The sequence below is a fragment of the Periplaneta americana genome, chromosome 8, assembly GCF_040183065.1.
Source record: "Periplaneta americana isolate PAMFEO1 chromosome 8, P.americana_PAMFEO1_priV1, whole genome shotgun sequence".
Lineage (NCBI taxonomy): Eukaryota > Metazoa > Arthropoda > Insecta > Blattodea > Blattidae > Periplaneta > Periplaneta americana.
In genome coordinates, this window is record NC_091124.1 from 60,928,409 (window position 1) to 60,990,000 (window position 61,592).

The 61,592-nt window shown below is 34.8% G+C and overlaps 2 protein-coding genes across 4 annotated transcripts; both read right to left on the bottom strand.

The window, feature by feature from the left end:
* Positions 1 to 1,777: 1,777 nt before the first annotated feature.
* On the bottom strand, positions 1,778 to 30,951 carry LOC138704737 (autophagy-related protein 16-like). Of its 2 annotated transcripts, XM_069832905.1 has the most exons (9): positions 30,717 to 30,951; positions 30,243 to 30,525; positions 23,725 to 23,887; positions 20,516 to 20,604; positions 20,266 to 20,319; positions 15,395 to 15,536; positions 11,750 to 11,855; positions 5,607 to 5,752; positions 1,778 to 4,602 (listed from the first exon to the last, which is right to left on the bottom strand). In XM_069832905.1, the coding sequence occupies exons 1-9, from the start codon at positions 30,829 to 30,831 to the stop codon at positions 4,585 to 4,587; spliced, it is 1,116 nt and encodes a 371-aa protein (XP_069689006.1). In that variant the 5' UTR covers positions 30,832 to 30,951; the 3' UTR covers positions 1,778 to 4,584. The 2 variants fall into 2 exon arrangements, with proteins under 2 accessions (XP_069689006.1, XP_069689007.1); XM_069832906.1 differs by lacking the exon at positions 20,266 to 20,319 and having other exon boundaries at positions 1,780 to 4,602; positions 30,717 to 30,949.
* A 3,327-nt stretch (positions 30,952 to 34,278) lies between these two features.
* Positions 34,279 to 42,207, bottom strand: mRpS24 (mitochondrial ribosomal protein S24). 2 transcript variants are annotated; one of them, XM_069832908.1, is made up of 3 exons: positions 41,986 to 42,207; positions 40,016 to 40,199; positions 34,279 to 34,672 (listed from the first exon to the last, which is right to left on the bottom strand). In XM_069832908.1, exons 1-3 carry the CDS (start codon positions 42,013 to 42,015, stop codon positions 34,383 to 34,385), a joined length of 504 nt encoding a protein of 167 aa, XP_069689009.1. In that variant the 5' UTR covers positions 42,016 to 42,207; the 3' UTR covers positions 34,279 to 34,382. The 2 variants fall into 2 exon arrangements, with proteins under 2 accessions (XP_069689009.1, XP_069689008.1); XM_069832907.1 differs by lacking the exon at positions 41,986 to 42,207 and adding an exon at positions 40,422 to 40,602.
* Positions 42,208 to 61,592: the final 19,385 nt, after the last annotated feature.

Genomic DNA, 61,592 nt, shown 5'->3' on the forward strand with positions numbered 1-61,592 from the left:
CAAGACTGAGCAGAGGTGTGGGCAAGTATGGTTTTAAAGCACTGTCACCTAGAAGTATTTCTCTGGGAATTCTTCCTGTTTCAAAACATCATTCTTCTCTCACAGGCTGAATTTCCTCGTTCTCCATCGGGAATGATACATAATTTGGTCATAATGATGAAATCACATCCAGAACTTCATGTACATACCTACAAGCGGTGGCTCTAGAAACACCATTCAGGTATCTGGTAACAAGCTGATAACTTCCAGTAGCATAGAACCAAAGCGTTAGTAACAATTGCTGCAATGGCGTTAAAGGATGATTTCTGTTTGTAGGATATTCTAACCTCTGATCAATTTCTTCTAAAATTTTGAGAACCACTATCTTCGTAAGGTGGTATCTTTCATGAAATTTTGTGTCATTGAAATTTTTAAAATGATCGTTTCTTAAATAATTGTTAATATTATCTCCTTCTGCCTCTTGGTTTTCGAGCAGTTCCAGACGTAACAATTCTGCATCGAAACGTTCTGCCATTTTGTATTCACCTACCTTCAGTAAATCAATCCAAATGAAACATTAACTACTGAACATTAAAATATTTAACGATTCACTAAAATGCGAGTTGTTCACCAACCAAATTTTCTTAACATTTAATGAACAGTAAGTAATGGCTCATTATGGATAAATAAATGTGACCAATGAATTTCTCATATCAGAACATCTTTCTACGAAACCACAGTCTACTATATCGTAAATCGTGTACAGTATTCGAAAAAAGTTTTGTTGTGTCTCTTGGTAGTGGAAATGTTGAAATTTTTACAGCGATTTAAGTGAGTACATATTTATATGTGCCCTGTCTCCGTAGACATCAAGCCAAGCAGTTATAAGTGTCTCCTCGCGTTTTTTACGTCATGCCTCCACAGTAGAGCAGTTAGTAGCGAGCTGACTTGCCATCCCTGAGACCCGAGCTCGATTCTCGTTCAGAACTTTTTTTTTTATTTCCGTAACTAGTTTTTATATATGTTACCTTTCTTCATTTTTTAATTTTTTAGTAGTGGAATGAATTATTTCGCAACTCTGGCTCAAGTAGGGGAATTAAAAAACTCTTTGGATATCAATTTTCTTCCCGAAATAAAACAAAGATAAACAAACAAATTAAAGAAAAATAAAAAAAAATACACATGTGGATCTAACACTTGTCCACTGGCATCTATCACTGCTTGACATCTTCCGGGCACTGTGTCCACCAGATCGCGGAAATAGTTCTGGTCTTCAACCAGATCTTCCCAGGTAGCCCGAATTTGATTCTACAACTGATCTGGATTTTGAGGTGTGTTGTCTCGATATTTGTCAAACCTCCTCTTTTTCATGCCTTTCCATGAACCATCTTTGAACGTTTATTGCTGTGTACGCGGTGTGGTTATCCTACTGGAAAATTAATTTTCCTTTGGAAAGAAAATGATTATAAATTTCATGAATCCAGTTCTTTCGCTTCTGTTTTAAAGCCAGTGCAAACAATAGCAATCGCTCTGGATCCATCCTCTTGGCCAGCTTGTAGAAAATCTCTCTGATGAACCAATTATTATAGTATCTAGTGTGCACATGTTCATATCTTATCGTTAGCTACAATATCGCACAAAAGCATAGTGCTATATAGTATAGTGTCCGGTGTGCGCTGGCCTTTAGTCAATAGTGTGACTAATAAACATAATAAAATATTAATAAAGATTTAAGTTACATTTAGTTAAGAAATAACAATTCTCACACTCAATTACTTCATTTATAAGTCACAGGGCGAAACATATTTCCACAAATAATGCGAACCGTGTCTAACTAATTTCAAGTAAATGAAGTTAATGTCCAATTTCGTGATAATCATAGGTTTCACGGAAACTTTAGTCCAGTGGACAGAGTGTTTGTTTCCGAATCAGTCGATTGCGTGTTCGACCTAGCTGTTATGCATTCCTTTTTTTTTCTATATTTATTAAATTAATTTACTTCTTTATTTTTTAACAGTCTTACCACACTGCTTATTTATCCTGAATTATTTTCTCTTGCACTTGTTCTAACTACTAAGGGATGACATACAACGAAACAAAACTAATTATATTACCTCAACTAGTCGCTAGTCATTCTCTTGTGAATCAGATTACTCGTCCTCTGCTCATGTGCACTGCCTCCTTTCTGGGACTATGCCAGTTATTTTCAACTGCTGACTCTATGACGTCACATGTCTCTGTTCTCGTGCTCTTCTAGACTTTGAATGTGTGTTTGTTGTCTAGAAAATTTATGGATTTGTTGTTTTCAATTTCTAATGTGTAGTGTAGCTTTGGGTGTATTTTGTTTATGTGTTGATGCAGGTTTTGGATCTGTCTTTTGCTTCCTTTGTATAGTATTAGTATGTCATCTATGTACCTGTGCCAATATTGATGTTGTCTGCGTGTTTATTGATGTCTTTGTTTAGTATGTATGTTTGTTCTATGTGATGTATAAATATTTCTGCTGGAAATGGGTGATCCCACGGGTAGGCCTTCGGTTTGAGTGTAATATTTGTTATTGTATGTGAAGTAGTTTTGTTTTGTGATGATGTCTGTGATGTGAATGATTTCTTTAATGTGTTCTTGTGGTGTGTTGTTGTTTTTGAACATTTGTTCTAGTATCTGTAGTGTATCTTTTATGGGTATGTTTGTGTACAGGTTAGTTATGTCGAAAGTTGCTAATGTTGTACTGTGTGGGATATGTTTGTCTTTTATTATTTGTTCGATTCATTATGAAATAGAGCTTTCCTTGTTCTAAAACAATCCGGTTCTCAGCCATCAAATTATTCCACTAACAAAATCAATGCTTAAAAATAAGCCACAGCCGCCTTTCACAAATCAATTTTGTTTCAACAATGAATAAGTTTGAATACATTTCTTGACACTGAGTCTAATGTCCTTCGTCAGATCGACTTTGATGACAACATCAATGCTTTCTCTGTGACGAAAGCGCAAAGAAAATCTTTATAATTCACAAGTAAGATGCATGTATTTTGATTCCAGTAATTCGTTTTCTGAATTGTAACACTTCACTTAAAACTAATTTAAACTAAACATGACCTGTATAATAGCTGCTTATAAATTATTTGTGGGAACTGGGGGGGGCAGCAAATTTCTGCACTGCCTAGGGGCGGCACTACACCTAAATCTGGCCTTGCCCAAAGAAAGAAGTCACATGCTGCCAAGTCTGGTGATCTGAATGCCAAGAGCGATAGGCCAGATCAGCACATTCAATCAAACAATGTGGTACATGCTCAATTCAGAAATGTCTATGAAACAACCTCTGTTACCACTGTTACTGAATTTGTTTTCAAAAGCTGCAGAATGTAAAATGATTTGTTGTGGAGTTGCCATTTTTCAACACTGTCTCTCATGGCAACAGGAATAATACGTTTTCCGAAACTTAGAACTTCAAACTTTGAAAGTTCGACTACCAAATGACGTGTACTATGTAAATTTTTTATTAATAATCATATGAAAGTGTTACCACCATTCTGAAACTAGGTGTATATACTTTAATAAGCTTCAAAATATCTTCTGTTCTTTCTTCCGACAGTAACAAGCAAACCTCTTCTTGATTTTGCAAATCTAATTTTTCAGGTAAAGCTTCCTGTAAAGCAGATTTGAATAATTTCAAGGGAAAAATTGTTCCGGGGCCAGGTATCGATCCCGGGGCCTCTGGTTGAACGTACCAGCGCTCTGCCAACTGAGCTACCCGGGAACTCCACCCGACACTGTCTCAACTTTTCCCTTTATATCCACACAACTCGCATGGGCTGACGAAATGCCAGAGACCCATATCAAGTGCACACAAACTCTGTGTGACTTTAAATCGTGGTTTTCTGTTAACGTACACAGTGACATATATATTATGCAAATCTAATTTTTCAGGTAAAGCTTCCTGTAAAGCAGATTTGAATAATTTCAAGGGAAAAATTGTTCCGGGGCCGGGTATCGATCCCGGGACCTCTGGTTGAATGTACCAGCGCTCTGCCAACTGAGATTCTCTTCTTGATTTGTTCTTGACCATTAAGGAGCAAATCTAGAGATAGGGTTCCTGTCTCAAAACCTCTAGACAGATTTCAAAACAACTGTTCAGGACTACCCCTTGACAGAAAACCAACTGATCATATAGTTAATTACAAATCACCACCTTTAACAAGTCATCCAACATGTCTGGTGGATGATGAAAAATGTTCTCAACATTGATATTAGACATAAGAAAAAAATATATTGTTGTTGACCATTCCCTGTTGATATTTCGTCATAAGAAAAAAAAAATATTGTTGTTGACCATTCCATATCGATATTTCGTCATGAGCAAGCCATAAGCTCATTTACAGTTCTTACATCTACAACAATGACGAGAGCATTTATCCACGAATAATGCCTTTATATTTGACAATGGAATCAAGATATAATCGAGTCTTAAATGGAGCTATCAACTGAAATTCCAGAATATAAACAATTGTGTCTATGTCTTTAACCACATGGACACTTACATCAGCTCACTTTAAAGAAGTGATGATTTTACACAGGATGATTTGTAATATATGGCACGCACATTCAGGGTGGCTTCAGGACCTGAAAGCAACGAAAAAAAGTTTATATAAACATACATCCGAAGTTGCTTTATATCAGAGTTATAATCCCATCTTGTGTTCCAGCAAATACTGTTCTTCCCTTTAAAGAAAGATAAATGACCAGCTTTTGTTATATGCATGCTTAAAGACGTAATCATTGACTGCCTGATGAATTAAATTTTTTTTTATTTATATTGATATTTATTGCCATCTTTGGTTAGTGTGATGGTTAATCATATCACAATTTAGCAAACATTACAAGAATAACTGAAATGGCTCCACAGACACAAACAGAGTGGATTCAAGTCAGAAAGACAACACGAACATGTGAAAGTTTATATCAACAATCTAATCTCTTGAGCAAGAAAGTGCTTTTATTTTAATAAAGGATGAAACTACAAGATAAGTGGTGGGTATAGTCAAACATAAATGACACATGCCACGTATCATTTTTGTCTGTCTAAAATGAGACATGATTTCTCGAAAGGATAAATAAAATTTGAAAACAGTTTGAGGGAAAAAAACTGTTGGAACACATAATGGTCTGTAACTCAGAAGCAAAGCAATTTCAGACATACATCTATATAAACAATTTTCCTTGTTTTCAAATCTCGTAATTTATTCACCTTGAAAGTATATCCAATATGTACCGAAACACAATGCACTTCAAGTTACGGAAATGTTCTACAAAGCCACTCAAATTAACAAAATTATACTTTGATGGGTATGAATGCCCAGTATACAATTTCTGTCATTTAAATTGTTGTAATCTAAATGCAAATTAATGGTTACGGACATTTAAAAATAAACCCAAACGCCTCCTGTGATTATTAGCAAAATGGAAATAACAAAAAGAAAATTAATTTCTACAAATCACAAAAACAAAGTTCGATATGCTGTTAGAACACAGATTCATAACTTTTCAAAGCTAAAGTTAGTTCGTTTAGCAAAATTACACAGTCTGTAAAAACTTTCTTGTGAATCACAATCATCATAAAAACTCACCCTTAACCGCTGATCACCCACAGTCCACACTCGACTTGCAAAATCACTCGATGCTCCAAGGATAAGAGTTCCTGTTGAGTCGAAGTCCACTGACATAACACCTGCATTACTTCCGACAAGCATGCCTTTGCAATCACACTGTCCACCTGAAATAAAGACGAATATAACTTGTAATAAAATTACTATACTTACACTTTTACTAGAAGTACTTAATGTTTCTTAAATAATTAAAAGTTAGAAACAATGTATCCAAAGAAGATATAAGTCTTAACAGGAGTCGAAAATGCTTAATCTTCATTCCATACAAGAAGACTCCGCATGTGACTGAAGCCCTTCCTACTGGCTGCAGGACAAAGAACCTTTTTATGATGCCTAGAACTCCAAATTAATTACTTCCCTGTCTGGAAGCATGCCTGTTATGTATTTTCGAAGTACCAGGCGCATCCAGAAAGTAAGTTTCCCTATTTTTTTTTTTTTTTAAAAGAACACACACTTTCAGGAAAACATTTATTGGCAACAGGTACAGCAATGTTTCAGCTATTTTTCAACATAGCCACCATCAGAATTGAGACACTTGTCGTATCGTGGGATCAACTTTTGTATCCTCTGTCATAGAACTCTGGAACCAGTGTGTGACAGACTCTTCAGCTCTTCGTTGTTGCCAAAACGCTCACCGGAGGACAGGAATTTCTTAAGGAGCAAGAAAACGTGAAAATCGCTGGGAGCAAGATCAGGACTGTAGGGTGGGTGATCAAACAACTCCCAGCCAAATTCCGTCAAAACAGCTGCTGTGCGCCGAGCCATATGTGGACAAGCATTGTCATGGAGGAGCACAACACCACGCCTCTTGTTTTGAATGGCACGTCGCAATTTTCGCAGTGTTTTACAGTAACAGTCAGCGTTCACTGTTTCATCTCTTGGAAGGAAGTCAATGAGCAGAATGCCCTTCCTGTCCTAGAACACCGTGCACATCACTTTCCGTACCGACAGCGACTGTTTGAATTTCGTCCTGACCGGAGATCCACTATGTTGCCAATGCATTGACTGCTGCATGGTTTCCAGGGTGAAGTGAGAAATCCAAGTCTCATCGCCCATGACGATCCTGTCGAGGAACTCGTCGCCGTCATCGTGATACCGTTGCAGAAGTGTCAGTGCTGCTCCTAAACATTGCATTTTGTGTTCGGGTGTCAGGTTTTTCGGCACCCATCTGACACACACTTTTTTGAACAGCAGGTGCTTAGTGACAATCTCATGCAACAAGAATCGCGATATCTGTGGAAAATGGATGCTCAGCTCCGTAATCGTGAAGCGACGGTTCTCCATAATGCACTGTCGCACCAGCTCAACACGATCATCACTGATGAAGGATGGTCGCCCACTGCGCTCTTCATCATGGACACTTTGACGACCTTCGGAAAACTGCCTACACCAGCGACACACCATCTGCTTACTCATGATGTTCGGCCCATAGACCTGACAGAGCTGCTGATGAATTTCAATTGGCGCAATGGTTTGTGCATTAAAGAACTTTATCACCGACTGAACCTCACAGGCGGCGGGAGAAGGAATAAGAGCTTCCATTTCAGACCACTACTGCCACGCTACTGGCACTAGGCGGGACCTGTCCGGCTGGCATATGATTGAGACGTCATAGATCTGTTACGCATGCGCAAATGACACAGCTAATTACGTTTACTTTCAAGGGGAAAAAATCGGGAAACTTACTTTCTGGATGCTCATCGTATTAATGGCAAAATTACTATTTTTCTAAACATGAGAAGGAAATATGATATTTGAAGTAGTGGGAAAACTGATTAAGGCTATCACAAAAGAATGTGATTTTTAAGCAGGGTCGATAATTGGCACTACAATGAGGCATGATAACATAACAATGGGGTTGTGTAACAGTGTGTCACCATTAAAAAAACCAACCCAAACAAAGGTATAGAAATGGCGGGCCAGTCAATCAGTTTTTGTTACTGTTCGTTCTTTGTGCTGTATTATAATACTGTGTTAGTGCTGTGCTGTGTTAAATTGCGAATTGTTAACATCCTGCGACATATGTACAGTAATAATAGAAGCTGCAGTACTGTATAATGGCTAGCCAGTTACCAGTAATTCAGGTCTTAGCCTTGTCAAACACCAAAAAGTATAGTTGATTAGTTGATTGGCTCAAGTGGATTGCTCCATTACGAACAACTATTTGACTCAAAACAGAGTAAATGATCAAGGTAAGGTAATCATATTACATTTCATGACTTTACTATCAATTGAAATTGATTTGTAGGTACACGTTTTTGAGAGTTCAGAGAAAGAAACCATGTAATATTGTGTAACAAGTAACAACTAATATGTAGGTAGATATCTAATGCTCTTGATTTAACAATAGAGTTATTTTCTATCTTGCTTCCCAGTATTTAGATGCAAAACTTTTATTTTATTGAAGTGCTTCACAGTGTGTTAAATGATTCATAACTATTTCTTCTTCTTGAGAACACAATATACAATTTAGAGTAGAAAAGATACCAATTCCATATAAAAGTTTATCCAGACAATCTTGACCAATAAGAAGTCTGAACATGGCCACAGCAAATTTACGTGGTAGGTCAGGAATTAAATTAGGTCCTTCTAGTAAATTTTGGACTAATTAAAATGTGTCTCAGTGAAACATACAGCAGAGTCCGTATAGGTCACTTTCTGTCAGATCCATTTCCAATTCATTGTGGGCTAAAGCAAGGAGATGCACTATCAACTTTACTTTTTAACTTTGCTCTAGAGTATGCCACTAGGAAAGTTCAGGATAACACAGAGGGTTTGGAATCGAATGGGTTACATCAGCTGCTTGTCTATGCAGATGACGTGAATATGTTAGGAAAAAATCCACAAATGATTAGGAAAAATTCGGGAATTTTACGTGAAGCAAGTAAAGAGATGGATTTGGAAGTAAATCTCGAAAAGACAAAGTATGTGATTATGTCTCGTGACCAGAATATTGTATGAAATGAAAATATAAAAATTGGAAATTTATCCTTTGAAGAGTTGGAAAAATTCAAATACCTGGGTGCAACAGTAACAAATATAAATGATGCTCAGGAGGAAATTAAACACAGAATAAATATGGGAAATGCCTGTTATTATTCAGTTGAGAAGCTTTTATAGCTTTTATCATCCAGTCTGATGTCAAAAAATCTGAAAGTTAGAATTTATAAAACAGTTATATTACTGGTTGTTCTTTATGGTTGTGAAACTTGGACTCTCACTTTGAGAGAGGAACAGAGATTAAGGGTGTTTGAGAATAAGGTGCTTAGGAAAATGTTTGAGGCTAAGGGGGATGAAGTTACAGGAGAATGGAGAAAGTTACACAACACAGAACTACACGTATTGTATTCTTCATCTGACATAATTAGGAACATTAAATCCAGACGTTTGAGATGGGTAGGACATGTAGCACATATGGGTGAATCCAGAAATGCATATAGTGTTAGTTGGGAGGCCAGACGGAAAAAGACCTTTAGGGAGGCCGAGACGTAGATGGGAAGATAATATTAAAATGGATTTGAGGGAGGTGGGATATGATGGTAGAGACTGGATTAATCTTTCTCAGGATAGGGACCAATGGTGGGCTTATGTGAAGGCGGCAATGAACCTCCAGGTTCCTTAAAAGCAAGTATATATATATAATATCTGGACATTATAATTACTTTTAATTTTATTTTTAATAACTTGTTTTACTGAATAATATGAATAATTATAGTTTTGTTTTTATTTTTATTTTTTTTATTTTAGTGTTTTTATGATTCGTTGGTTTGTATCTATTGTTAAGCAGTCAATAATGTCATTTGCTCTCTTGTGCTCCAGTATTGGGCAGAAAGACTGAAAAACTGAATAAAACATGAACAATAAAGAAGACGACCTTCATCCATATCCCCAACAGGATTACAGAAAAGGTATGTGGGAGAGATTCTGCAATACCAATTCTGTGTGAATTTTTATTGAGGCTATCATGGTCTGTAATCTGAATGTTATCAATGCAAATTTTTGTGTAAGTTCAGCTATTAAATTAAATGTACTAACTGCATAATATGCATAATGCACTTCACTATCCTTTCGCAACCCCTCATATGCCTTTATAGTATCTTTCATTTTATTCCACAAGCATTAGTATTATAATATTGCTATATATTTTTTTGTACATCAGCATTATAATAGTTATTTATGATAACGGTACTAATATCGTAACATTTCATTTTACAATACAAGATTGGAAATTTGTCAAACGAGTATTGTAATATGAAGTTATGACATGTGTGTCACACAAAGCTTTATCCACTTTGATAAAAAAATTAATGTAAAATTGAATATTGTCTTAGTGTAAAATTTTTATGGCTCTATGATATATGATATTTATTTGTCAGTCAACTTTACAATTCACAGTTACGGTGGACCTTCCTTCACATTTCTGTTTTTCGATCCACCATCCCTTTAATACATACAACTCTTTTCTATTAGTGTATTCTTTGCCAAGAATTTCTTGATTACTTTCTAATGTTCTGTTAAGACTGAATTGCTATATGTCTTTCCCTCTCTATCCTCTTCTATTCTCTCCCTCCTACCTAGACTGTCTCCCTTCCATTTCTCACTCACCTATTAAATATTGCATATTCCTTCCTTAATAATTTGCGTTATTTATTTATTTTCTTCTCTACCCTCAAATCCTACCTACTCTTAATCATTGTTTTCCAGCTATTTTCTCCTACATTACTTGCTGACTTTTTCGTTTACTCTATTTTACAACACTTACATCATTTTTTTTTTTCCTACCCTCTGTTTATTTACGTATTGATCCCTTTCTCTTCGCTTCACTCCTAAGTTTCCTATTTTATTCCTCTTTCCATATATTTATTTCTATAACACTCCTACAGTTATAGTACCCCTCATACTACTCTCAACCCATAACATTGAAAAACATCAAATATCTAATTCATTTAATTACACTTGCAATTTCTCTCTCATTCCACTTCACATTTGTTCAGATGTTTTTTTTTTTTTTTTTCACTTTAATTCTCTTGTATTCATTGTTTGATAGTCTATCTTATTACACTCTTACACTATCTTTTTACACTTAACACTTTTTTCTCTGTTCCTTTCCTTACACTTTTGCCACCCCTAACTTTCTTGCACTCACTTTTTAGCACTCTTCTTCTTCACTAATAACCTCTCCAAAGCCCTATCTATTCTGTCCTTACAATCACTAATATCTGGTAGTCGCTTCACTCCTTCACTCTTTCTTCTCATGTCTTCTCTTGCATTTCCTCCATTAGTCTTGTCTATGCTCCTGACCCTAGACACTTCCAGCTGTTTCCCTAATCCTTCGTCCGCAATATTTTGTATCTTCCTAACATTTTGTTTTCCTCCTTGGTTTATTCTGGTCAGCTGTTTCGTACTCGAAGTAGGCGTCAGATATCGACATTGTACATCTCTCGTTCATTGATATTGAAGTTTTGTGTCGTTTGCATTTTTTCATTCTTCCTAGCGTGCTGCCTTGACGTATGCATATTTTCACGTTCATTGAACCTCCGTTTCACTGCACCTTGATTCACCTGGCTTTTCTCGATTTCAGTCCAAAACTCTTATGGCCCTATATATATATATATATATATATATATATACATACATACATATATTTCTTTTCTTTTGTAGCTTATCAATTCATGTAGAGGGCCTTGTACGAGAAATATTTTTAAAATATTATTGTTGGTATTGTTACCATAACTAGCCAATATAAATACTACAAATGATATTGAATTAGGAACAAATGCTGTTATTGATTTATTAATTCCAACTCACTATTTTATGTCCTCAAATTCATTACGATGCTGGGTGGACACAAGTCCCATACTGGCCGAAATTTCATGAAAAAATTTGTTCCCCCATGAAGACTCAGATCAGTGCTCATTTCATAATGCTAGCAAAGCGTAACATCTCAGACCCAACAGCTACGACCATAATCAGGGATAATGAATTGCATTTAAAGGTGATTTCAACACAGAGTTCTTAATACTGTCAGATTTTCAAAATCCGGAAAGATCATAATAGACCCATACCTGGAAATGTCAGTAATAAACAAACCAATTCAGTCTCACCTTTGGATAAGTCCCAGAGCTTTACTCTCCTATCGGCACCTCCAGTTGCTAGAATGCGGTCCACAGGACTCCATTTTACAGCATTTACATCTCCATCATGTGCGTCCTGTTTAAATGAAAGCGAAATAAAATATTAGAATGATTAAAATCATAAGACTTAAAATTACAATTATTTAAATATATAATTTCTTCGGAAAACGTATTATGTGTATTTCTCGTGTTAAATTTACATCTCCTCGTTCTGACGATGGTCGATAACAGGCTGAAACATGTTAACGAAGTAATGTAAATTTAACAAGAAAAAGACACATAATACGTTTTCAGAAGTGATCTAGTGTTGAAAGTTGTATAATCAAGATGTATATAATTTCTCATAGATTCATAAAATGTTATATTTTCATTATTAACTGAATATACTCTTCATATTAATATGCCTTCCTTCTGCTATAATACAAAGATATTTGCATATTACTTTCAGAATGTGTGACGAAAATACGAGTAACTCTCGTTCTTATGCAAATCTGGCTTTCAAGTATAGCGCCCTGTGAAATTATTCAATTCTCGTTCTTTTATGCAATTATTAATACAAAAACAGAAGTGCAAGATAGCTACTGTAAAACTGAAGATGAGGAAGTAGTATGGTGAGAGGGTGGTATATAGAATTATCATATTAATTTCAAGCTCATTCATGTGTTTCAATGAAAGTTAACCAGCCTGATGAACCTTGGCTGGTGATAGGAAAAAAACTTGATTAAGAATGATACTCAACATCATCTATCTTGGATTTTGGAGAGCAAAAATATAGTTCAGGCATACAAAAACCCCATACAGTATAAGTTAGAGACTCATTAATAAGTCTTAATTTTGTCTAACTAGAGATTTTTCTTTTCCTTGTCTGTTCTCTCGACTTTGAAGAGAAATTAAAAAAAATACATGCGTCAAATGAGTGGCAGAAATGAACTCAGAAAGGCGTGAACTGAACTGTACATTATACGATGTGTTTGATGTTCACATTTAATGCATGTCACTACATCGAAAGTGGTTATACTACTGCGTTTATATTGCCTCACTGTCATTTAAATAAGTGCGTTCAAAATTTCCTGTAGGCTACAGTCTGCTTAATGTTTGGGTTTAAAAATTAAACAAGTTAATAACTGAATGCATAGCTCACTATAATACAAACAATAATGCGACAAAATAACAATAAATATTCCTATAGTTCAAAATATTTTCGTATTAATCTAGCAGCCACATGAATGACTAGCAATTTTTAAATGATCATCTGATGGTCACTTAAAATAGGTTTCTTTATGCAATAATCCATTTTGAGAAGCATAATTTAAAAAGCTCTCGATTATTCGGTAATTTCCATTATCTGGCTTATCCACGGTGCAGCATAAGTCAGTCACTTAACCGAAAATGCCTTGTGTAATATTAATATATAAAAACAGTTATTATTCTACAGAAATTGTTCAAAGTGGCCTACAATGTTACCTATACATTGAAGACATCGTTCAAACACTGATTTACATATCTTGATACACAAGTTTCCATTTTTACCAATTAGCCTAAGGGGTTAGATACAGCTTACAGCAGTAAAATTTTGGAAATATTCAAAATTTTTTTCCTCCATTACTGTACCTTGTACAATAACGAAAATTAGTATGTATAAAACACTGTCCTCCTGCTATATGAAAAAAATATATATATATTTACGATTTAAAAAAATTATTTACATTTTTTCTTTCAATATTCAGTTCACTGTACAGTGGTGAAGCGTTTCCCACATAACTCAAAAACTATCCAACATTCTGTGATGAAATTTTTTGTGTGTATTTATGCATGCCGTATCTACAATATGATGCAAGATCACTTCTCTACCTTTGATAGATTGTCTGATAAAAAATAAATTCAATTTAAAAAAAAGGTCAAATATCAGCATTTTCTTCTAACACAAAATAAAAGAAAAATTATTTATTAAGGAATGTAGTTGAAAGAGCATGATACTGGAAACATGAGTTTCAGCAATAAAATAAAAGAGAGAGAACATGGAAAAGTTAACAAGTTTATAAGTTATGAGGGACACACTTCATCACTGCACAGTGAATTTCCAACAATCTGAATTTTGAAAAAAATATATATAAATGATTCCTTTTCAAATCGTAAAAGTATTTTTTTCATATAGCAGAAGGACAGTATTTTACACATACCAATTTTCATTATTGTACAAGATACAGTAATGGAGGAAAAAAATGTTGAATATTTCCAAAAATTTTACTGCTCTAAGCTAACCCCTTAAATGCGACCACTGACAATAATGTGCAGCGGAACTGACTTATGCCACACTCAGTATTTGGCCTTGTTTACTCAATATAATACTGGTGGACGGTGGCTAAAGATCGAGACCAATGGAGAAGAATTCTTAAGGAAGCCGAGGCCCGATCCGGGCTGTAGCGCTATGGATGATGATGATGACTCAATATAATGGACATTCTTTTGTACCGTGTTTAATAAATTATTCCAAATTACAGGAAATAATTTTAATTACTAACAGAAGTTCCATGTGAATTATAAATGTTTTAATTATAGATGCAGTCTAATTACGAAGTGTTACATTCAAATAATTTATACAGAGTGTTAAAAAAAGTATTCCATATTTTGAGGGGAAATAGTATGCACCAGAACTAGAAAAAATTGTTTAACAAACATGAGTCCTAAAACTCGTACTTTAAAAGCTGTAAAACCTTGTCATCGTCATTATAGGAGGTGCTAAGTGTCATGTCCATTCATAGTAATGCATCCTTCTGCCCTATGTCTTAGGGAATCACACACTCTCTGAAATACTCGTGGCTGATCTCGAATGTGCTGGCAGGCATTGATGACGCGCTCCTGTAGTGCTTGAATATCATTAATGAGGGTTGCATACACCTATGCCTCCAAGAGTCCCAGCAAGCAAAACTCCAAGGGATTAAGGTCAAGGGAACAAGCAGGCCAATGTATTGGACATCCCCGATCAATCCATTGCCCATTAAATGTCTGTGTTACATGCTCTTGGACATTTCAGTGAAAATGGCTCGGTGCTCCATCATGCATGAACCACATCTCTAGCCTTTGAAGGTAGGTCATTTCCTCCAGCAAGACAAGCAATTCGTTTGCTATGAAATGACGATATATTGCACCATTCAATCTGTTTGGTAGTATGTAAGGTCCCATGAACACTTGATTGCTTTGGTGTATGATGTAGAAGCACTACAGGAGCGTGTCATCAATGCCTGCCAGCATATCTGAGACCAACCAGGAGTGATTCAAGAGTGCGTGATTCCCTAAAACGTAGGGCAGAAGGATGCATTACTATAAATGGATATGACAATGAGTACCTCTATAGCGATGGTGAATAAATGCTCATAGTTCTTAAGGTACGAGTTTTAGAACCCATGTATGTTAGACTTTTTTTCTTGTTTTGGTGCATACTACCTCCTCTCAAAATATAAAATAGGTACTTTTTTTAACACTCTGTATAGCATCAATAGTTATTTTCCACGAAATTATTATTTTTAATGTTAATCTCTTTATCACTGCATTATAGATTAATGAATTTAAAATAATCAAATATACATCCAGAATTAGTTACTGCATAACACTTACAAATTTCAGTATGACTCTACTTGGAACAGAAGTTGCGAAAATAGCACCAGCAGCACCAGCATCTTTCATTCTATCAGGTGATATTGCCCGAGTGTCCTTGGCTGCTTCTTCTAATTCTTTCTGTAATTTGGCTTGTTTTTTCCTGAAACAATGAAAATATTTATTACAGTTCTAAAATACAGTGTGTCCATAAAGTCATATTGCAATTTTATAAGATTATATAATTGTAACTAAACACGACAGAAACGTGAAACAGCCATTAAATGAAATAATAATTTTTCATTATTCTCTGAAGTTCTAAGTGGGCTCCTCTGGCAGCTCAGTAGACATCTAAGCAGTACTGTAATTCCTGCCACTCATGACCAAGAACATCAGAAGTGATGAACATAATAGCTTCTCTGAATCTCTTTTTCAAATGGTTAATATCGTTAATGAGTACAATATACACCCTTTATTTGACATAAATCCGTAACTAGAAGTCCAAAACAGTAAGGTCCGGAGAGGACGGTGGCCATAGTTTCAATCTGCCCTTTCTAAACCATACCTCTCGAAATGATTCATTTGTAAATTCCCAAACTATGCCACAAAAGTGCGGAGGCGCATAATCTTGTTGAAAGATTGAATTGGTATTAGAAATTTGGAATATTTTAAACAGATCCAACATATCAAGATAATATTCTGCGAAGTTATAATGGATTCTGCTCAGAAGACGGGACCAACCATTTTATCTCTTGATTTCTTGCAAAAGCACATCAACATTAATTTTCAAGCTTCTGCACTCATGTTCAGGAACAGTATGTTGATTTTCAAGGGTCTATATTCTTATGTTGTGCCGAAAATGCTTGGAAACATAGAAAAAGGGGCCTCAACACTTAATACTACACGACCTAAAAACTGTTCTTCATTGTGAATATCATGAAAATATCTACAGAAAAACTGTATGTTTTGTGATAACATCTGGGTGGAATGCATACAACAGCTGAAGTTTATAGGCAGCAGTTTCTCAACACCTTATCGACTGTTGTTTTTGAAATGCCTACTTGTTGAGTGCACTTACGCAATAATTTCTTGGGGCAATGCAAATAACTTTTCAGATGGCATCAACAGACTTGTTACTTACAATTCACCTGAACGTATTTTGTTCAGTAGACTATTAATTCTTTAAAGTCTCTATCCCAATGACAAATGTCATTTTGGTAATGCGGATCCTCATTAAAAACACAATGAATAGCAAATGATCGACATTTTGAAAGCTTTAAACATGGTGAACTTTCCTTTTTACGTCATGTCTGGAGCAACTGATTAAAATTTTGCAAGTCATAAAATGCACTCCATTTTTATCATATTTGTCTTGCTCAGTGGTCAGTATAATAATAACAATCAATAACAATAAATTAGTAGCTAACCATGACAGTCATGATAGGACAAAAACTTTGGAGATTTACTTTTTTAATTAGTGGCTGTTTCATATGTCTACAGTGTTTCATTGCACTTATATTAGTCATTTAAAATCTCACCATGACTTTATGCGCACAATTTATATATATAATGCTATAGGAATTAAAGCAATTAAATTCAAGCTCTCAAGCAAGAGTTAAAATTTTAAGCAGGTTAATGTTATATTCCCCAGATATTACAAGCACTGGGACCATTATATAAATATTTTTATGGAGCCAAATATGTTAGTGGTTTTATGCTTCTAACTATGAACTGCCTAAATATTCAATACTGATATATTTAAGAGTAAATAAAAACATGTTCCTCTACGGAGCATACTTCAACTGACAACTGTATGACAGTTAATGTACATATTTCATTAAACCCTTCATAAATAATAAACTTCTAAATAAAATTGTACAATTTGCATTATTATTTAGTAAAAAAAACTACCATATAAAAATAATGATCCATTACTACTTCATTTGTAATTAACAACAGAATTCTAAGAAAAAAATTGTTGCTATATATATTTTAATCCAAGAACTAGGAACCAAAAAAAATATTAACAGTATCATTAAATTACAATATTTAATGTTATTAAAAGTGTTACCGCATCATTTAGCAAAACTGACATACATATTTACAAAAATTAATTATATGAACTACAAAAAATTACGTATTCATATCAAGAAAATATGATATTATTCATGTATCCTGCTAATAACTTGCTTAAAAATTTTAATTTAGCAATATATTTCATTTTGTTGGGGTGTAAATTTTAATTTATAATAGTCTTCATTCTGTAAACGTTTTTATTTCTAGATTCTGTAATATTTTAATCCAAGACTAAAATACATTACGAACTTCTTCAATTATATTAGATGTTTATATCTGAAGAAAAAATAAAATATTGCAATAACTATACAATTAGTTGAAAATTACCATCATTAGCAGAGTTGCTGAGCAACAAGTGACAGACTGTAAGTCTGTTATGGAGATAATGTATCTTCAGGCAGTAAGTCTGTTATGGAGATAATGTATCTTCAGGCTGTAAGTATGTTATGGAGATAATTTATTTCACGCTTCTTCTGGGTTTTATATTTGTAATGTTTATAACAAAATACAAATTTCTAAAACAATACTAAAATACTCCATAAAGGGACTTAATCTTTACCAGCCAGACTCTTTGTGAGTTGTAAAAAGAGCAGTGGAATTCGTAAAAAATTTGTGCCACCACACTTTCTCATTTGATCGATCTCAAAGCTATTTATGATCGAGAATCAGATTGTCAACCCTTGGAGTTGAATCCTAGACCTCCCAAATGCGAGTGTAGTATTTTACACTCAGTCACCTCATTCGGTACTACTGTTAGTATTCGATGAGACAAAAGAATACACTGTACCAAAATACAATTAAATTAAAAAAAACAGACTGCATTTCAAGGGAGCAATTCTTTCAGTGCCTATATTGTTATACAATGCACTTGTTTTATTTCCTTACTTCAAAACTCTGTGCCATGGAAAGCAGGCGCAACCTTTTCACTGAATTCCAAGAAAGAGGTAAGTAATTACAATGAAAACTTGTATTTATTATTGCAACTAGACCTACACATTGTGTACAGTCGTAACTAGAGTAACATAGGTTTCAACCGTTAAGGGTTAAGTTAATTTAAGGTTATTAAATCTTTTGCTTGGAATTAAATTTTATGCATGTCTATTGTATGTATATTTAAAAGTCAGTGGTTCACCCAACTCAGATCATTTTGGAAGGGGTTCGCGAGTCGAAAAAGGTTGGGAACTGCTGGTCTACTACAAGAAATCAGATCACTGATTGTTGTTTAATCGCACATTGTCTTTTGACATGCATTCGTATTTAATATCAGACCGAGAGATAGGGTACCAGGATAGTAATGGCATTCTTCTGAGTTTCTTCTGGAAAATGCTAACAAATTGTTTAAAATTGTGCGAATTTAACTGTATGTCTGCAGAAAGAAACAGTACTTGCCATAGCATACAGCACATAGCTAAATTTCCATCATTTCTTTAATACATTGGAATGAATCAAATTTCTCTTTGTCAAGTGATTTCCATTAGAAATCAAGTTTCCTTAAATATCCGCCAATTTTATCTCCGACTATTATGTTAATATCTTGGCCTTGAAAACTGCTGTTGAAAGTACTTCACAGTGATAAGGTAGATCATTATATTCATTATCAAGATCGTCAAGGAGAGACTTATGACACACTAAACATTTTGCAACACCATCCACTTCTATGAATAAGAAATCTTCCCATTCATCTTTGAATAATAAATCGGAGACCTCCGTTTAGTACCGCTTGTACATGACTGAGGTATTGTTGTAAGGTATACTGATGTTATGTTCCAAGTGAGCAAGCAGCATGATGTCATAATCGTCTGCCAATGGGATGCGCTTGCTGCCACTAAAGTTGCTCTTTGCCAATAAATATGTTTCTGCACAGGATTGGCCTATGGTATTATTTTCATCTTGTACAGTGTCAATTCTTGTTATGTTATTACTTTCTGTAATATGTTAGTATTTTGTTCTTTAACTTTTTGTTAAACTTCACTGCTTGTGTACTTTGTAACCTGGTAGAGTATAAGAGAAGGCTCTATGGCCTTAACTCTGCCAGTATAAATAAATGTTACAATTGGAACAATAGATGTAAGTATTTCAAGCCTCTTAAACTCATCTTCCATGAAGAGAGTAGCAACACCTCTTGCTCCAACCAGTAGTCCGATTACTTCAAGCTCTTTTAGCCGGTAGTTTTGGAGGCAATTGGGAATGATGGGAGAAATCGCTGTATACAGACAGACATACAGATGAACAGGCAGAAAAATACAATGTTCAAAATCACTCGTTTTGCAGAATAAGAAAGCTGAAATCCTCAAAATCAATTATTTGCAATATCACAACACTTTCTTTTTATACCGAACATAAAGTTAAACACTGAGAAGAAAGTGGAGTGATTTTCCAAGTAAAAAATACTCTTCAAACCACCTTTCATTCATTTATTTTCGAAAGTAGAAGGTTATTGCATTGAGAGGTTTTCCCATTGTGTTAAGAATAACAAATTTTATAGGATGCAATATTTTAATAATTTCATTTGGTATTTTTCTTTTCCGATGTAATATATCACACAAGAAGTTACTTTTAAAAAAACTTATGAAAATATCATTAAAATTATGTACTAAAACTGTGAAATAAATATTTTATTAATTAAAAGCAAAATGAAGTACTTAATAAGATTAACTACTTCAACTCATGCTAAATCCTTCACATTACAATATCCCACTACATTCTCAAGTTATATAATGCTTTTACACTATCCCAAAAGCCATTCTAAGTTTTTTGTAAACTGCTGGTTAATAACCCAAGAAGATTAATAATATATACAAAATTTATTTACTTACCCAAAGAGCCCAAGTGTTTGTATCAGAAAGGCAGTTGGATTAATGGCCCCTTCGCTGGAAATAAAGGTTTGAAGCTTGGAACTGTCTACGAAATCTACTTGTTAATGAACTATACTACAAATACATAGCAAGTAAAGATGTGCTGACCATACTCTTTTCTAAACATGCAGGTGTATAATTTATTCTAGGATGGAAACTAAAGTGAAAGGTTATATTACAAATATTATTATAAAATATTATATCGTCATACCGTACAAAATTTTCATTTTCTTCATTCATCTTGTCAGCATCTTTAGATTTATACCGAATAAGTCTGTCAACCAAGCTTCGATTTTCATCCTGAAACAAGAATAATTTTCTTTATTCTTATTTACATTGCAAGAAATATGATCCTATAAGAGGACATAAAATATCAATGAACTACAGTATTTGACTTTCTTCCCTATATTCTACAGTGCATTCATAGCTCGGCCGGACTGTTCTGCGGCAGCCTTGGACTGGGTGAAGACTGGCACGCCTGCCGCCAGAGTAGCGCTATAGCCGAGGGACGGTCCGGCCGAGCTACAAATGCACTGTTTATGAATGAATTGCATTTTCATCTTCAAAGTCAAACAGAGCAGGTTATTGTCTATATTACACAACTAATATTTTTACAATACAAAATTTAGTGTAACATGCTTTGAGAAAAAAATGCTTAAAATGCATTAAGTTAATTACTTAAAATCATCACATCACAACGCCAAACACTTCTCTGAAAAATAATGTTACAAAATAGTTCATTTGTACAAATTAATATGCAATAACCTTAGTATTATATGTAACTAATTGGCGATGTATGCAATGGAGGGGGGAAGGAACTGGCCACCCTACCCCATTATCACCTGGCCTAGTTGTTTCATAAGTAGTGCCATGTTGGCATCACTTGTGCAGGGTGACCAGATTATGAAATTGGAAAACAGGGACACATTTTTTAGTGTGTCATTTTCTTCAGCATATTCCCCCCCCCCCTCCCTCCATCAGAAAATAAATTTCGAATTATTACACTCACATAACGTCAATATTACCCTAAAATGTATTTTTCAGAACCATGGATTTCTTTCAGGAGCTTCTGGTTTTCATGAGATAGCCGTAAAATTCTGAATATGTATGACTGAAGTATGTTTTAACGACTAGTACAGCTTTTAGAAAGTTTCTATATTAAGCAGACTTTCCTCGAACCAGTATATATTCATAAGACTGAAGATGTGCTCAACAGCTGTAGTGGTCCCAGCAACACTCAATACAAACTCTACCATTTGGAAACATGGTCAACATTGATGTGAGATTCTCTACATTGTTGAAATATTGCTATCCAGCACGGAGACACTGTAAGTTTTCTTGTAGTCCAGTCCTGAATGTTCTGGTGGATGATGTTTCGTACATGGAAAAATTCATCAAACAACACATTCTCATTTAAACATATCACAGATTCATAGTTTGAAAAGAGAGCAACTGAACCCTCAACATCACTCCATTCGGAACTTTTCTTAAACAGACCCAAGACACTGTCTTGATTACATCAGTATGGCGACACCAATTTCTTATGCAGTCAACACAACTGTCGAATAACAATACAGTAATGGCGAAGAACTTTTGCTTAGAAATGACTCCTTCTTCTTCCACTTCTTGAAGAATGTTCCTGACACTTGAAGTGACAAATCTATTTGACTTCCTGCTGATAAGAGTTTCATAAAGGTTTTCAATCGAACCAGAAACTTCAACCAAAGAAAGATACAGTGAAACCTCTCCTTACAGACACCCTCAAGATACGGACACTCCTTAAATACGGGCAGATTTTTATGTCCCAGCTGAAATAATATAGAATAATAATAAATTTAACTCTCATTTACGGACACAGACAGCTGTTTCACAGTCCTAAAGCTGGCTTTACCTCCTGACTGCGGACAGAAGTTGGATTTCATGATCTAATGTGTTACAAAAATGAAAAATTTAGTTTTGAGAACTGTACAGAAATTCCTTAACATGAAAGAAGACAATAAGGGTCTCGTAGGCTACCACTAGCCCAGCCAGCTACCCCTTGTTATCTGGAAGCGGGTGGATAAACAAAATCATAAAATATAACCTGTCTGATGGGCCCAAGGTTTCCATGATCGTGAAATTGTATTTGACACATGATAAGGTTAGTAGGATTATTCTCTTCACTTCTATCAGTTGTTCTGTTTCGAAGAGACATGGCACCTGAACATAGAGGTTAAGTTGAAAACTGTAAACTACAGTACTGCATAACTGTAGACACAGAATAAAATTGCATGGCACAGTACTATATTTTCCTTTTTCAGTCTTATCTACTGTAGTTCAAAGCTGCAAAGAATTTACTGTAGTATACTGCATTTGGAATTAAACTACAGTAATACATTTCATTTAAAGCGTGAAGGGATACATAATGCATATTATAAATTTACTGTTAGATTGGGGAGTCTCCCTCTCAATAAAGGATACCTCCCAGATGCGGACAGATTATTACGTCCCTTCAATATCCGTAAATGAGAGGTTTCACTATATTCTAACTGCATTTGTCTTACAGTCCTATCATACACATCTAGTTGGTCAGCCAGGAATATCAGCCATAATAAAGAAGTTCTGTCCGAGAAGAAATCTGCAGTGCTTGGGAAAAAGTGGTATAAGTCAGTTTCCACAAACATTTTTTATTAATTTATTGACAACTTACGGAACATTTGCTCGGGTGGGAGAAGAGACATAAGTATTTCTCCCAATACAATAATTCATACAGAAGGAAATCAAATCGATATAAACCAGTGTGAAGACAGTTTTTTTCCTTCTTCTGTAAAATTAACAATTTTGACTTGTGCCACTTTTCCCGAGCACTACAGAAATCTTTGAGAATGCATGGACACTTCTTAATTGACATAAAGTATGATTTCAAACCATCAAACATAGCAATGATTTTCTGAAGTGCAGGAAATAAAGACATCCATCTAATTTTGGTGTGGCTCAATAAAAGCTGTACGGTACTCAATCTCTGCAAATTCACAGAATTCCTTCAGAGACTCAGTTCTAACTGTGCAGATATCGAAGTACTTGTAGATCTTATAGAGGATAACTTCAACATCTACAGGAAGACAATCTGCAGCTGTCTGGATCCTATTATGCAGCACATCCAGCTCCCAATATATATATTTTTTTGTTTGCTTTGCAGCCTTACAAAGAGGTTCCTGCTCCTGAGATGTCCCTTTCTTGTTTACAGGAAATCCAGAAAAAACACAGTTCCAATACATACTCAATTCATTTACTAGATCAATAGGCTATTAAACTGTTTAATATGCAACACTTTTATAGATTCAACCATGTGCATACGAGCTATGTTTAAAGAATGTAATAAAATTGTATCATCATTTTATATTTATCTCTTGATATCATACATTACACAATTTAACTTACCTGTGCTTTTCTCAATTTTTCTTCTAAAGATGCAAACGCTAACTGTAAGGCCTGATGTTCGTCTTTTAACATCTGATTGAGATTTTCTAATTCCTTTATACTATTCTGATACATTTGTATCTCTGCTCTCAGAGTAGTATTCACAGCCATACTTTCTGCCAAACTGCAACAATACACTGATTTAGCCACATAAATAAACAATCTGAATCTCCATTAACAAATCACCATCATCATCATCATCATCATCATCATCATCATCATCATCGTTGTCGTCTTCGTCGTCATTGCATATATTTTTTCCATTGGTGGTAATTAATTGCTAATTAATTATCTTCACGAATCAACAACATTTAAGCTTATCAAAACAAATTTTAAGATGCATATAGGCCTATTTGAATATTTTGCCTTTATTTATAAATGCATAATATTTCATGATATTTATATTATTGTGGCATATTTTCGCTTGCTCATTAAAGCTGATTTTATACTGCATAAAAATGCATAGTTTGAATTTTTTAAATAAAACCATCATATTCCATTTTTTAAAGCTGGTATTGAGTGAAATTATTACAATTATTTTTAGCGGAGAAGTAATCAAAGTTTCGAGGCACACCTAGCAAATCTCAAGGTACAATAGTGTGCCACTCTCAACAACAAATGTAAGTTTAATCTCATCTAGTTTGATGTATAATGTTATTACATTTATTATTATTATTATTACAGTAAAATCCCTCGTAACCAGCACCCAAATCACCAGCAATACCAAAACAACAGCACTTTTAGCTGGGTCAAAAAAAAAAGTTTAAATCTGCCACATTGCCACAGTCTGGGCCGTCAGTTTTGCCACATTAGGAAGTTCGCACGAACTTTCGTTTCCAGTAAACATTCGAATCTAAAATTAATATATTATTTGTGTTGTGTGATGTGTTTTAATAAAGACGCTTTAGTGTTTCTTTAATTATGTTCAGGCCATCAATGTTGCCACATTAGAAAGTTCGCACAACTTTCATTTTCAGTGAATATCCGAACCTAAAATTAGTGCATTATTTGTGTTGTGTAATGTGTTTTAATAGAGAAAATCCACATAGTTTTATGTTTATTTAATTATGTTCGGGCTGTCAGTGTTGCCACATCAGGAAGTTCGCACGAACTTCAATTTTCAGTGAATATTGAAACCTAAAATTAGTGTAACTTACTATTTGTGTTATGTGATGTGTTTTAACAAGGAAAATCCGCACCGTTTTTATGCTTATTCAGTTATGAGGAAATTATTGAGAAATAAGCTTCACATGGTTGCAGTTTCAACATTTGGCACCATGAAATACGAACTTCTTTTTTTTGTATATACTGGTATTTATTCAATTATCCGGCAAGATCTCGTACCCAGAACTAACCTGGTCCCTTTGGTGCTGGATAAAAGGGAGTCCACTGTATTATTATTATTATTATTATTATTATTATTATTATTATTATTATTATTATTATGTTATGTATCTAATGCTCTTGATTTAACAATGAAGTCATTCTCCTTCACGCTTCCCATTATTATTACAGATGTGGACAAATTATTAGCAAAATTGAAGATTTTTATTAGGCCTACATATTTTTACAAAATATGATTCTTCAGCTTAGACTACAGTTGACATTTTTGCGTATTTCGAAATTATTAGCAAAATTGAAGATTTGTATTGTATATTTTTTTACAAAATTTGACTCTTCAATTTGGACTACATTTGATATTTTTGCATATTTACAAATTATTAGCAAAACTGAAGATTTTTATTATATATTTTTACAAAATTTGACTCTTCAATTTGGACTACAGTTTAAATTTTGGATATTTCCAAATTATTAGCAAACTGAAGATATTTATTTTATATTTTTACAAAATTTGACTCTTCAATTTAAACTGCAGTTGACATTTTTGCATATTTACAAATTATTAGCAAAATATGAAGATTTTTATTATATAGGCTATCTTTACAAAATTTGACTCTTCAATTTAAACTACAGTTGACATTTTTGCATATTTTTATCTATTGTAATGATAGAAATATGAAAAATTGTCAACTGTAGTCTAAATTGAAAAATCAAATTTTGTAAACAGAACTGTCATAAAAATCGTCAATTTTGTTAATAATTTGTCCACGTCTGTATTATTATTATTATTATTATTATTATTATTATTATTATTATTATTATTATTATTATTATCATTATTATTCCTAAGATGAGAAAAAAGAGGAGACGAAAGGGAATTGTGCTGATCATGGTGATGACAAACAGATGGATGAAAGAAGAGGAAATTATTGGCTGGAGTGAAGAAGAATACAATGAAAGGAAAGTAACAGTTGGGATATGGTGGTAATGTCTTCTTTGAAATTGGCTTTTTTACTGCTCAATGATACACACTGAAGTGAACATGTTGTGTCTTTCACCCTATTCGTTGGCGCTATGGATATTTCAATGAAAAATCCCAGGCCTGAATGGGACTCAAACCAGTATTACTTCCGTGACAAGCTGAAGGTCTGATCACTCAGCCATCGCAGGCGTTTTTAATAGAAACATGGACTTTATACTCTAAATTACTTCTAAAACAAGGTCATAGGTAGCTTACTCCACACTGCACTACAAAAAGCAACTCGCAGTTTTAAACAGTTTCATGGAATCCGCAATGGAAATTTTAACATAAAATATCTTCCCACTACGCCGGAAAATTGTCCACAAAGAAACAAAATGTTATATTTTGTTCGTCATACATACTTCTAGAAATCATACGACATGGAATGTCCTTTGTTTGAACAGGTAGTACAAACTGATTCAATGTAGTACAACAGCATTATGAAAACAGACTTTTTAAGAATCTACAATTGGGATTTACCATTTTGGGCAGAGAAAGAGATAGAAGAGTGGTGAGTGAGAAAAGGTGAGACAGAGTGGAAAGGAGCTATCGTTCCTTATGGAATTTTAATACAACTGCAATAGCAGCTTTAATACCAATATGGGTATAAGTTTACGAACTGTAACACTTCTACTATTTACATTACGTCAATTTTAGTTAGGTGATGCTGAATTATGTAACATTACGTAAGATGTTTCTCATATTACTTTGCAAATATTTGAGTTCCTTGTGCAATACTATTTCTAATTTCCTCTCTTTTGCATTTTGTCACCATGACATATTCAGGTGTAATCTATGTTCATTCTGCCAATCGCCATTCAATTGATGTCAATTTTGATCGACAGCTGTAAAGTGTTTCTGAAATAGATGTAGATATTAGCACACAACAGTCATGGTAATTAAATATTCTCTTCATATTTACTGCAAACATTTCTGGCAAGTTTCCATGTGGAATGTAATAATACGCTCTATCAGCAAGAGATAACAGCATGTATCACTACCTTTTAATACTGGTATTCTTTATCAAAAATACGAAATTATAAACACAAAAACTTTGAATATCTGTTGGCAATAACCTTTTCAATGGCGTCAATGCAGTAATGTAAAACAAACCGTTCTTTTCAGAATGAACACACAATACTCAATAAACTCGTGTGAGTGAGTGAGTGAATATGAGAGAGAGAGAGAGAGAGAGAGAGTGTGTGTGTGTGTGTGTGTGTGTGTGTGTGTGTGTGCACGCATGCGCGTGTGCGCTAGAGTTTAGATTTGAGAAGCTACTTTTCAAAAACAGGCACATCTATCGCATTTTTGTATTTTATTTATTTTTATTTTAATGGGTTATTTTTGCGACGTTGTATCAACATCTCAGGTTATTTAGCATCTGAATGAAATGAAGGTGATAATGCTGGTGAAATGAGTCCGTGGTCCAGCACCGAAAGTTACCCAGCATTTGCTCGTATTGCGTTGCGGGAAAACCCCGGAAAAAAGCCTCAACCAGGTAACTTGCTCCGACCAGGATTCGAACCCGGGCCACCTGGTTTCGCGGCCAGATGCACTGACCGTTAGTTCACACGTGTAGTCATTTTATTTATTTATTTTTTTTTTTTTACTTTATAACTACTGAAACTTTTTTATGTTCAACATTGTTTATGTACCATATTTGCTCGCGTAATTTGCGCACTTTTTAATTAACTTTGGCCACTGAAAAATTTGGGTGCGTAAAATATGCGGATTTTTCAAATAAGAGGTCCTGTTCTGAGTTTTATTTACAGCGGCCGGGTAGATCAGTTGGTAGAGCAGCTGGCTACGGACTGAAAGGTCCGGGGTTCGAGCCCAGGTGGTGACAGAATTTTTTCTCGTTGCCAAACTTTCAGAACGGCCCCGAGGTTCACTCAGCCTCCTTCCCGGGGGTAAAAGGCGGTCAGAGCGTGGTGCCAACCACACCACCTCATTCTAGTGCCGAGGTCATGGAAAGCATGGGGCTCTACCTCCATGCCCCCAAGTGCCTTCATGGCATGTTACGGGGATACCTTTACCTTTATAGGTAAGTACTTACGGTAGGGCTAATTTTCTATACCAGTAACTTGTCTCTACCATTGTTAAAGTAGCGGGACTTTGGGGTTTCTTTCTGAAGCAGGTACTTCAGTTGCTGGTGAATGACCTACGATGGACTGTAGGGAAGGAAAATCCCTATGTACGTAATCCCTACTACACTGAAAAAAATATGTACGTAAAATGTGTGCGCAAAATACACGGAGCAAAAATAAAGTTCAAAATAATCCCTTAAAAAGTAGGGCGCAAATTACGCGAGCAAATACGGTATCTAATTACAACACAAATGTATGCTAATAAGGTGTTTTTTGTGTTATTTTGTAAATCATCTCGCGATCCCTTCACCTTTTTACACAGCCCCCTTGTGGGTCGAGACTCACACTTTGAGAACCACTGTTCTATTCCATTCTTAACCCCAACATTCACTAAACTAGTGCTGAGTTAGTTCCCTTCGTACTCCACTTATGCTGTCTTACAGCTATTTCCTCAGTCATACCAACATAACTAAGGTGAAATTACGAAAGTTTCACGCTATGCCTGTAACAGGTTAGTTAAGTTTCGGCTTTTATTATGCCTTACATATATGAATCTCTGACAGGTTGAGGCTTTTTTATGCCTTGCATATACGAATCTGTACAGGATTTTCAAGCGCTGGGCAAAGTCTGGTGATGGTAATTATTTAGCCCATCATGGTCCTACATATATACCCCAGAAAGTGTTTTTTGTCATTAATTTTTCATTTGTTGAGTATATTTGTATCTAATAAGACAAAGAAAAACTGTTGAAATTATATTTCATTGTTTTTACTGAGTGTTTAGCTTATTTCGGATAATTTCAGAGAAGACGCCGGTCTTTTACAAGGTATGTGACAAAGTTAGTGGGTTAGTTGAGTGGATATCTAAGTGACATGAATTCAATGATTTAAAATCATTGAAATCTTTTCACATATTCCTCGGCCTCACGTCACTTAGATATTCCCTCAACCAACTCACTAACCTTGACACATACCTTGTAAAAGACTGGCATCTCCTCAGAAATTACCCGAAATAATAATTTCAGCAGTTTTTCCACCAATTATTAAACACAAATATACCAACAAATAAAAAAATAATATCAAAAAATACTATTTGGGTAGGCCTATATAGGTCTATGTAGGGCCATGACGGGCTAAATAATACCTTAAAACAAGTTTTGCATTCTCGAACAGCACATCCTATCGTGTGCTTTATATCTCTTCATTCCTTTCCTTCACTAGAAACCACGTTTGGTAAATACACCTCTCATTTCCGAACAAGTTCCTGTTCTTCAACATATCCGTATAAACTGCTTAAGTTTTCAAATCCATCTCCACAAAAAAATTCCTTATAAATTCAACCATTTTAACTTCCAAAATCACCGGAACTAACTCAGCGCTAGTTTTACCAAAAATTGGTACCGGTACTGTATTTGTTTACTTCAGCGGCATGTAATGGGGAAAATTTTAGAACACGGATTGCACCTACCAAATTATGTCTTAAAATACTAAAAAGAGCAGATTTGTCTGCGTTTGTCGAATGCGCATCATTATATTTACGAAAAGGCACTCTAACCTTGTCATAGTCCTCGGTCTCCTGCCATTTAGATAGGTCTATCCCCTGATCTAGCCCACTCTAACCTTGTCGCATTCCTTGGCCTCATGTCACTTAGCTACCTCTTCACCTAATTTTTAACTCGCAATATTTACAGAAATACACGCCGGCGGAGGGTAAAACACAACGGAACACGATTCCCAGATTCAGACGTTACCACTAATGTATACCAAATACGGGCAACCCACCGTGCCGTTAAAATACACTTACTTACGTAAAAATTACAACGAAAATACGGCATAATGTACAGGTTCCTTGTCCGTCATGAAGTCCTTTCACATGCGGTAAGCAGATCCTAATATATAGTAGACCAACTGTTGTCGTTGTCTCGAAAGTAAATTTGCAATGCATTTCATGGAAGTAGCTACATTTAATGTACCAGTAGTGAAACCATTTGTTTTTTCGGATTCCGTTTTTTCACATGAATTTTGTCTTACCTTACTTCAAGAGATAGTAACTGTTTTTCTTTTTCTTGTAATTTATTATTCAAATCAATAAGTTGCTGCGCATTTTCTCCCTTACGTCGATGAAGCTCTGTTAATTCTTCCTGCTGGTGTAACAGCTTCTGTTCCAGTGCTTGAATTTTCTCATTAGGTTTCCCATCACTTTGTCCACTCCGATGCTGAAGTTCAAAATTCTCTTGACGCAATTTTTCATATTGAATGGTTAAATGTAAATTTTCACCTCGTAACGCATTTGAACTATCAAATAATCTGTTGTCTGAAAAAGAAAACACACCTTCAATAAATACCACATAATTTCCCCCCTTTTCTTTTTTTCGTGTGTGCCATACATTTTCCAAATTCGATTTTATGACATTTCTCACACATGATGTTACCAACAGGCATATTGAAAACAAAACAATATTCTAGAAAGTGTGAACTACAAATGTAAATATAAAAATCGCTTACGCAAAGCTATAAGGTCCTGAAAACAATAACACTGCAATTTGTTTCTGTTTTGCAACCGTAAAATTATACTTTTTTTCCAGTCCGAATCGCTCATATTAACATTGGCGGCTGCCATGTTCAACTCTTTTATCTTTATCGTTCTCTGTCAAAGAGTATAATAATCGCTTATCCTCGTTGCTACTATAGCGTCAGTGAAACCTTTCGTATAAAAAAAAACATCTGCTGACCCTAGAGAAAAGTTCCCCCCACAGTTTAGTATATACAGCGTTGCTTACGGGATTATAATCTCGTAAGCAACGATATACAGTCACGAAGCTTGAGATTATGAGAGTACTAGGAACAATAGACTGTTCAGGTACTATGTCGCATAACTGCAATGAGGCGATAGTAGCGATCCTAGTGGTAGCAACTCTCTATGGATGCATATTTACTATGTACTGAACTTCGTGACTGTATATACTGGACTGTGGTTTCCCCATGTGCAAATTATTAAATGGACTTAAACCCAGTTCCGACGGTGCGTGTTTCCTTGCCGGCAAGCAAGCTTGGTGCTATCACAGTCTAGTATATACAGTCACGAAGCTTGAGTTGTTAGAGAGTACTAGGAACAATAAGACTGTGCCGGTACTATATTTCGCATTGTCTGTGATGAGGCGATAGTAGCGATCCTAGTGGTTAGCAACTATCTATGGATCCATATTTCCTACGTATTGACCTGATCATAATATATAATACAGTACGATCTAGGGTATTGAACTTTATGACTGTATATAATAGACTGTGGTACTATGCTAAATATGCTGCTAGCTCCCATGTTTCTTTCCGTGATGGTGGTTGTTCATACGCAGCGGGCTTTTTTCAGCTCAAATTATTGTAAAATGATCTGCTGCTTGCTTAATGTTGTCAAAACCCATTCAAAACTCAGTGCATAGAGCTGAAGACCAGAGTTCGATCCCCAGTACCGGAGCGAAAATGTTCTCCCAAAATAACATATGACGTATATTATTAATTTAATGCTCCAGATTATTGCAACTTAGCCATCAGTCTTCTAGCCTCCCAATATATTTGTCCATTCTTCCCGTTCCAGAATTTGTGAACTGCAGTACATTTCTTAAGATGGTCGCAGTTCATGATGGCATTTCTTTTGCACAGCTTTTTTTTAAGTAGGTTATTTAACCTCGCTGTATCAATTACTTGATTATTTAATGTAGTATTGATAGTGATAGCGAGATGGTATTTGGTAAGATAAAATCTACTCACTGTGGGTTTACATGACATTTGACTTGAAGTTGAGAAATATGTCGGGGGGGGGGGGCAGATAATCAGTCCAAGCCAGAGTGGAAACCTAGGCAAACACACTACAGCACCTGCCGCCTGAGCTACACCAGTGGCAAACAACCCTATTTATGTACATGTCTGTTTTGGTATTGTTTTGCAGTTATAGTAGGTGCTAGACTTCACTACAGTTTTAACGACTGAAGTAGTGTGTTACCCTATCATAGAAATATATAAAAAATATATAGCCACCAGCATAGTTCAGTCGGCTAAGGCGCTTGCCTGCTGAATCTAAAGTTGCGCTCGTGAGTGGGTTCGATTCCCGCTTGAGCTGATTATTACTTGCTTGGGTTTTTTTCAACAGTAAGACGAATGTCAGGTAACCTATAGCAAATCCTCGGATTCAACTTGCCAAATTCCATCTCGCAATCACCAATCCCATCAACACTAAAAAATCCGAGTAGTTGATACAGTGTAGTTAAATAACCACCCAAAAATATAAATAAAAATAGATTAATTCAGACATTTTAATTTATCTATTAATTTACATAGACAATAAATCGAAGTAAATCGAACAGAACAGAATTCAGGAGTTAGAATATTTATTTCACTACCGGAACAGAATTTCTTGTTTCGGGTATGATCGTAAGTTCTCGTGAAGCCTTCATGAAAAAAACAAATGAACCATATCCACTCTTGGCGACTTAATTCATTTACCACTATAAGTTACTGCTGAAATAGTATGTATACAAAAATCACAATCTAATATGAAGGAAGAAAAATTAATAAATCTTGTGTAGAATTATCCTCTTTTGTATGATAAAACACAAAAGTACTGTTCAGTTCGATTCCACTAGATGTGAGTGGCAGCAGACTTTTCGTTTCGATTTGATTCAGTTCGATTCCATTAAGTGGGAGCGGCCCTTGAAGGAAATCCAGGCCTCTCTAAGGTCTGTTCTACAAAACAACACCTTGGCAGCAGGATTATCTGGAAGCAGACATTGCACTTGGTGTGGATGGAATGGATGTCATTTTTCCTCGTGTAAAATATTCCACACCAGTCGATGAGTGACTCGAACTTCACGAGGAACTGATCGCTACTTGTTGAAACCTCTTCAAATCAACGCAAAATTTCTTTGTCAAAATCTGGAGTTCATATCGATTGCCTGTGACCAGCAATTAGGGTTGCCAAATGTTTTTGAAGAAAATATGGGAGGCCATGCGATCTGCAATATTTCACATGGAAAATTGACAAATTATTCAATTCAGTTAGCGGTACTAAATGCAATTTTATTCTACACTAAGGAAGTTACGTTTAAATTAAGAGTGTTTTGAGACGTTTTGCCTTGCATAATAGTTTCAAACAAATTGTAAAAATTCCCTACACAAGTAGTTGAAGTTTACTATGATTTGCAGTTCTGACTTGATTAGATGTGTTGTGCTCCTGTTTCGAACATCTGTTCTTTTACTCTTATAAAAGAAAACACTCTCTGTATGAGCTCTGCTGCCTGATATCCTTACAACACAACTCACTAGTTTTTTTTTTTTTTTCTAAATTAGTAACTCTAAAATTGTTTGATTTTAAATTAGTGAGCCCTGAAATTATTTCTGGTAAGTATTACCTTATACAGAGTTTTCACATTTCAGTACAACTCTGGAACAACAGAATCTAGCATTGAAATCACCTTCAATCACAGAAAAATTAAACGTTTCAAATAGAGTTTTACATTGTGCAAAAATAAGGGAGAAAAATGCTGGAAGAGAAAATAACACGAAAGTCAGGAGACTGTTAAAAATTAGGGCTAAATACGGGAGATCACTGGAAATACAGGAGGGATAGCAACCCTACCAGCAATATATCTCTTGGCTAGAAATGAACTTCCCTCTCACAAGCATCGGTTGATGCCACGAAACATTGCTTGACATGGATGTGTCCACGAGGAAACCATTTACAGTTTACCCTTCTTGTTGCATGTAGACCATGTGCATCAAGCCAGTTCATTTCATGTAAAACACTCCATGCCTAGTAGCTATCCATCCTGATACTGTGCACAAAAACGTCTGGGAAATGACTTGTTGTCTCCTGTTATTTATGGACACAGTTTAATAGCAGTGGACTTAAATTTCATCAAACAAGCAACCTCCTACATCCATACTTACCCATTTCCAGCTATGGTTTCCTATCTTAAACTGTTTAGGTCTATTCTTGCACATCACAGAGTTCTGAAACATAATTTTTCTGCATCCTGTATAAATATTTCAGAAAAAAGGCTCCAAACTCAAAATGTTCATATTTCACATCAATGTAAAATTTATTTACATAAAAGAAAAAATATATACAAGGTTGACTATGACATGTATAACTACTGAACCAGAACATGCTCGTAGTTTTCAGATGTATTTGAAAACAACATCCTTCTTTTCTGAAACTGTCTGCAGTTCCAATTTCACTGGACACTGAAGCCAAAAACCGAGTATTTCTTCACAATAACCAATAAGGAAGTACATCTTTCTTGGACTGATGCCTTGACTTACAATTCCTGCTATTCTAATTATGTTATGCTGACGCTTGATGATTACTTCAGATTCAAATAAATTATGCCATGTGCCAGTCATAAATTTTCTTATGAAAAGATCTTCTACTGCAGTTTCTGCTGGTCGCAAGCCACCAACCAGATTTGCTGAAATGTAACAAAAGCAATTAATAAAGTAATGAACAGCAAACATTTCACAATTTGTTGTTGACTCAAGCAGCTGGTCAAATATTAAACTCCAACTATATGCTATAGGATATATTTACAGTACTAACTGGCAAGGACAGATAATAATAATGAGATGTTCACTAGAATTAGTCTAATTATATTGGGTAAGCGGAAATATTTAAAGCAAAACTACATCTCAACACTTTGTCTGCCTATTAAAAATTACTCTTGGACTTGAAGGATATATGAATCAAGTTTTCTGGATGGAAAGTCATACTGTGGTCTTACAACTAACCATATCATAGCAAAAAAATGTTACAATTAAATTTAGAATTTCAAATAAGAAAAACTGTGAGTAAACTCTTCCCATAAATTCCATGAAAAAAAAATTGTGAAGAGTGTTCCTAAATAAGCAATAGTAGCAAATGTGATATACGGAAGTAGAGCATTCTACTCTTTTATATGAAGCACTCGGGGGAGGTCTGATCTATGCACTCCCATTTTCTTCCCATAGAGAAAGAAACTTAACTGTTTCTGCTATAGCGAATGAGTAAACTCTGGAGTCATTTTGAAAGTTATACTGCAGGAAAAAAAGCTTTCTTCTAGCCTTGTGTCAAACAAACACTCTTCAATCCATAGCTATTTTCTCTATCAGCTAAACTTACCCATCTCATGGTAGAAACCTACTTATGTATCTTTAGTGCTTTAAAATCACATAATACTGTAACTCAAAATTCTTACAGCATTTTAAAATTAAATTAAGAATTTCATAAAAAAAAGTAATAAAAACTGTTATTGGTGAAAACAACAAAAAGTCCATAACAACATTAAAATAATTACAAAAGAGAAAAAGACATATAATTGACTTTAAAATACTGGAAAAATTTATAACGGAATATGGTCTCAAAATTAATACAGAGAAACTTCAGGAATCTCGAAATCAAAAGAAATTCATAAGAATGAAAGTAAGTATTTTGAAGAAATAAAATATAAGGAAAGGTAAAGGTAAAGGTATCCCCGTAACATGCCATGAAGACACTTGGGGGGCATGGAGGTAGAGCCCCATGCTTTCCATGACCTCAGCACTAGAATGAGGTGGTGTGGTCGGCACCACGCTCTACAGTTTAAAAAAATGTGATAAACCTAACATAATTTGGAAACTGAAATTAATTCTGATGGGAAAATATGGAACCAAGAATTCAAATTTTACATCGGAAATATAATTTGGAATACATAAAGTTATACCGGCAGACAGGCCTACAATTCACTGCAATTACTATACAACAGTATGACGAAATGGAGTTCTTCTCGAAAATTATACAATTACATAAAACATATATATATATATATATATATATATATATATATATATATATACACACACACACACACACACGAGGCGCATCCAGAAGTACGAGTAAGTTTCCCTATTTAAAAAAAAAAAAAAGAACACACACTTTCAGGAAAACATTTATTGGCAACAGGTACAGCAATGTTTCAGCTATTTTTCAACATAGCGACCAACAGAATTGAGACACTTGTCGTATCGTGGGATCAACTTTTGTATCCCTCTGTCGTAGAACTCTGCCGCCTGTGATGGGAACCAGCATGTGACAGACATCTTCAGTTCTTCGTCGCTGCCAAAACGCTCACCGGAGGACAGGAATTTCTTGAGGTACAAGAAAACGTGAAAATCGCTGGGAGCAAGATCAGAACTGTAGGGTGGGTGATCAAACAACTCCCAGCCAAATTCCGTCAAAACAGCTGCTGTGCGCCGAGACGTATGTGGATGAGCATTGTCATGGAGGAGCACAACACCTGCAGTAAGCATTCCACGCCTCTTGTTTTGAATGGCACGTCGCAATTTTCGCAGTGTTTCACAGTAACAGTCTGCGTTCACTGTTTCACCTCTTGGAAGGAAGTCAATGAGCAGAATGCCCTTCCTGTCCCAGAACACCGTGCACATCACTTTCCGTACCGACAGCGTCCGTTTGAATTTCGTCCTGACCGGAGATCCACTATGCCGCCAATGCATTGACTGCTGCTTGGTTTCCAGGGTGAAGTGCGAAATCCAAGTCTCATCGCCCGTGACAATCCTGTCGAGGAACTCATCGCCGTCATCGTGATACCATTGCAGAAATGTCAGTACTGCTCCTAAATGTTGCATTTTGTGTTCGGGCGTCAGGTTTTTCGGCACCCACCTGGCACACACTTTTTTGAACAGCAGGTGCTTAGTGACAATCTCATGCAACAAGGATCGCGATATCTGCGGAAAATGGCTGCTCAGCTCCATAATCGTGAAGCGACGGTTCTCCATGATGCACTACCGCACCACCTCAACACGATCATCATTGATGAGGGATGGTCGCCCGCTCTTCATCATGGACACTTCGACGACCTTCGGAAAACTGCCTACACCAGCGAAGCACCATCTGCTTACTCATGATATTCGGCCCATAGACCTGACAGAGCTGCCGATGAATTTCAATTGGCGCAATGCTTTGTGCATTAAAGAACTTTGTCACCGACCGAACCTCGCAGGTGGCGAGAGAAGGAATAAGAGCTTCCATTTCGGACCACTGGTGCCACACTACTGGCACCAGGCGGGACCTGTCCGGCTGGCATGTGATTGATACGTCATAGATCTGTTACGCATGCGCAACTGACACGGCTAATTACGTTTACTTTCAAGGGGAAAAAATCGGGAAACTTACTTTCTGTATGTGCCTCGTAATAGGAGAAGAAATGTCAGAAGGAAGTGAAATTGAGAGAGGAGTACGTCAAGAATGTTCTTTATCACCTACTGTGTTTAACATCTACTTGGAGAATTTAGTAAAGAACTGTTTTCAGAACATGGGAGGAGTGATAGTAGGAGGAAGAAGAATAAAGCGTGTAAGATGTGTGTAAGATTTGAGAAATCATACTACCGTATACAAAATCTATCTTCTGCTTCTGAAATATGGACACATAAGGAAACAATTCGAGAAATGCTTTTAATATTGTAAGCGTACAAGAAAGAACGTTTTAACATTCTAAATAAATTATTACTAAAACTCCAGAAATTAGGTATCTCCAGCAATATGTTCAGATGGATATCAGAATTCCTTAGTCAAAGATTCATTGCCACTAAATTCAATAACTCACTTTCTAGTTACAGACAAACATATCGAGGTCTACCTCAGGGCGCTGTCCTCAGCACAACTTTATTCAATATTTATATAAATGACACCCTCCCTATTAGAGGAATCAAACATGAAAACAGCACTATTTGCAGATGATATAGTTTTGTGGACTTCCGGATCTTACAGACATAGAGACAAAATTCAAAATTCTGCTCTTAAAGCTCTAAATCAACTACATGAATGGAATACATCAAATTTGATGACACTCAATTTAAGCAAAAGTAACTACCAAATATTTTCACTTCGTAAAAAAGAAAAAGAATTCAATATCCAATACAATGTCCAACACCTTCCTAGGACTTATGAATCCAAATATCTCGGAGTTATTTTTGATAGTAAGTTAACATGGAGCAACCATTTAAAATACATTTCTGAAAAAGCTCGTAAAAGATTCTCCCTTCTAAAAAGACTAGCAGGAAAGAAATGGGGATGCTCTAGGAATACTTTGAACACTACATACAAAATGTTTATACAGCCAGTACTGCGGAGAAATTAATTACTATATCTCGGAGTTATTTTCGATAGTAAGTTAACATGGAGCAACCATTTAAAATACATTTCTGAAAAAGCTCGTAAAAGATTCTCCCTTCTAAAAAGACTAGCAGGAAATAAATGGGGATGCTCTAGGAATACTTTGAACACTACATACAAAATGTTTATACAGCCAGTACTGCGGAGAAATTAATTACTTCACCTTTCATAAACGAAATAGAATATGTTCAAAACCAAGCTCTCAGACTCATTACTGGTGGAATCAAAACAACTCCAATAGATTCTATGAGATTCCTCACTAATATTAACAGCATCAAAATCACAATAGAAGAAAAAGCACTGATTCAATATGAAAAACTTATCAGATTACCAGGAAACAATTGGCATTCATACAGTCCTCTCTGTAGATTGAAAACTCAAAAAAGTTTCATATCCATTGTTCAAGAATTAAAACAGAAAATCAATATCCCGAATTTAAAAGAAAACCTACAAATTAAACCAAACCCTTTAACTCTATTAAATATAGAATATAATCTAAATTTAACAGAAGAAATACTAAAATCAGAAGTAAACACTGAAATACTAAAACAATTGTCTTTAGAGACAATTAATATTAGGTATCCTCCACAAAACTGGCTTCATTTATACACCGACGGATCCTTGATCTCCAGAGAACAAGGTGCCAGTGCAGGTGTTACGTGCTGTCTCTTCTCACTTTATAGATCTCTTGGGTATGGAACAACAAGTTTTGATGGAGAAATCATTGCAATAAGTGAAAGTCTCAGGAATCTTCTATGCCACATCAATAAATTTAAAAATGCAGTTATATTGTCAGACTCCAAAGCAGCTATTCTATCAATAGTCTCTAAACAAACACCTTCATCTTAAACAGCAGAAATAACTAAAATGCTCTCTCAATTAATATCACTCAAAAAAAGAATTGTATTCCAATGGATACCATCCCATTGTGGAATCCTGGGAAACGAGAATGCGGATGCTTTAGCAAAGAAGGGCAGCACTGCTACTTACAGACCTGTTATTAAATCTACGTATTACTCTGTGAAAAGATTTATTAAATCTACATACTTAGACTTCAACAAACAAAATCTCAAGGGAAAAAATGGAACTCTCTGCATCAAAATCCCGATTTACCACGAAAATCGTCTGTAGCTGCATTTAGATTGGCAACAGGCCATGATTGTTTGGCCAAACACCTGCATAGAATTGGAATATATCAGTCCCCTAACTGCCCATTGTGCAACTCAAACCAAGAAATGGATTCGGAACACCTCAAAATCTGTGCTTCAGTGGCTGGCCATGATAATATCTTTGGAGAGCAAGAGGTCAAATGACTTTATTGTCAAACGCCTCGCATTAGAAAACAACAACAACATTCTAAAACTTCACTACTCTCACAACCAGAAAACCTCAAAGCTAATGGCAAGAGCAATAAATCTCTTGGCCGTAGAGGACGATAAATTAATAAATATAATCAAGTTAACTTCCCACTATTTGTATCTTGAATATAGAATTCAGTACATATTATGATTTAGACACGTAAATAGGCTAATTATCTTACTACACAGAGAAAGCAACATTTCTTTTAAATAATGGAAAAGCAAATGATACAAAAATAAATTTTATATACATGTATTCCATGAATTCCACGATTTCCTATGAGCAATCTGATGTGGAGGGTTGGCCATTTCATAAGTGAGAGGTTTGTCGCCCTTTGGTGATATTCTGTATCGTCCAGCTTGAACTTTCTGACAGCATGCTGTCAAGTGGAATAGCCGTTTATGTCGAGACAGAACACCTTCATGTTCCAAAATCTGTAAACAAAGGAACAGCTTCAATAAACCATGGCAATGTGTAGTTGAACCGTTTTAGCATAAATCTAGGAAAAATAATTAATCCATTTTTATTATTTTGGTTCATAAGATATTAACTCCATTTGTATTGTATTTTCAGTCCAGGAAAAATACTCTTTTATTCACTGATTTATAATATACAGTAAGCTATGAGACATAAGTAACCTAACAACCATGACTCACAGAATTAATCAAAGTAGGTCTAGTAGGTGCCAAAGCTAGGACCATTTTCAATAATGCCCATGGCTTGTCAGTATAACTATTCATTAGTAAACTTCCTCGTATATAATCGTGAAAACTTTGTAACTAATTCAACAGTTCGTAACATAAGATACTCGTCAAAAAATTACTTTCATACTCCAACAGCAAGTCAATCGTGCTATCAAAAAGGAGTGTGTAATATGGCAGTAAACATTTTTAATAGCCTAAGTACCTATGGATATAAAAAATCAAACTTAAATAAAACATATGAGCCTGATTATTTAGGGGCAAATTAAAAAAGTACCTAATTTCTTACGCCTTCTATTCCATAGGCGAATTTATGACATTAAAAAATGCTGCACGAATATTTCTGTCTTGTATTAAGTACCTATCGATACTAACCCCTTGTGTTGTATTAATATATTGTAAAACTCATCTGTATATATTTCAACTAGACTGTGACTATAATTAAGACTTTGTAGTACTACTAAATTTTTTTTTTACATTTTTCATATTCCACCGGTCAAGCGATGTACGAATATAATGGATTTACAAAGACAGCAGCACTCTCTCTGGACTCTGGTTATGTTGAACTACCAATTTTGGTCCCTCCTCAACTTCTAATTAAGTACCGTAGCCTAATACGTTAAATTAAGAATTAACTGTTTCATTTCATGTTTAGTACTACCTACATTTCTAGCTTTGAATCTGAAGTAAAATTTAATGTTTGCTTACAGATTAATATAGGCTAGTATAGAAAACCCGATGTTCGTAGGTGCAGCTGTTGTTTTTCTAATTACTAAATAATTAGTCACTTTAGCAATACCCTTTGTATCTACTGTTACGCTACTTTTTTCTGTGTCATTTCCATCCAGCTATGCTCTGAAAGTTACGTTAGGTTAGATTAGTTTAGATTACATTCGCCCTGAAACCTTCCAACCACACTTGGAATGGAATGGAATTTACGGGAAGAGGGCACTATGACCCAGCACTGCGACCTCCGTGCGTCACCAAAAACGGGAGAACCCCGAGAAAAACCCCAACTGCGACTTTGTCCGCCACAAGTGTCACTATGGATTTTTCAATTAAAAATCCCAAACCTGACCGGGACTGAACCCGGGCCGCCTGCGTGACAGGCCAAAGGTCTGACCACTCAGCCACCTCAGGGACTCCAACCACACTTTCTCGACTTGCTTTGTCGGCGGTGTATATATTTACAGCAATTAGAAACAGTTTTGTTTCTATTTACTTTCACTGACCGTTCACAACGTCGACGTTAGTTATCCGCTAGTTATTATGTTGTTCACCACCGGTTCATTTATTTCCATAAACAAGAGACAAATACAGTATCGCTAAAGTAAGTAATTACCGTTATTTTTAAAGCAAAACTCAGACATTTGGACTATATTATGCATTCATAAATAATAACACATGAGGACAAATAACCTATATCATAAAAAAATGCATCTCTATGTTTCACTCCCATATTTTTATTTATTTAGCATAGTATTTAAAATTTATCCAGAGACTATTTTGTCAATTTCACCTTCACTAATGTTCTTCCTATGCCTGCCATATGTATAATTAATTATTCGCAAAAATTAACGTTTCACTTCAGGCCATACACAAGCCGTGAATATATAAGATCCTGGTCTCCTTGATCTGTATGCCTGTTCATTAGGTTCGTTCCAACAAGTGGTTCATGGATCAGTTCATGTCAAAGACGTTTTATAGTTTAATCGTTTAACCGTTCATGTAACTTGCGTCCTAGATCACAGTCTAATATATATATATATATATATATATATATATATATATATATATATATATATATATATATATCTATTAGACTGTGTCCTAGATCTAGGCTTGCGTCAAAAGCTAACACTTGAGTAAATAGTTAGAATTTCACTCGCCAGGTGGCAGTTGTGTTACAGTTTTCGTATTAATAGAATCTTTTGACGCTAGATGGCGTCAACACTAAAGCCGAAAAATAGAGATGTGTATAAAAGTCAATATAAGTAAAACTCAAGCCATCATTTTTACCAGAAGAAAGCCAAAAATACCAGATCACCTCAGTCTCTTCTCCGAAGATATCTACTATAAACAATCTGTAAAATACCTCGGCGTCACACTTGATAAACAACTTCGATTTCATCACCATGTTGAAGCAGCTCGTAACAATGCATTAGCCAGATTCATTCATCTATATCCATTGTTGAAGTCGCCTTACATCAGACTTCCCTTGAAAAAAAATCCTTTACACTTCTGTTATAAGATCTCAAATGACCTATGGCTGCGAAATCTGGAGCAATGCAAAATTCCAAATTATCAGACGTCTTCATGCTCTACAGAGAAAAGTATTCCTGTCACTGGTGCAGACTATAAAACCACCAATAAACAACTACAAGACATGCTTGAAATAGAATCATTCTACGACATTATACAGAAATTTACAGAAAACTTTCATAAGGACTTGCTGTACCACCCCAATCCTCTGATAAGAGCCCTGGCAACAAGAGTGTAAAATAACAACTACTGTCAAGAACGGTCACCTCAATTAAAAATAAAATGTTCCTGCTTATTAACCATCTCTGTTAAAGTAAAAGCCTTTTAACTCTTGATGTCCCAATGTCACCTACAGGTGACGCTCCCTAACAAGCTGTCCAAAATTACCAATAAATATATTTAAACATAAATTGCCGTCGACAATGCCTTAATAGACATCTGGTAACTGAATTTCAACCATTTTCGGCGACTAGCTCGTAAATCTGCAGCAGTAGAGAAGAAAACATCAGCTTGGATGCAGAAGAATCTCAACTTCGTGCGCACTTCACATAATGGCTTGTGAAAATAGAACTAAGAGTTAAGTAGTTTTATTTTTGTTTCCGTATATACATTACTAACTATTGATATTTTATATGCAATTTTCATAAACAAGTAAAAAAAGGTGCATGTAGTGTATACAGGGACTACAAAGTGTCATGTCACCTCCAGGTGACGTTGGTCAGATACATTAAACGTCCGATCTCATTATATTTGTATAGTTATGTTACTTATTTTTCTTCTGTAGTCTGATTGTGTATGAAATACTGGAGATGATGGACGAAGATACAGTTGGAGCATCGTCTGTAAGTGACATTACCATATTTCCACCGGCTGATTGACCAGTTATCGATGAGAAAAGTGGTGACGAAACAACCAGTGACATCAACCATCTTCCAGGAAGAATACTCAGATCTACATTTGAAGTCAACGTTACTTCTGCCAATGACGTACTAATAGATAATGATGAAGGAAATAACCTGATACCATCAACAATTGACGAGATAACAATGTCCAATTCTTATATTGAGGAAATAAACACTCAAGTTTCAACAGACAAATACAAACTACCGAATTCAGATATGAATATACATGGAAGAAATAATTATGGTCTACGAAAGAACAGTGTTATTCTAACATTTCTCGTGATGAAAGACAATCTATTTCTAGTATTAGACTTCAGCAGAGGAAAAAAATGACAAAATAATCTACTTCTAATATTTCTTTTCGTAATAAAGAGTGGTCTGACAAAGAAGAAATCTTTACTTGTAAATCTGGAAGAGGCGACGTAGATGAAACATTTACAGATTACAATGAATCAAAACTTACTCCTGTCTAATGTTTCGAGCTCCTTTCGGTGAAGAAATACTTGCTGTCATATGCAAAATGTCAAAATTGTATACCCTCCAAAGGAATCATTCTATTAAATTGGACAAAAATGATATAAAAAGTTTACATTCCCATTCTCTTACTGATGGCCTACATGTCTCCCCAAAACATAATGTTTTGCGAAATAAAATCAGATGTACACAATGAACTTGTATCCAATACCATGAGGAGAAGTAGGTTTACAGAAATCCATAAATATTTACATCTTTCGGACAATTTCAGTCTTCCTCCTAATGATGAACTTGGTAAAGTCCGAAGATACTTCGAGACTCTAAATGATAATTTTGGCCAACAGTTTGAAAAGGTATGGTCGAGTCACAAATCTATTCATGAAACAATGGTTCCCTATTATGGGAGACATAGTGCCAATCAGCATATTCATGGAAAGCCATTGCGTTTTGGATATAAACTATGGTCAGCAGCTACACGTCTTGGCTATCTCGCTGCGTTTGAACCATACCAAGGAGCTAAACAGGCCAAGCAGAATATGGGTTAGTAGCTGCTGTTATGTTGGAACTTGAAAGCAGATTACCGGCAGCTTTTTCACCTTAGTTTTTACTTTGACAATTTCTTCACAAGTCTCAAGTTGTTGTCAGTTCTTACTGAACACAAATGGAGGAACAGGAACCATTAGAGAAAAACCCATGGAGAAGTGTGTGGTTGAAAAATGATGCTAAGCACATGAAAAAGCGCAATCGTGGTGCAATATCTTTTGCTGTGACACAGGATGATGCTGTTGCTCGATGGCATGATAATAATATTGTCCCTCTTGCTTCAAACTGAAACAATGTAACTCCAATTTTGAAAGCAGATCGAGTCAGTCTTATTACAGGGAAACGAAGCAAAATTCAAGAGGATTGCGTTTTGGTTATTGAATAGTACATCAAATACATGGGAGGAGTAGATAGATTTGACGAAAATGTTCATTCTTTGAAAGTGAGCTTTCATGGAACGAAATGGTGGTAGGCCTACCCAATTTTGCATTTGATCTCGATGCAGCCTGTCATAATGCATGGTTAGTATCAAGAAGAGATGCAATACAAAAAGACTTGACATATTGTGAATTCCGGCGAAATATCGTGCAAGTATGTTGTAATCTCTATGGGAAAGATCCATACAGACATCCAGCCAGCGATTCAGTCTCATCCAGTAGTATTATTACATATATGCTATTTTAAATATTCTCCACTGAATAAAATATGATATTGCAGTCATTAAATGTGACAATAAGATTTATTGCCCAATGTCACCTACAGGTGACAGCCCTACAGTCCGTTTGTAAATATGATTTTCCATGAATTCTCAATAAACAAGACTTCTATAGGTTATAATTAACATTATTTAGTCATTTATAAACAATTTGTACATCTGTTATGAGTTTGGGCTAAGACGGGTTAAGGCTGACACTTATGTACCATACATGTTCCTGTTAATAAAAAAAAAAAAGAGTTGTGTACTGGTATTGTTTTATTAAGTCTTGCTGCTTTACACTCTATTCCCTACTCTATTCAGTAAATATATTAAAGGTTAAAAAATAACTGGCAAAAAATATTAATTTACAAGCTGTCCGACAGGGAATATGATTATTGTAGGTCTACTAATCAAGACCAAGTAATTGCAAGCAGAAAGAAAAACCATAATTCTGATGACAAAATGTAGGCCTATTCTGATTTCCTAAAATATAATGTTTTAACATAATATACCATTGTTCAAACATTGGTCTGAAAATGTCGATTTCTCAACATATTCTAAAATAGTTCCAAACAAAATCTCATCTAGCTCTGATAGAAATTAAAAATCGGAAGAATTCAACACAAGGCAGAACCGGTAATACCAAGTCGGAAAGTTATGTTTCCAATAATGTACGATGCAATACAGTCTCATAGCAGCACTTCATTGGAGAGGAACAATATTTCAAAATATAATTCTCATAAATTAGATTCCACTTGTGAAGATCCCATTATGTAAAATTTATCCTCCAACAATTTGATGAATTCTGGAAAAATCAGCTAATGAACAATTTTATCATCATCATCATCATCATCATCATCATCATCATCATCATCATCATCCTTCATGCATTAGGAAATTGATTCCTGTAGCAGCTACTGAAATTGGTCCATCCATCTTTTATAAAACAAAAAATACAACAATTAAAGGATATAATTAGCCACCTACCCATTATCTCCTGGCTTAGTTGCTTCATAGGTGGTGCCTTGTCTGTATCACTTGTGACCTGTCTTCGGACAGTTAACTAAACAACAACAAAACAAGGGATATAATTTTGCATTTATTGTTTACAATAAATTATATTGTTTGAATGTAAATTAAACATCCTTCAAGAACTTACTTGTATATTTTTGTGAATGTAAACACATATCCCTTCATCATGATCTGATTTATGTGATGAAGAGGAGTGAGAAAATGCATTAAATTTAATTGGAATTGGGTTGTAACAAAGGGCTGCCATATGCCGCGGATTTCGTGGACAGTCCATGTCATGATATCAATTTGAATTTAGTGGATTTATACTCCTTATTATAAGAATTCATTTGATTAATTTACGCAAAATAGGCGTGAACTACATTCACATCATTCTTATATCCAACTCCTTAATTTACAAATTCAGAACATGGCATCTAAATTCAGTGAAAATTGGCAACTAAATGCTTCATAATTGTAAAAGGCGTAATTTACATGAAGTAACTCCTCAATATACTTTTAAATACCTACAACTAAATTACACAGAACTAACATTAAATTAAGCCAACACAATAGAAAGCATCTCAAAACACAAAACATATTAGGATAAACAGCAATAAGGATTTTATTATTTATTTAGGCTATTTATTCACCATCATCATCTGTATCCATTCCCATGTTCCTTATTATAAGAGTCAAGTGTGAAATATCAGCCTCCAGTTTTCTCGGTCATTACTTCCATCCATGACCTTCCTCTTCTTTCCACATCTTATTTCATCTGATATTTTTATCTTGTCCTAGGTCTTCTGAGAAGTATCCAGTCACTGAATTCAGACAGTGTCTTCTTCAGTAATCTTTTATCACTCATATTCTCATAACATGTCCAAACCACCCAATTTGGTTATTTTCAAGGGAAAAACATAATACGGCGAACACTAAGCTCCACCCACGACCCCTTTCCACTTTTCCCCTACAAGCTCACCACACACTCTACATGATAGGCTAGTGTTGTGTCGAATGAACATTTCATGTGGGTGGGGATAACTTCCCCTACTGGCGTTTGCCATATTACGTTTTCGCCATTTTCAATTACTTACAATATTTCAATTCCCAAAATGTTTCTTATTTCCCCATTATTCATTTTATCTCTTCTCATTTTCTGTGCTGTGCTGAGATTTCACTGTGAAGAAATTTCGTCTCTGCTGAAAAAGGAACTACTCACCTAAGAAGAAGAAGAAGACTGGGAGTGATAACCTGAAGAGGATGTTGCTAAAGACTGGAATTAGAAACCCAAACACAGCTTTATCCATTCTAGAACATTTTCGAAGTGTTGTTATTGTTATCCAATGTTCAGCTATCTTAGCAATGAAGCCATAAACTGTCTTGCAGTCCAATATTTTTCATAGACCTTAAAAGTATTTGGGAGAGACTTGCAGTTAGGATATGGTTTTTATCCATGGCTTCATCCCTTCTACACAGAACACAATTTGATGATGAAACAATGCCAATCTAGCTACCACAGTGGTATAGTGACTAGAGCGCTAGACTTATAATCCTGTTGATCCGGGTTCGATCCCCGGTGTACCCCCGATTTATAACTTGTGCTGGGCAAGCCCCTGGACCAGGTAACACAGGAATTTTTTCCGGGAATTTCGGTTCCCTTGTGGCATCCCAACAAATCTCCATAATCATCTCATCATGGGTGTAGCGTAGACCAGCCTCTTATGGCACACCCTGGACAAATTGTCGGTAAATTGGTCTACATAACTGACTTCATATGGGAGAATCGACATACGTCAAGTACTCGTCACTAGCTTAAAAAAATGCCAATCTTATAATTTTATGCAGGTGTTTTGCTAGGCAATCATGCCCAGTCAGGAGACGAAAAGCTGATACAGCAGAATTCCTTGTACTATCTGGTATGAGACTGGGGATGAGTAAAAGTTGGTCCCATGCACGAACTTTAGATGATTCCTTCATTGTATCCATAAACCTTTGCCTATACAGTGTATGTATAGTATAACTGGAAAATGTTCTCTACTATATCATTCCTTTGGGCTTACATTTCTCAGAAATAATTATTTTTTAGACATTCGTTTCATGATGACGACTTTTCGATTCTCATTTTAGCGTCAAAAACTCACTGAATTCTGGATTCATAAATTAGCGTGCTTAAAAAGTAAATTATCACCTTCATCTCATTCAGACGCTAAATAACCTGAGATGTTGACAAAGCATCATAAAATAACCTACTAAGAATAAAAAGTAAATTTCCATGCCTGAAGTACTTTTAAGCACGCTACTTAGAAATACTGGAAACGTAAATTCCAATTATTAATTTACTATAAATATTCACAACACAATTATTTAAAATTGAAATTCATTTGGAAATTTCATACATAAATTATTCACTTCCGAATCACTCACTTTTCTAATTATATTAATCACTTTCGTTGTAATAATTGTATATTCCAAATTACATAACAAGCAGAACTCCACTTAACTTCATAACAACCAGCAAAACAATCACATAGCCTACTACATATCCGAAGGCCATGAAATCTATCTCTTTCTATACAAATGTAATACTCTTTCATCTTCAACATCAGAAATTCGCCATTGCGAGAGAATGAATCAACAACTTCATTGTCTTTAAAATATAAATACATTTAGCATTCTCGAGTGACTGTCTAAAACTGGTGCACAACCTGCAGGCCTCATGCAGCCCACTACTATGTTCGCTGTGGCCCAAGAGTGAAGTTTCAAACTTAAAATTTACAAAAATATTTGAACAGACTTGTATTATTAATTACTAGTACTATAAATTACAGTAATCACTAATTAGTAAGACATTTATGTAAACCTTCCAAAAGAACATTTTCTAAAATATTGGCTGCAGTATTCATAAGGTTGAGCACCCCTTTGCGCCAGTGGACAATCTTCAATTCTCATGTTTAAAATACTATCATTTCGCAACTTGTTACATAAATAGCTATTATAATTATGATGATTTTTTTTTTTTATCTTTTAAACACAATTTACAAATACACATTTCGTAAACATGCCTACATTACACTCTTCAGTTGCAACAAATAATTTTGCATAATGTTTTTGTTAAATTTATGGTTCAAGAATAAGTATTTTAATACTTCAATTAATAACAGATCAGTTTAAGTAATGGATATTTTTCAACGCTGTTACAAGACACATGCTTCGCCCTAAGCCTGAGCACTGCGGGGGGCAAGGTGCAATGGCAGTCTCCTCATGACTGAATTTTCGTACCACCATTAAAAGAAGAGATGCAGCTCTTCGCTTGTTTCATTCTCTGTGAAATGAAACAACCCAGAACTCACCACGTGGAGGTGGCTGCATGTTGAGTTCCGCCCTGCCCATCCCAACCTCCCTACCATTTGTGGGCAAGTATTTTTCATTGTTCTTTCTTTGTCATTTATTAATGTTCATACTCTTCGACTTGAATCAATATTTAAGTTTTTATTTCATATCTTTTTTGTCTCAATTTATAAATAAATAATATAAATTTATAAGATACTCCAGTACAATATATGTATGTCAATGCAACGAAAAATATGAATAAATGCTTGATGTCATTCTTTTTGTCCATTTTCTTTTTTCTTTTTGTAGGATCATGCATATAAATGTATGTATGATAGCTAATATGTAAAAAAACTTTCAGTACGATGGATAATATTCTTTGACACGAATTTAGTAACTTTTATTTCTTGTTTCTCTATTTTCTGGTTTCTCCAGTTTTTGGGGTGCACAAGGAGCCATTTGTGCCCAAGTGTTACAGCAGTAATCTACACCTTTAATTTAGAAGAAGAACATTATATTGCGTTCAGTTATTGCGCAAACCATTTCCAATTTCATATCTTCTGCTAGTTTTTTAGCCAATTTCTTTCTTGGTATGTGTCTTGACCATATGAATTCTGAAGATTTTCCAAAATATATTCTTGCTTTAATGTGCTGACAGTTATTACATTTATATAATAAATCACCTTACAGATTTTTCCGTCTGCACTAGAGATATGCATTTTTACTAATCATTTCTGTTACATTTCAAACATGATATTTTCGTTTCCTTTAAAGTAAGCTTTACGTTATTTAATGTTCTCTGACATCGTCTTAGTACATTCTATTATTCCTTTTCACACCACCGTTGTTCTTATTACTGATCCAAGTCTTCGTACTGTACTAGATGGTCCTCATCCATAATAATATCAGGAGTTATTTTCAGAATCTGTTATATTCAAATAATGAAGATGTCTTTCCACGCAGTTCTCACTATTTGCCAATATGAATAAGACGATTGCTTCTCTTCTTTTTTTATGGCTACCTTCCATTCAGAGGTCACTTGCCCTCTATGTTAAGTCACATTTTCGTTGCACATTATTGCAGTTATTGCGATTTTGTTACACATTTAATTAATTCTTGTGAACTTTCTGTTACAGCAGAAGAATCGTAATTTTCTATTGCAAGCATAAAAATTCGAACAATTCTTCACTGCTGGATGATCTTTCTTCAATAACACGAATGATGCAAATTTAAAAAAATATATATATATTCTTAAGTCTATTTTCGTATCTGCTGTTGTACCCAGCATAAAAGGTTACTGAATATTGCAGATAATAGTAAAATTTATTGTTATTTTAGAGATTACGATTTCATCCTTCATCGTGGTGTTGCAATGTCAAAGTTTAAAGTTTCCATTGCGATGTTGGTCAATAAATTATCAACCGTTTAATATTTCAATGTTGTACATATTGTGAAGTGTATGCCTCTGTTGGGTACAATTTCAATTCTGTTTCCTATTCTAATTTCCGTTATTACGTCAATATATATTTTGTCAGTGAAATAAATGCTCTCGAATACAAGATTATTATTACATTTGAATCATATGTAATGAGAGTTCTTCAAGTCATTCCTCAGAATTTAGAGAATGAATGTTTTATGTTATAAAATTGCAGTGACAATGTTCGGTGAAATAATTTAAAGAGCGGAATTGTAGACCATTATCTGAAGTTAACTGTGCATTTAACTTCAATTATGTAATTTGAGCAACCTAATCTAAACACAAAAATGTGAGGATTCGATCGTTAATATAACTAAAATAGTGGAACTGAGGAAAAGATCGAGGAATAATTAGTTAAGTATTAAAGGGAAGACGGATAGAATCAACCAGTAAAACGAAAAGTAGTAAAGAGAGTTAAAGAAAGTTAGAAATGGTAAGTAAAGAATATTGAGTGTTTTATGTATGAAAGAGTGGAAGAATCTGGGAAGTGCAGTAGAGAAAAAATGAAAGTGAGTACAAGTAGAGAGAGTGAACCATAAAATCTATACCAATGAAAGAGAAAAAGTGATAAGTGAATTGAAGAAGTGGTAGTAAGGAAATACTACAAATAGGCTATTCGAATATTGGAAGACTGAATGAATGCAAGAGTAAAGAGTAAAATTTTGAGAAACGTTCAGTGAAAAATAGGGCAAATAATGTAATATTGTAATGTAGATAATTAGTGAATATTAGTCAGATATAATTGAAGATAAACAGAAAATTAGAGAAAATAAAATTGAAAGGTAGCAACGACAGCAGAGGAGGATTAGTTAGATTGTAGCCGAGAGTGTTTCTAAACAAGAGTAATGTAGACAACTATTGCATAGTTATTAGTAGGGACCAGATTTGTAGGTTTTTTTACCTATTCTTTTCCTTGCTTCTGAACTCCTAATTTCTTCAATACTTTTCCGAATTATGATCGTAGGAGTCATATATGTGAAATCTGTTGAACCTAAAAAAACCTAAAGTGGACCTTAGTAACTAAAAAAAACCTAAATCATTGTTGGTAAGCTTTATCCTATATTTACTGCATTATATATTGACTTTTTTTTTGTTTTGAGAGAAATATCAATACATTTCTCTGAGGAAAAAATCTGTACTTAGCAGTGATAACATCTATGGCTCCCTTGCTTTCCTCAAGACACATTTCAGTGACCTTACAAAATATATTGAATACTTGGAACCTTTGTCGCTACAACTAAAAGATCAATTGGTGTCATTAACATGCTTCTACAGAAACAAGTAGCCTACCGGTACCAAGACCTGTGTGTGAAGCCATTACATTAAAACTGAAGAAAGTATTGGAGATGAATCCAGGGTTTGAAAAAATGAAAAATGTGTGCTCCATTCTCCAGGGGGGGAAACTTCAATTGTCAGTTACCATGGGTACCTGCTACAGTGGCAGCGATGAAATTTGCGCCTATGACGTCATGTGCGTCAACAGAACCTTTTCTCCTTCAAATGTAAAACTTGTCAATCGAGAATCTTGAAAAGTATTTGGTCATATATTGCAACCAGGAACAGTATCGTTAAATAATGTTGTCTGTTTGTTTGTTACGGTACTTTTCAAAACAATTCTTGGTCAAGTTTCAACAAATTTAATTCAAAAGTTGTGCGTACTATACCCTTTATCTATTGAAAATTGAAATTTATGTAGTTATATCAAGGCAAATTATATTAGATAAAATGTTAATTCTTACAATCACTTATTCAAACTACAAATAATGTAAAAGGGGGCAGAGCAAAAATTTCGAATCTTATAAATTTTGATAAATTGTTTGGTTCTTGAAAAGTTCAATTTCGTGGTCCATGTTGCCTTAATAAATATATATTTTTTTATGAATAATTGTAAGGATACATTTTTAATAATCAGGCAGTATTTGCGACCACTTTCACAGGTTGGACATAAAACCTAAAAAACCTATTTCACTTATTCCAAAAACCTAAAATGGTCTTTTTGAAAATCTAAAAATCTGGTTCCTAGTTATTAGGAATAGGATAGAGGGAAGACTAAACAGGACCTTACCACTGCTACTACTGTTGCTGCTACTTACTGCTACTGCTACTACTACTGTTACTGCTACTGCTGCTACTACTGTTACTGCTACTGCTACCACTACTATAAGTTGTTGCTGCTTTCTATTGGTTTTTACAATGAAACGACAAGTAAAGGGGTAAGTATGGGCAGTTTTACCTTTCGACATCATTAGGGAAACATGTCAGACTACCCATTAGTCAAGGAAATAATATGGGGCAATGTGAGTCAATTTTTGTTGGTCTGCATAAAGACTGAACTTAAGGAATCACAAAATAAAATTGTATGTAATATGGTTACGTGTCCTCAACCAAGCATAATATACTTAATCATTATAATAATAACAACGTACTCTTAATTCAAAAACATAACTCTAACAATCTATAATAACACTTACCTGAAAATCAACCATAGAAGCACAAAAAATAATAATTGAAATTCTGATTGAAATAACACAACCACAACACAGCAAACAAAACGACACTTCATGCACTTGCTTGAAAGGTTCGAATACAACTGCGTAGAATTAGACCTGCTACGAGGGTGGCTATTTTATGACCACCAGACCTTGGAGATAGTTGGGGTATATTGTAAACACCATAAAACTAAAAATGGAAAAATCATTTTTGGTCAGCGTTTGAGTCTCTTGGAAACACTGTGCAATGTGGCGACAATTAAGCATTGTGGTCACAATTTACATTTATTTTATTTCTTTTTAGTAGGTTATTTTGCGATGCTGTATCACCATCTTAGGTTATTTAGCATCTAAATGAGATGAAGGTGATAACGCCGATAAAATGAGTCTGGGGTCGGGCACCGATAGTTATCCAGCATTTGCTCATTTTCCCTCTAGTTACTTATCCTTTATTATAAACCATGAAGTCATTAAATTACGACATAAATATGGAATTTATTATTGGTGAAGCCACAAGAGAAGAACGTTTTCGCCATGAAATGGCATCTTCAGGTCTTGTGCAATTAGTTAACACAAAATGAACACTTTCAGGAATATCTGGTTTTCTAAAAAAATACTCTTTTAAATATACATATAAGCATGAATCAATAAGACAACGACAATGATAAAATAACTACTAGATTGTTAAAATGTGTGTTACAAATGTAACATCAATAGGTTATAGAGAATAACCAAAGTCCATATTATAAAATGTGATGCCATGGTTAAATGCAAAAACTAATAAAGGATTTTCTTGATAGTAACAGAGTATATGTTATAAGTGCGTAGAACGGTCTTAATGGTTTCTCAAAACCGTTACATAATTTAGAAGTAAGGCACACAGTGTATAATATAAATATCTTGAGTATCTTCATCAATATTCAATCTGGTTGTACATGCTGTGTTATGTAACTTGATCGTATTATAGCATTTTGGACGATAAATTTGAGGAGAAATTCTGCAACCACAATAAGAGAAGTTTTTTAGAAAAATGTGAGTATGAATAGATGAACCGTGGAAGGTGATGTCGTCGGTCCAATGCCAAAACCACGAATGTGCAAAATTTCGCATTTTCACCTACGTGCACTTTCTGAGTCTGTGTGGTGTGTAGATTCTTATGCCAAAGTCACATAAGTGAATGATCATTCAATTCTGAGTTATTCACAATTCTTAAAACACTTATGTACTTCCAGATCGAAAAGTACAATGCCAAAGCAGCGAATGTGGCACATTCGTGATTTTGGCACTAGACACAATAAGAAACTAGTAGGGCAGTAATAACGAATGTGCTACATTCGTGATTTTGGCATTGCATTTGTAACATTGGAGCACATTCAGTCATGTATTTTTACATTTTATTAACATCAGCAGCAATGTTTGTGATGCTATGTTGGCCTCATAATTATGTCATTAGAATTGTTTCATGTATTTTCAACAAATATTCCATTATTTTTTACATATTAGTACAAGTCGTTTGGCCAGTAATGCTCAAGATGGACTGAAATAGAGGTGCAAAATGTTTGATTTAGACCTTCGTCGGTTTTGAGAAAAATAGGCAGGTTATCAATGACTACATTGTTACTCGTATCTTCTTCAAAAAAATACATGCGTGCCGATTATAATCTTCACATTGAAAAAGGAAATCTGCACGAGAGACTAGGGATGAAGACAAATTATCTTGTCAAGATCTGAAATATTGTTCTTCAATTTTGAACTAAAATCAGTCTTACTCGTAAATAGGCTACACCGAATGGGCAGGCGGGTCCAATGTTTTACCTCCATAAATCGGCTCTTTGTAATCTGAGGACATACAATTTGAAAATCAGGATGCGCAAGTATTATACAGGGTGTTAAAAAAGTATCCAATGTTTTAGAAGGTGATAGTAGGCATCAAAACAAGAAAAAAAAAGTATAATAAACATGGGTCCTACAAAACATACTTTCTGAGATTTGAACACTTGTTCATAGGAGGTGCTCAATGTGACGTCCATTTATGGCAATGTACATACCTTTCTGCCCTACAATACAGCAGGCTACCAGATAAACATACCGTAGTTGACACCCCTGGCATGGAATACTGATACATCACAAGGAATACTGAAAGAAAAGTTTGGTTGCGGATATGAGCAGGGTTCAGCAGAAATAGTGTTGTGAATTTTCGTAATCAGCATGTGTGGGCTGTTGAAAATTCCTATGCTCTTGAAGAAACAAAGCATCAGCACCGATTCTCACTCAACTTATGGGCAGGCGTTACTGGCGATAGATTAAGAGCCATACGTACTACCACAGAGATTAACTGGGGCTCGTTATCAGGACTTTCTTATTAACGTATTGCCTACCTTGCTGGAGTATGTGCCATGTCAGCAAAGACTACAGATGTGGTTCATGCATGATGGCACACCAGCACATTTTTCCGCAATGAGCGTGAACACCTGACGCTGACATTTCAGGACCGCTGGATTGATTGGGGAGGCTCCACACCTTAGCCTGCTCGTTCCTCAAATCTAAATCTCCTAGACTTTCGGTTATCAAGAACAACCAGGTCAATTTCAAAGAGTGCGTGATTCCTTACGGTGAAGGGCAGAGGAATGCATTGCAATGAATGGACATCATGTTGAGCACTTCCTATGAACAATGTTCAGATCTCAGATATTATGTGTTGTAGGACCCATGTCTATTAGACATTTTTTTTTCTTGTTTTGATCCATACTAGAACCTCCTAAATATTGGATACATTTTAACACCCTGCATCTGGAATGAGACTCAACGTAAAAGCGGGACAGTAGACATTTCTCTCCATGTTCATAACTACTGGTATGTGATGTTTTACCCTAACATGACTGCAGTCTTCATGATGTCAGACAGTTATGGGAGACAACACTATTTTCATTGGTATGTGCAGTTTTTTCTTGAACTAGCACCCTTTATTGACAAACCAAAAATCACTGATTTTTTTTTTTCAGATGGATATATCGAAATTGAATGTGATTCTATACATTCCAAGATAGAGACGAAATCAAAACATGTTTCAGTTTAGTCCTAAAGGATGGGAAAAACTAATTTGCACTATCCGAAACAAAACTTCGCCGTTTCTTGTGAAAACTATGCTTCATGATGACTTTGACGGTTTCAAGTCATTTTTGTAAAAAAAAAAAAAAAAACATTCCATGAAGAACTATTTGTTGGTTGCAATGTCTAAGAACAGAACCAAGACAAATATTTTTAAAGCTAATTCCAAATCTGATTTCCATCAAGTTAATCTGAAGAGACTAAGAGGCAGACTAAGTGAGGGTCCACTCCCAAAAGCCTACATACAGCACAGATCTGTTCGTTGCTGAAGTCAAAGTAATGTGTGAGGATCTTGCCCACGACGAGGGAGTACCATAGATCTTACAAGTCATTGAAATACGATAGAAACATTTGTGATGACTTGGCTAAGCCTTATGCTAGTGAGGACTCTAAGAATGAATAGTGACTGTGTTCTTTCATAGTTCTCAGTATTTTCAATACTACGAGTTTTTTCCTTAACTTACATGAAGATTATCATCTTGTTTAATAAAAATTTATCTTTTCTTGAACAAAATAATATTTGTTCCAATGTATGTACAAATAAAATAATTCTTTAGAAAGTAAGAATGAAGACAAAAATTTCTAAAAATTCATTTCATAATAATAAATATGTCCTCCCATTATTCTTTTAAAAACTTTAAAACCGTTAATTTCACAATTAGTTTACAAAGTCTGCAAACAGAACACCAAACATTCTTCAATCCTGCCATGTCAAGAAAAAACTGAATAATTATTTAAAATTTCCTTAAAGTATGAAACAAAGGAGGTAATTTGTATGCCCTAATAAATAGCATAACTAGTTACACATTTTGGCAGTGAAAACATAAACGTAAATATAAAACCTGATTTTTCCAAGCACTTTGAATATTAAAATGCATTTATCTCGAAAGTAAGATTTTGCACATTCGTGGTTTTGGCATTGGACCGACGATGTATGAAGAATGCTGTTCGATGTAATACTTACATGGAAGTTGTTGGGGGGAGGGTCACCAACCTTGAAGTAAGATCGCATAATACGACTGAGGTTTACAAAAAGTGATTGACATGAAGAAAACTATGTACCTGGCAGAAGTACTGGATCAAACTGAGAATTTATTTTATTACGATTTTGTGTAGAGGAATATTTAAGTTGGACAACTGTTCGTTAATTAAATGTTTATTATTATTTATTTAAGTGTTTTGCAAAGTAGTTCTCTTCTGCTATGTTTATGTATTTGCTATTATTAATTGTAAGATAGTAAATAGATTGTAAATAGTTGCTTTACTTTCAATTACACTAAAACACAATTATTTTTCTTTCAATGACAAAGTATACCAGCAAACCAAGGGATTAGCAATGGGTGATCTTATCTCAGGCCTTCTAGCCGAGGTTTTTATACAGGAATCGGAAAACAAAACATGTTCCCAACTTCAAGACACAATTCAATATACAATTTTATGCTCGATATGTTGATAATACATTCATATTTTATAACAATAACAATCTCCATCTGAAGATGATTTTTAAAAAATCGAAAATATTTGTGGATATATAACCTTGTATTAATTGGTAAGTTGTTGACTGAAATTATAAAATAATTCATTATTAGAGAAGGATTTAATTAAATCATCGGCCCTCCAGCGAGGGTGACCACAAGAATCCTGAATACAGAGCAGTTATGTTTTAAGTACATTAATTAAAAAAAAAAAAGAATACTAAATTTTAGACTTGGGATTCGCTTGTTGCCAGAATGTCATATTCACAAAATTATTTTTCTTGAAAATACAAATGATATTGAATGATATGTAAAGAGTCAACTTGTCTGAAATCTTAGCCTCATTATGACTCAAATTTATCGAAGCCAGTCAGGCAAAGAAACTTGGATACAGATACTTGAACAATAAGGTGAAATTACATAAAACCAAAGCTAATATTCGGTTCAACAAGCAATGCCTTCAACATAAAGTGATACCCTACCCAAATATGTAACCATTAAAATCAATAAAATTCCATAGCTGCCAAGAAAACTCAATGACAAACTCAATTCTGTTGGCTCAAAAATTAAATAAAATTTCAACATAAGAAAAAAGAAATACTCAGTAATAAATTATATGCATTGCATTTACTCATAACAAAATCAACTGGTATATATTGGGATAGCATACAACAAAAAAGGCAAGATAAAGTTAATCAATTCATGAAAACTAAATTTGAAACTTTAAAAAAGAAATTAGACACCCTTCTAGCTTCAAAATCGCAGCACACTACATCAACTCAACTAATAGATTAACCAACTTAACAGACACCTCTCTTTCGCCATCAGAATTAGAAATCATTAACAGAGACTACAAACATAACTATGAACCATGTGATGAAAACAAAATTCTCGACAATTTAATAATAGAGACAGAACATATTAAACAATGTAGCTAACATGAAAATAAAGATCATCTAAGGTATCAAACTTCAAAAATAATTTCCCAGTACGGTATATTAAAGATCCCAAAACCAAACATCGAATACAAAAAGCTAAATCCGAACATAAGAAGGTCATCAAGCTAGGGAAAAAACTTAATCGAAATAATATCATTCATACATCTTGATTACACAACTTTTAACACTGTATCACTTCGGAATATGTATGATAAGACTTTCGTGTGTTAAATTCTAATGTACCTTGTTTACATGTTTCGACCTATTTATGGGTCATCCTCAGAGTTCTGAGTTCTAAGGATGACACATAAATAGGTCGAAACATGTAATCAAGGTACGTTAGAATTTAACACAAGAAAGTCTTATCATACATATTCCGAAGTGATACAGTGTTAAAAGTTGTGTAATCAAGATGTATAATCAAGACAATACAAGTCATTTAATACACAAATATTATTCATATTAAAGCTGATAAATCCGATTCTATTGTCCTGATGAAAAAGTATTATGTTAACAAAACATTAGAATTTATCACTAAAAATCAAATAACATAACTTAAAGTGGATCCTACTGAACTCTATCAAAAACAAATAAAGCAGGCTATAAAATCAGCAGTTGACCTAATTCACCCATCAAAATCCTACAGATATATATATAAAAGTAAAAACTCTAGTATCTCTATCTTGAAGATTACCCATAACTCATACAGCAAATGTATCAATGAGACCTGTTGTTAATAGCATGCAGGCTCCAAATCACAAAATTAATAAATTCCTGTTACGATTTAAGAAAAAACACACACACTTCCAACAGAAAATAAATATACATTTCTGAATTCTCAACAACTTATTCAACAGTTAGGTACCGTATGTTAAAAGTCAATAAAAATGATAAAATGATTTCCTTGGACATAGAAAATCTTTACATGAACATTCACATAGATGAAACCATTCAAATAATAGTTACAAAATTACAAGGATTAAACATTAATCCTAATACAGTAAAACAAATTGGAAATATATTACACATTTCTTTATATCAAAATTATTTTACTTTCGATAATAAAATGTACAAGCAAACAAAATGTTTAGCTATGGAAGATTCAATGTTAAGCTTCATAGCCGATATTTTCCTTCAGCACTTAGAAAGTCAGCATATTCCTAATGTACAACTACAACATAACATTAAAGCATACTTCCAATACGGTGACGATACTTTAATATAATATACAATAGTACTTCACAATCAGAACACATTGTCAATTCCTTCAATAGTTTGCATCCCGAAATAATGAAATAGAACATAACAGAAATATTAACTTCCTTGATCTGAACATTAAAATTAAAAAATCTAAATTTGTCTACAACATTTACTAGAAACCTACATCAATCAATTATACCATACATGAAACATCTAATCATCACAGTTCAGTTCAGAAGCTCGGAGAGTACAGTCGGGTTTTTGTGTACTCTGTGGTGCGAGTTACTAGTCTTAACAATGGGAAGAAACAAGGGTGCAAACTGTGAAGGAGGAAGTGGGAAGGATCAGGACAATCAGATTATTTTCACTCTCAAACTAACTTATGTTTGAGGATCTTAAATCTTCAGTGCAGATGGAGGTGAATGAATTAAGAAAATCAGTTGAATTCATGTCTTCCAAGTTCGACAGTCTTAGAGAGGAATTGGCGCACACAAGACATGAACTCAACTCCACGCAGGAGGAGATGAAGAGGCTAGTGCAAGAGAATGACCATCTCAAATGGAAAGTGAGTGATCTGCAACAGTAAACACACAGAGACAATATAATTCTATTTTGAGTTCCGGAGATCGATGAACAATCAACTTGTGAAGTCATTGACCAAATATCGGAAGTCATAGGCGGTAGTGAATTGGTGCAACATGATGTAAGCGAAGCACATCTTATACCATCCAGGCCAGGTAAGACGCGCCCTATTGTCATCTACTTCACAAAGAGGAGAAGTCGTGATGAATGGCTCCAGCAGTTCAGAAATGAGGCCAAAAAAAGATGACAGTGGTCCTGGGATTGCGACAAAAAAAGTCAACAGGGAACTTCCGACAGGAAGAATCTCAGCAGGCGACTAACTGACAGCAGTGACCAAAACAAGGGATGCAGCATGTCTGAAGAATTATAAATTTGTCTGGACAAGAGATGGTAAAATATTTGCAAGAAAAGATGATGGCTGTCCAGTGAATAAAATCACTAATGTTGACGATGTAAATAATTTGTAAATAGTATTGTGTCGGTACCCATGTTTAATTATATAACATAATTGACTTAACAATGGCTAGTAATACTATATTAAATGAAATCCATCAGTGGAAATTTAATAATAATAATAATAATAATAATAATAATAACACAATGGTTTCTAATGGTTTACTTCACTGCAATGAGTA

Coding starts and splice junctions, on each gene's coding strand:
- mRpS24 (XM_069832907.1), bottom strand. CDS start 40,505: ATGAATAGTTATACTGACAAGCCATGGGCATTATTGAAAATGGTCCTA. Junction 40,200..40,421: donor GACCTACTTTGATTAATTCT/GTGAGTCATGGT, acceptor CTTTGTTTACAG/ATTTTGGAACATGAAGGTGT. Junction 34,673..40,015: donor GTGGAATTCATGGAATACAT/GTATATAAAATT, acceptor GTTACATTTCAG/CAAATCTGGTTGGTGGCTTG.
- LOC138704737 (XM_069832905.1), bottom strand. CDS start 30,831: ATGGCAGCCGCCAATGTTAATATGAGCGATTCGGACTGGAAAAAAAGT. Junction 20,605..23,724: donor AAAAATTGAGAAAAGCACAG/GTAAGTTAAATT, acceptor TTCTTGTTTCAG/GATGAAAATCGAAGCTTGGT. Junction 11,856..15,394: donor GTAGAGTCATACTGAAATTT/GTAAGTGTTATG, acceptor TCATTTAAACAG/GACGCACATGATGGAGATGT.